Below are 69,585 nucleotides of genomic sequence, written 5' to 3'. Positions count from 1 at the left end.
AATATTTTTGAAAACCACGTGATTCATCCCCCCTCTTACGTGTGACTCGATCCAACATCTACTTTAGTAGAAGCTCATTATGCAAAAGGATGATATTCTTGTAACCCATTATGCAACTCCTTCACTTTATTACTGGAAAATATTTTCATTCTAGAGACCTGTGAGCATTGGACAAACAAAAAAATATTTATAAAATATATAACAAATATCATAATGCTAGAATATAAATTTCATATTTTAATACTAACCAACTCTACAAAATGTTGATCATATTTATAGTTATAGGACAACGAATTATAATGGTAGAATATTTTTACCTTAGTGTCCATGACCATTAAATGATAATATGCACGATCAGTATTTATTGGTATAAAAATATACTTCTCAATCAACCGGATTTGTTTTGATAATTATACATAAAATTATTTCCCATAAATGTTCATATGATAACTACAAAATTCAATATATAATCATAAATTAGTGTAATTATATCACAAACATAATAAAAATTATAATATAAAGTCAAATATTTACCATGAATCCAATTGAGTAATATATGAATTTATTATACAACCTATTAGATGAGGAAGCTTCAGACGAGGAAGTTTCCCTGAAAAGTAATGAAATGTATGCATCAATTACTTCTCCGTCTATAAATATGTTGCCTAAGACACATGTGAAGAAGTCATTTATAATCAATGAGTAGTAGCCTTCCGCCCATAGGAAATCAGAAGTAGACCATTGGATAGCTCAAAACTTTTTGTCATGAATGAACTCCAAATTAATAAAACATTGAAAACCCTCTACTACAAGAGAATGATATAGAATATAGCCCAAGTCAAATCTTTCAAGGAAACTAATAGAGGATGTTTGTTCGAGATTAAAGTCATTTTTTGGGGTTTTCTTAATAGAAATAGGGGTTGTTGATTTTTTGGTTTAAATCCTAGATTAAAGAAGAAATTTCAACTAACAAAGACAATTACAATAAAACAAAATCTGTCCTAATGCATGAATTAACCCTAGCTTATAACTAAGCAATGCAACAATCAACAAAAGAAGCCTCCATAACATGAATTAAGTTAATTGCACTTAAGAAACAAGTAACTGACATGAATTTATCTAAGCAAAGAAATGCTAGATTATGAAATCAAATAATCAAATGAAGAGAGCAATTTTCAGAACAAAGAGAGAATGAATAAGCAGGAAATTTTGGAATTAATACTATCTAGTCTCAAAGATAGAATTAAGGAAACATAAAGAAGCAAGACTTGCAGTACTGAATTGCATACGAAGTTAATAGAACAAGATCTTCAAAAGCTAAGTTACAGAACAAAGTGCAGATCTAAAATGCGAAAACAAAATCTAAACCATCTCCAAACCAAATCATTTCTCTAACAAGTCTCTCCTTGTCGTCACACAAGGATCCTATATGAAATCCTCACTTTAGAATTGGAGAAGGAGCACACAGCTATTAGACTCAGCTCGACCTTCAACAGTACCAAAGAAAACCCCTTCGGCATTGCTGATGTAGATCAGAACTGCCAAACTCTATCAAATCTGTAATTCGGTAATTCTGCAAACTCTACTCCGATGTGGCACTAGGAGGGTGGAAGGTCGTCGGGAGGGATCTAGTGACACCGGAAGAATGCCTTCGATATATTGTTGTTGTGAGATGGAGTCGCTGGAACACAGGAACGTCGTCGTTCAGTGACTGAAGTAGAATCATAGAATCGAATTATCGCCAAAGGAACGTCTATCAGTAAGCCCAGAAGACCGGAAGTTGGACGCTAATAACTGAGAACATTAATGCCAATGAAATCTACTGGAAAATGAATTTGGAAATGGAGAAGCGGGTTGTGATCTCAATGGGGAAATGTCGGGGATGAACAGTAGCGCAAGACACTATTCATCCACAAAATCTTGGGTTTTATATGGTGGTTTAAATCCAGCTTGAATATGAATTAGGGATTTGGAGTAGGGTTAGACTTGGGTTTCTTCACTTGAATCATATATCAATTCCATAGTCCTACAAGACCAAATTCAAATTGTAAGGAATATATCATGAATTAAGAAAGGAAATACAACTGAGCTTAAAACAATTCTCAATTTGTGAACAACCTAAAATGTGTCAATTAACAATCATAATTAGCTCAAAATCCCCCAATATAAACCAAAAGGATGTGTCAAATAAATGTGTTATCAGCCATTTCGGATTTTGAAGGAATTCTATCAAGTAGGTTATATGTTCTTCTCATTTTTTTCATTTTTTGTTTCTTTGAATTGTCCTTTCAAATACTGTAAATAAATCAAACTCAATGTATTTAATATAAGCAAAAGACAAATTAAAGATAATGCAATTAGTTCCTACAAACTTAAATATATTTGCATAAATGTCAACTTGAATAACACTCAATCTCATAATTTTCATTTCCTTCTCCCTTACTTTTTATTTTATCAGCCTCTTCTTCTTCATCAATTTCATCGCCAACTAATATAGTTTTATCTTCTTCTTTCATTTCAAAATCAATCTCCCTATACTTTATCTCCAAGTTACCCCCTTCACCCTTCTTTATTTTTCTCCTGATCCTCTTCCTACTTTGGACCAATGCTAGCCAATTAGGTATATCTTTAGGGGTCAACCTAAGGTTATAGTGACTTCTTTCACGTCCTCTCCTCTTCAGATTGGTTGAAACAAGGTCAGGATGAAGATCTTTAGCAGAATAGCTAGTTAAATAAGAATAACCTTCCCTTTCTAGAATGACAACTAATTCTCGATTAACTTTCACTAAGCTTTCATTATCATGGATAAGCTTTTGGATTAGTTTTTCCTTTTCAATACAATGAGCACATCTAATTTTTTTCTCTAAGTGTATGTGAAATTATGAAGTCGATGTCTTACCTCGTTATGGTGTAGACTTAAATTTAATAAGGAGGGGTGCCAAGTAAATTTACTTCCTCGGGAGTAGGGAGAAAATCAACAGTAATCTACAAAATCAATAACGATACATAATTAATTAAAAATCATTAACTAGATAAGATGAATTTAGCATTAGTTGAAATACACATAATGATTACCTGGCTAGGTAAGACTTTTGCTAACTTAGCCTTTATTTTATTTCTATGAGAATAAGTAGACATCCACTTACTTATTCTCAGTGTTGCAATGTTGTCTGCCACTAGAATAGGGGCATGCTTAAAAAACCAAGCCTGTGTCATAGTTCAACGATTAGATACTATTAAAATATTTATGAGATATATTAACTGACCAATAAAAACTTACAGCAAGTAAACTAGCAAATTCCTTCATATAAGATAGCGAGAGCTAGGGTACACCTAGGAGTCTTCGATGCAAAAGCATTTCCAAATATTGGGTGTTAAGGAGTCATATAATTATATATAGCCTCAACCCAATTATAATTTCCTAGATTGTCGAAATCATCGAGAATACCTATAATTCTAAAAGGTAACTTATATAGAAGCAAATAAAACGGAAGAAAAAAGATACAAAATATAAAATTTATAAAATAGCAAAACATCTGAATCTGAATCGACTCAGAGATAATATGTCCTCATTAGATTTTCCAATCTAGATCGATTTACGTCTTTACTTGGAAAAAAAATATTTCGAATAATGCACCAGAGGTAACATTGAAATCCATCTCGACATGTCTATCTCTATTTGGAATTCCAAGCAATAATGCTACATCATTTGTTGTGAAGGATACAACCACGTTGGCGAATTTAAATGTCTCTTTTTCGCAATTCCAACTCTCAAATATGTTCACCAGTAATTCCCTAAGATGTTGAATTCCCGGTATGCTTAGGAATAATGAAAAGGGGTTACTTCTTATAATATTTATATATTTTTCGTGGAGTATAACTCCTGAATGACCCTTTGTCTTTCTTTTTATGAAAGTTTTAGAATAAAAATCTATAAAATGTCTCAATTTGCTCATCCAATGTAATTTGTTCTACAAATTTAATAATTGAATTGCACTTCCTGAACTTGATATATTTATTTTACTTTCCTGTCGTATAACAAAACAATAATCAAGATTTGTAAAATTCAAAAAAATATCAATAGTAACATAAAGTTAAACTAAATTTAGTCATTAACTCTATACAACGAATGAAAACATAATTAATAATTATGAAATTAGAATGAATGTAAATATAAATATCATAAAATCTAAAAAAAATATTAAATTTGTTGATAACCTAAACTAAGGAAATGAACTAAGGGTTCTATATACAATATAAACTTAAAAATATTAAATTGTTTGAATTTGTTAATACTATGAGTTCTATGCATATAAGGTAAACAGTCTAGAGATAATATAACCTATTTAAATTAAGAAATCCTTAGCACATTTTAAATACGAAGTATAACAAATATTAAATCAAATTACACTTTTTACTAAAGTTAAATAGTATTAACAATTCATCTTGATAATATTAACTTATTTAGATAAAGTAATTGTTGGACAATTCATCTATTAACAAGTTTAAATCTAAAAAAATGTGTTTTCATAAATCAAGCTATAAAGCTATAATGAGAAATAAATGAACAATTAAAAAAAAATACTTTTACTCTTAAAGTTTTTATCTTTTAAAATAATGATGTATACTTTGACATTTTCATAAATGTACTAATACGACATGATAGGAGTATAAGGAGTTAACTTGGTGAAGAAGGTAGTGAAGCTCAGAATAATAATGAGCTAACGTGATGAAAAAGGTAATGAAGCCGAACTTTGATCTAGGTTGTGAAGTTTCCGAAAATACAATAGTTGGTGATGATATAATTTGGACTTCATAACTTCCGGAGAACATAGAAGTAAATGACGATGCCTGTGGAGGTGAAGAAGTCAGATATGAGGAGGATCAGTCAAGACTTCGCAGGTGAAATGCTGAACGATAGGAACGAGCAAGCGACTAAGTTCGAGAGGTTCAAGATTACATTTTCGAAAATAAGCAAAAGCTAGCAGGTAACGAAAGCAAGCAGGTAACGTCGAGAGGGGAGGAAGAGTTAAGGCTCGGGATTAGATTTTAGCAGAAGCTGGAGTTTGCGAAATTAAAGTGGGTCGAGATATTTTTTCATATTACTTCAGACAATCACATGAGGTGAACAGCCACATGGATAAAGAGTAAAATCGATATCCCACGATTTGATCATTTTGAAAGTTATGTATATGAAATAGATATTTTACAAACGTACGCGGTTGAATAAAAAGTAGACGAAACAGGCTGCAGAAAGCATGGTTCGGTCCATTTAAGATCAAGCAAATTGTTTAAAAAAGCAAAAATACACGAAGTTCTTTTCTCGATACAGAGACATTGAAAGAGCAACTAGTTCCCAATCCTTCATCTCGAATCGTAACGAGAAATTACATTACCGATCATTTCGAACCCTAGAAAGCAATATTCACACTATCCGAGGACGGATCTCCGGTTTTGCTGGCGCAAGCAATCCGCCACTCGCCGCCGCTTCTTCGTCGAGGAAGAGATCATCCGTTCCGCGGAGCACGGCGTGGAGGCAGACGAGGGCGGCACCGACCGCGACCGCTCCGAACACGGTCGATCCGACGCTGGAGAAGATGAGGGCGACAACCGTGACGACGCACAGAACGCCGAGGACGGTCCCTTCGTCGAGGAATCGACCGAAGAGGAGGATCGGCTGATTGCGGCCGAAGAAGAGGAAGATCCAGGCGGCGGCGAGGGAGACGAGGGCGGCAAGGGCGACGGGGTGCCAGAGGAGGGAGACGGCGAGCACGGCGAGCACCGCGAGGACGTAGTTGGAGCGGAAGTAGGCGACGTTGCGGGGTAAGCGGGCGGCGGCGAGGGTTGAGTTGGCGGGGAGAGAGAGGGCGCTCGGGTCGAGGAGCTGCGCCCAGGGGCGCTGGGAGGAGATCAGGGCTTTGCCCTGCTCCTTGATGCCGGAGACAAGGTCGGTGGCTCGGGCGGTGGTGGAGGCATAGTGCGGCGGCGCGAAATCGGACGGCGAGGCGTCGACAGCTCCTCTGCCTCCCATAGAATTCCTTTCCCCCGTCGCTTACCTTCAATGGTAGAAACTAGAAAACAAGTACGCACTCCAATGGGCTTCTGGGCAAGGTATCGGACAGCGTCAAAGTGGGGCCAACAGCCACCGAAAAAAAAAACTATGGAGAAGGAAATAATTAATTAATTAATTAAAAAGATTAATAAATTTAATTCATCGATTAATTGGAAAAAAAAATCCCCAATTATAAATTCAATATAAAAAAAACTTTATTTTCCTCACTACTTGTAAAATTTTATTTGCTCCCTCGTATGAATATCATTATCTAATTATTTCTTATATTTTTTAGGTAAAAAAGTTTTAAAATGCATATATTTTTTTTAAAATTTAGCACTTTAAATGATTATATTTTTTATTAAAATTGTCCTTCATATTATTTAGGTACAAAAAATCTAAAAATGAGTATGATTGATGTTAAATTCAGCACTTTAAATTAGAATTAAGTATATTTTCTATTTTCTATTAAAACTGAGGTATAAAAATTCTAAAAATGAGTATAGTTTCTGCTAAATTCAACATTTTAAATTAAAATTGAGTATATTTTCTATCAAATTGAGCACAACTTTATTCCTGCTTCATATAATTCTTTCTAAATTCAGTATCATTAAAGAAAATTTAATATATTTTTCATCTAATTGAATACTAATTAAAAAAAAATTAGTATATTTTTCAAGTGGAAAAAGAGTCATACTTAATTTAATAAAAAAATATACTAGATTCTATTTTAATGTGTTGAATTTAAGTAAAATTATATTTATTTTTAAATTTTTTTTTATCTAAAATTATAAAGAATAATTAGATAAATTAATATCTATTATATTAATTAGAGATCGAAAATAAAAATTTTTACCTATCGAACTACCGAACTACATGTAAAATTAAAGTTTTGATTGGATCTCATCTATTTTTTATTTTATTCCCAATAAAACACTGAAAAGGAAAAATAAAAATAAAATAAAATTTACGCAAATCAAAAAACACAAAATAACTATCTTTCTTTTTCCATCTAAATAAGTTAAATGAAAATTATAATTATAATTTATTTTTTCTTGAAAATAACAAATAAACAATTCAACATTGACAAAGTTGTGCAAGGAGTATGACTTACGGCATCCACCATCTACCCAACGGTTACCTTCCAAAGTAACGTTCACAACCATCTCACTGCCAGTTTGGGTGCACAATTCGGGTAAGAAACTCTGAAAAACTCGCCTATGGTGAAACCTACCTGCTTCCTGTCACTCTTTCCATCTTCTTGCTTGTGCAGTTGTGCTGCTTCCTCTCACTTCGAATCTCCGCTCTAGGTCGTAGCTTCCGGCAAGGTATGAGATGATCCTCCTCCTTCCACTTGTCTGTTGCAATTCTTTGGATTTTCTGTTCATAAAGCATATCGATGCTTTCTTCAGAATCTTTTCTGAAGCTTAATTTCCAAAGACTTTTTGCTTTCCTTACCTTCCGGGTTTCTCTAGGTCGTAGCTTCCAGCGAGATATGAGATGATCCTCCTCCTTCCACTTGTCTGTTGCAATTCTTCGGATTTTCCGTTCATAAATCATATCGATGCTTTCTTCAGAATCTTTTTTGAAGCTTAATTTCCAAAAGACTTTTTGCTTTCCTTACCTTCCGGGTTCTGTAGTACTACCACAGTTGAGAAGCACAGTTTCCTTTATTTTTGCAATACAGTATCAATCCATAAGTAGTACAATAGTTTTTTCTTGCGAAACGTAATAGCTAGAAGTTCCAAATGTGCTGCTTATTCTTGCTTTGATAATTTCTATGTCCTTGGTTCGTAGTTCTTAATATCATATCATCATCAGGTAATATTACTATTTACTTTCTCCTCTTGGAAATATCTTTATGTTTCTCAGTAATATATTTTATCTTTGTTGTTGTTAATGCAACAATTTTACTGTTTTCTTGTTTATCCAGGCGATTTCTTTGAAAATGGGACAGAAATATCATTTATGTTGCATTTTTTTCTGGATTGCTTGCTTGTTACTCTGTGCCTCATCAGATGGCTTAATGAGAATCAATCTGAATAAGAAGTCCTTGGACCTTGATACTCTGAATGCAGCTAGATTAGTGAGAAAGCAGAACATGTATAGCCAATATAATGCTATCCATCATAATCTTGGAGATTCAGATATTGACATAATATCCCTCAAGAACTACATGGATGCTCAATACTTTGGCATCATTGGTATTGGCTCGCCTCCACAAAACTTTACAGTCATCTTTGACACTGGAAGTTCAAACTTGTGGGTCCCATCATCCAAGTGCTATTTCTCAGTAAGTTCTGTATGCAAGCCTCAACAAATCATGAATGCCTTCTTGTTGTTTTTGAAGGAAACCAAAGGCCACACTCCCGCCAATGAATGTTTTGGCTGCTTGCTTTTTTTGTAATCTATTTTTTTTATAAATCAAATGTGGACTAAGTCTATGAAAGCTAATGTCTTTGCAGCTTTCATGTTATTTTCACCATAAGTACAAGGCAGGCAAATCAAGCACTTACACAAAGGATGGTACACTTCTAGTCCGTGCACATTTTGAGCTTGTGCTGCATTATTTATCATTAGCTTTCTTACACAACTGGCCTACAATTTCTCTTTCAGCCTTTTGTTTCTATGGCTTGTTGCTTATTTGATGATCAGTATTGTTACTAATATTCAAAATCCAAGCTCTATCTGGCCAATGTATAACCAACATGTCATATATCTGTCATATGTTCAGTTTATGTTATAATTTTTTTTAGATAAGGGCAATTTCTTTGTTTTCCTTCTATTTGTATGAAAAAAAATCTAAGTTGTATCACTTTTCCTACCAGGGAAATCATGTAAAATAACTTATGGTTCTGGGATGATTTCTGGCTTCTTTAGCAAGGACAATGTACTAGTTGGTGAACTAGTTGCCAAAGACCAAGTAGGTCCTTTCCTCTCTATATATCTTCATCAACTGAAGTCATTTATCCTTTGCATCTTAAATTTCCAACCTAAATATCTATTTATCTTCAGATTTTCATTGAGACAACTAGAGAAGTTGGTCCAACATTCTTGCTGGCTAAGTTTGATGGAATTGTCGGCCTTGGTTTTCAAGAAATATCAGTTGAAAATGCACCACCCCTATGGTATGGTTTTCTTTATGTCACTTTCAGGTACAAGGATATTGCAAATGTGTTCCTAACATTAAGCATAACTGGCATTATTGTCTGCACATTGCAGGTCTACCATGCTCAAGCAGGGTCTTATTGAGAAGGAGATCTTTTCTTTCTGGCTCAATAGGAATCCTGATGATGCAAATGGCGGGGAACTTGTGTTTGGAGGTGTTGATCCAAATCATTACAAGGGCAATCATACTTATGTTCCTGTTACACGAAAAGGATATTGGCAGGTAGAAGAAATATGTAACTGAAGGGAAAAAGTTATAGTAAACTCCTGGTCCTCTAAATTCTTTTTGACTCATTTGGCTTGTTTGTATCAGTTTGAGATGGGTGATTTTCTGATTTCTGGAGAATCTACTGGTATGATGCACTTCCTTCAAATAAATACTATATGCTGAAATTTCTTGCTTCTTGATGTTTTTGGGGGAAAAAAATCTAGGCTACTGTTCTGGAGGTTGTGCTGCTATCGTGGATTCTGGAACTTCATTGCTCGCTGGTCCCACTGTATGTTTTCAAGCTTTAAATATTGGAAGTTGCTTTAGATGCTCTAACATTTTTTAGGATACATGTTTGTTGCTTGCAAAATAAATTTTTCATGCTTGTTCGATGGTAATAACAAGTCGACGATTGTTTTCTTGCGTGGACAAAGTTTTCATATTTCTGGTTTGTCTTTCAGTTTTGTGAAAATGCTTGCACTATTTTTATCTTTATTGGATCTCATTGTGGCAATTCCTTTCTGTGATAAGCTTTACTTGTTCAACAGATATAATCATGTGAACCAGGAGGGTATACCTTATCCTCTTTTTGTATGAACCATCTTCTACTTCCTCGATTGTGTTGTATGCCTTTACCTTGAATTACATGCCCTTCCTGACAAACTTGCACCTAACTGTGGTTGTTGGACACGCCTCCTGTATGTCCCATTCAACTAGGGCTGTAAACAAGCCATTGTATTCAAATTTGTACATTAGATAACCAAATGACCTCAAGCTGAGTCGATATTAAGTTGATTCACTTTTTTGTATTCAAGCTTGTTTCTAAAAAATTTATGGAACTTGAATTGAGTCTGGCTTTGACTGAGCCCAACTATAGATACGATCATTCACTTATGAAATGAATGCAATTTATTTTCCATTTCTCTGATTTAGTTGCTGGCATATGAAAGCCAATATCATGCAGCATACTTTTGTCAAATGTCTAGATGAAGTTCCTAGAGCATAGAAGTTAGAGTATGAACCATTCATCATTTTTTTGGCTACCGAGTTAAAATGATTAATGTTTAACATTGTCTCTCTTTTTTTTCCTTTAGACCATAATAGCTCAGGTCAATCATGCCATAGGTGCAGAAGGAATTGTTAGCACAGAATGTAAAGAAATTGTTAAAGAATATGGAGAATTGATACTCGAGTTGTTGATAGCACAGGTTTTTTCTTTATTCTTTGCCACTTCCATTGTCACCCAGGTGAAGCTTTATGAACATGAGTATGTTTGTTTGCAGACACGACCAGAAAAAATTTGCAAACAAATAGGCCTGTGTATTTTCGATGGGGCTCAATATGTTAGGTTTGCTAAACGCAATGTGTTCCAAACTTATCAAATTTTGCTTAAGTAGTTTGATTATTTTCTGTCTGTTAGTTTATATTTAATGAATTTTGCAGCACTGATATCCAATCTGTGGTTGAAAAAGAAAAGAGAAAAGCATCTGCTAACGGTGATGTTCTATGTACTGCCTGTGAGATGGCTGTGGTATGGATTGAAAACCAGTTACGAAAGAATCAATCTAAAGAACACATACTAGCCTATGTAAACCAGGTTTGTTTACTAGACTATTAGAATAGTCTCTTCATTTTGGATGTTTTCAAATTTTCACACAAGTTTTTAACGGTTTCTCCAGCTCTGTGAACGGCTGCCAAACCCTTTAGGAGAATCAACTGTTGGTTGTGATCAGATTGCAAGCATGCCAAATATCGCATTTACAATTGGAAGTAGAAAGTTTAGTCTAACTCCTGAGCAGGTATGGTACTTATGTATCTCATCTATTAAGTCTCAGTTTAGCTACTTCATAAGTTTCTTTTGTAGATCTAGAGTGGTTCGTCTGCCTTTTAATTCCACCCTGACGATTTCGTCTCATTCACTTAGGAAAAAAAAACTACCCTAGAGATTACTTGTATTTTATTTCCTTTTTTGGTTACATTGTTTGGAACACAGCTAATTTCTGCTCTCTCATTTTTCATTTGCAGTATGTTCTAAAAGTTGAACAAGCAGGCACAGCTGTATGTTTAAGTGGCTTTATGGCATTTGATGTGCCTTCTTCCCAGGGTCCTCTCTGGTATTTTTCTTCTCTCTTTTTTTTCTTTTAATTCCAACAAAATTAACTACAGATGAAATCTCAAATTCCAATTTGGAGATCAATCATCAACATTATGACAAGTTCTTTTGTGCAGGATTCTTGGAGATGTTTTCATGGGCGCTTATCACACTATATTTGATTTTGGTGACGACAGAATAGGATTTGCTGAGAGTGCTTAAGAGGTTAAATACTTTGATGTGCCTCTCTCTATATTATTTGTACCATAACAGTGCCAATAACTATGGGCCAAGATTGCATCTCAACAACTAGCCTTATGTATATAAATACGTATGCAAGAAAATGAGACAGGCAAATGTTGGTTACGTTGCTACGTACGAGATATTGTACAAACATGTTTTCTGTATATCTAGAAGTTTGTAGCAATTAACTTGTACGTATTCATACTTTACATGTCTGGTTGAATTATCCTTTCTTTTCATCTCATGTTTAGAAAAATTGTGACCAGATTTTGAGGTGAATTCTGATCGATGCATGGTACATGCAAACTGCTTTTTCTCAGTCTGTACATGATCTTGTTGGAGCAGGTTTTGCAGCGAGTGAGGTTTGAATAATGTCATGGTTTGAAACAACACAGCCACAAGCAGTTAATCATTTCTGAAGTATAATGATTTCTACCTACTTGAAAATCCACGTGACTAGTTTTTATTATTATATATCCAAATTCTAGATTATTTTTAATACATTAAATAAAGCTTTCATCCTGTGATTATCAAGACCATAACAAAATCTTTGATTTGCAAACATTTGAACCAAAACTAGGACTGGTAGAATCTGATTCTAATGTATAGAATGGACACAGGAAATTGCTCGGACAAAAAAAAGGGTGAAGTATAATCTGAATCTAATATAAACAATGGAGAACACACAGAATTCGATTTACAAAATATTAAGGAAAATGTAACTTGCTCCTTTTACAGTATTAATTAAATTATAAAAAAAATATGGCTGTTATATCATTGGAAGTACTTTTTTTTTTCATCACTGAGAATACATATTACAAATATAACTCAATAGAAGAATATAAGAACTACCATAAGATTATAACAGATTATAAGAGAATCATTGTGCTGCAGTTAGTTGCCTCATTGGAGCTAGTAGCCTTGCAAGTGGAAGAGGAACATGTGCTATCACCAAGGTCCCATTCTCCTTGTATTCCTTCATCATAAAGAATGGATTATGCGTAACTCTTGGGTGTTAAAATACATGAAAACTCACTTGATAAGTATTATTTGGAGTGAATTCATGAATCTAGAATAATTTACAGGCAAACCAACTATGGGTGGTGCCAAATATTTCTTCACGTGGATATCAGTTCAACGTCATTCATAAAAGAAAGCATGTTGGATACTTACAGTTCTCTCAACCAGTCCAACCTGATGTATCGAGTTAAGGAGCTCGCCTTTTTCGTAAGGAATTAAAGCTTCCACAGGAACCAATGAGTCCTATCAAGATAAATTATAGAGTTCAAGGGAAAAGCAATTTGACCACACAATTCTCATAAAAGATTATATGGAAGCAGAATGATACCTTCAGTTTTGCTTGAACCGCACTGCAGAATTGCTCCAATCCATCACCATTAATTGCTGATATGCATACAGCACCTATTTTTTCTGCTTCTGATTTTAATGTGTCAGGACCACTGGTCTTGTCGATCTGTAATAAACATAAAACATCTCAGTGTGACCTAGTTACAAAGTACTCCTTCAGTTGCAAAGCATTTCGCTAAACATCATCTATACTTCTCTGTCAAAAGTAGATATTATAAAAGGGGAATCATGTCCAACTGGAAAAGCAAGAACCAATACAGTGGCTGAGAACAAAAAAAAATTGTCGCAATAAATGAGATATATTGCCATACCTTATTCCACACAATTAGCTTTGGTATTAGGGCCACATCCAGTTCTTGAAGTACTTTATTAACGGCATCAATCTGCTGATTAGCTAGGGGATGGCTGTAATTAATAACAGCATGATATTATCCACGACAAACTATTAATAGAGTTCTCAAATGAAAAGACAGAAACTACAATATAAGCATACCTGATGTCCACAACATGAACTATAAGGGATGACTCGGATATTTCCTCTAGTGTTGCTCTAAATGCAGCTACCTGTGAGATAAAAAGAACTTTGGATTAAGGTTATTGATATATTAAGTCGGAGGATCAAGATCAACATGGAGAAGGCATGTAAGTCCCAACTTTTCAGGGGTCAATTATATGGATCTTACCCCACCCCATTGAACTGTATGCAAAGTTATATCACTACTAATATATGCGATAAAATGATACCTTAATTGGATAAAATAATAATAAATCAAATGATTGTGCAATGTGAATGGAGGCATATGATTGGTGGTTGTGCTCTGGATCAACTCCCTGAAGGTTTAGGTATTTTGTTAGATAGCCTTCTGCTCAAAGTGCTCATAGCTTATCTGGCAATTTCATGAATTAAACATCAGTAACTGATCTTTTTAACCCTTCATTGTGCCATATCCCTCCTCATCAATTCAACATCGTTCAACCCCTCACTGGCAGTTCAAACTATGCCAATTTTAAGTTCCTAAGCCCTTCCATTTCCTAGCATGATGATAGTGAGCCACTGCCTTTCTATCTGGTGCAGAGTTTAACACCGATTTTGGATCCAGCAAAACATTTTTCACAGTATAGGACAAAGCAGTTGATGCCCTGGATTACTACATCAATATTACTTATGTGATCCACACAACACTCCACCATTCCTCAAAGATCTTTATTACAATCAAATTTCTTCAAACATACCATGCTTTATCATATCTCTAGTATCAGCATTAACTAAGAATCATGTATCTCTTGGAACCAAATATTTCAGAATCCATATTTAGAGAGTTCTAATGTTTGTTTTGATCCCAAGAGATGATGCTTCAGTGTGATATTGTATGTTTGCAACTGTCATTGCATAACTCAAAATTTTAAAGACAATCATTTTTCAACGAGAGATTCACAAAGAACTTACCAACATCGTAGGCAGCTTCTGAATGAAACCTACTGTATCAGTCAAAAGGAACTCTTTTCCATTTCTCATCTGTTGAACATTTCAAACATGTATATTATTTTGGAATTGTCCCTGAACTAAACAAAATGTTAGACAGTCAATCTTCCAGCTTCTATGAGAAGAAAGTTGCAAACAATGGTATAAATCAATAAATATTACAAAGAAATGACATGACTTAAATTACCAAATAAGAAATTTAATCAACAACGAAAAAAATCTGTATAGTAGGTGCGAATTAAGCCTTTACATTTTTTATTTTTCCAGCTTAATTAGGGGTTATTAGAAGGTGAGGGCATAATGCGTGTAAACCACACTTGTGGAGAAGCTGATAATAAGATTGTGTTACGGCATCCTTACTGGTGTTTGTTTGCAGATTATTGAGTGGATGCATGAGGTTTAAACTTTTTGGGTGCATTGTTTGGATTGGAGAAGAGGGATTTGGGTGATGGTTGGTATGGGAGTTGAGAGGAAAAATGGATGGTGATTCAATCTTGCAGGCGAGGCTGTCAGAGTTGTCTATCCATTGATTCTATCCTGGAAGTAGAGTGGTTGAGGATAGCTTATATGTGGATAAAGTTAATTTAGTGTACCAATTCTTATAGAGAACTTTGATAATCTTTGTCTCTCCCTACTTGCCTTGCTCATGATATCTTGTTAACTTCTGGTGGTGCCCTCAGGGTGTAGCACAAGCGGTGGACGCATGGCATCTCTAGCATAATGATCAAGGGTCGATTCTCAAGAACTGACGACTTGAGATTTATCCCACCATACGCCTAACGCCTGTGCACCTGCATTTACCTCCCTCCATATCCGTGGGGCTGACACTAAGGGGGTCGTTAAAGTAACAGATTTACCTTTTTGTTAACTTCGGGTGGTTTTCCTTTGTTCATAAATTATATTAGCTATTATACAAGAGGATTATTTGTGCAGAATATATTTAGTTTACTTGGTTGTCTTACATGGTGATACTATTTCAAGGTAATTTTAATATGCAAAGTTGTAGGATAATATAAATTATTCTTGATGTATAACAAGGTAATTTTTATTGCTAAAAACGCTGGCACTTCTTTAAAATGGTGGTTGGCCAGATTCATTATCCTAGATAAGGGCATGGTGGACATAAAGCATAACATAGCTTATTATTGGATGAGAAAACTGGTGGATTGTTGAGTCACTTGTTGACGAAGAGTCATAAGGGTGTATCTGAATGGTATAGACTATAGAGATCACGCAGTGTCCTTGTTTAGTCATATTTTTTTCCTTGTATTTTATTCTTTACTTAAGATGCTTTAAGCAGTAAAATCAAGTGACAAATTCTAAGCAAATTGGAGCATCATCAGACACTAAATGCCTAGTTTAAGGTAACTATTAAAGGCAGTACCTGCACCCTTCTGGTAGTTGGATCCAGTGTCGCAAAGAGCTGATCTTCAGCAAGGACATCAGCACCAGTCAGGCGATTCAAGAGCGTACTTTTGCCAGCATTTGTATAGCCAACCTAGATACTAAAAATCTCAGTCTTTTATCACCTAATAGTTAAGATAAACAAATTATTCATCTGTCATTACCAGGGACACAACAGGAACAGGTACTGATAGACGCCGATTACGATATTGCTTTCGATGTTGCCGTACAGATTCTAATTCTTTTCTCAATGCACTAATCTGCATCATGGATGTTATGCAAATGAAATCAAGATTACAATTCTCAGTTTACAACCATGTAAGGCGCAACAAATTTTGATGCAGCCAATTAAAAAAGTTAAGAGCAAGAAAATTACAGGTTAGAATCCAAAAATTTTAAAAGGGTATTCATCAAACTAGTTTCTGAAGTCGCACTAGTAGACGTGAAAGAAGAAAGTAAGTAAACTTGTCTGTTCAGAGTCAGAAGAGAAAACATTGGATTATCATACTAGCTTTTGAGCCTACAATTGAAGTAACTAGCTAGCAATTCAAGAAGAAAAGTTGAAAAATATTGTTGCTGTGGCCTTTGTACAGAAAGGACGGACAGATTGATTACTGAAGATTCTTGATTGAGCAATTGCACTAAATATTCTAGTATCTTTATGCTTCCAATTTAAGTAGGTAGTTTGAATCACATGCTTAATACTCTGCGGCAAAGTAAAATGGAAGCAGCAACTTATTTTAAACTGACTTGTGTGCGTAAGATACGCTTGTCCACTTCAATTTGTTTCTCTCCCATTCCCTTAACCTTGCCTCCAGCCTGACGTTCAAGGTGAGACCACATTTTTGTTAACCTGGGAAGTTGGTATTCCATCTGTGCTAAAGAAACCTAGAAATACAAAAATAAATCCTATTAATACAAAAACCAAAAAGGTCAATTGTATACATTTTGCTACTAAAATGTTGAGCTTTGGAGGTATAAGAGTTAGCAATGTCAACCATTATGGTATAAAAGAAATTTGAAAAAGAAAATTCTAGAAATTTGAGAAGTTTTTAGATAATGAATATTAACAAAAACTACGATATAGAAAATTATGAAGGGCATAAACTAGAAGAGTCATATTGTAACAAGAAAGCAGTGAAAGAATATTTTTGTTTATATATATTTTTTTCCTTTTATAGTTGATTGCAATGTCAGTAGATAAAGGGGAACCTTAGCGCAACGGTAAAGTTGTTGTCATGTGACCAAAAGGTCACGGGTTCGAATCTTGGAAACAGCCTCTTGCAAAAAAAAAAGCAAGGTAAGACTGCGTACAATAGATCCTTCCCCGGGATCCTGCATGGCGGGAGCTTCGTGCACCGGGCTATCTTTTTTTTTTTATTTTTGCAATGTCAATAGATATCAAAATCCATTGCATGGTTTTTAGAATCTTTCTGACTTGAAACGGAAGTTAACGGTTGTTTGATTGAATATATTGCTGCTTACATTAATTAAGATTCATTGGACAACATATCTCATGGTCAACCTACATAGGACTGACATGTTTTTCTAGAACACTATGAGATGAACAACACGGGATCTAATGTGCAAGAAACAAGTGCTTAAAAAATGACTAAATAAAGCTATTATTTCAACCTCCATGTAACCCAAATAAGTATAGGTAAGAGCCTGAGTACATGCCTGCAAAGCTGCTTCATGAGTAGCAGCCCTTTGATTAAAGATATCAAGAATCAGAGCAGTTCGATCACATACACGAACATCTCCACCAAGCGCTTTCTCCAAGTTGCGGAGTTGTCTAGAAGCATAATGTCCACGATACCAAGACTAAAGTTTAGTAACATCTACAAATTCTTGATGAATCATTTGTGCTAGAATGAAAAGTAAAAAAATAACAGGAACACTGGAATGCTTATTTTGACCAATGTATTAGAGCAATATCCCAACCCAAATCTATTGATGGTAAGAATTAGCTTCTAAGAGAAAATTAACCGCAGAAAAGTTGGCAAAAATCAGAAAAGCAGCCCTTATTTTCAAAATCATTAAATGAATGCCTCTGTTTTATTATCATTGGGGCACCACATCACTTGTGATAGACCTATTATACCCCTTTTTATTCTGAGTTACTGAAAAGTGAACAATTTCAATGATAATATTCACCAAAAATCATTTTAATTTCTCCTCTATTTCTAATTCTTCTACATGAGAATATTTGTACATTAATTGAACAAGGATATATCACAATTTACATATGAAATTTGAAAACTAACAAAATTAAGCAATTTCAATGAAAATGTTTAATTTTGCTAATTTAAGGCAAAAATATTCCTGACTCCTGTGAATTGCCAACAATTTGGAAAGTGAACATTCACACATATTTTGATTTGAATTATGATAACTTTTGCCTCAAACTGGCAAAGTTAAATAGCTTCAACGAAATTGTTCGACTTTCAATAAATGGATAAAAGAAGGATATAATGGAGCTATTGGTGATGGAGTGTCTCTTTCATAATAATCAAAGGAGGGCTCTTTTGATGAGTTGAAAATAAAGGACACCCTTCTATTCTTCAGTCCTCATCATAACATTTTTGCCTTTTGCAACTATTTTACGATTCCAATTTTTCAAACAGTAATTCAGTATGCAAACTGACATAGAGAATGCGTTGCTAGCTAGAAAAGTAATAAAATCAAATGAAACTTACCCTGCTGACAACTCATCATCAAATATTACAGTTTCAACATCCAGTGCATGAATTGCACTCTTGATTTCAGCAACCTTTCCAGAGCCAATATAAGTCCTCGGATTGGGATTGGCAAGCCTAAAGAAATACAGTCAGCATACCCAACTAAAATCAAAGTTATCTTCAAATTACTCTAAAAAAACTACTGAAAATTTGGCACTCACATACCACATATCCTAAGAGCAGAAACCATGAAAAGTCAGCATACCAAGAGTACACACCACATTAGTATAATATCAACAACAACAACCATCACCAAGCCTTATCCCCACTATGTGGGGACATTAGTATAATATCAGAAGAATGAAAAATAAAATATTATGTTGAGGATAGAAAAGGAGACAAACGTAACAGCTCTATTGAGATTTCAACAGAAAAAGAAATTCATTTAGCCTATCCACTAAATCATGTTCTGTAGGGAAAAAAGGGAACTAACTTTTGATAGGTAGAGTCAACAACCCACAGTCCAGCAGTATCAGCTAATTGTGCAAGCTCTTTAAGTGACTCCTCGATACTGAAAATGTTTGCTTCAGAACCTTTACATTCAACACCAACAAGGTAGGCTTTCTCTTGAAATACCTACAATCTTAAGATGATAATTTGTCAGATTTTTTAATTATAAAAAAGAATTAATATCAGTTTGTAATAGGTAAGAGATTTTTTCATGGAAAGTCCAAAAAAAATTGATAAAAGGAAAAGAGCACAAGGCAAAAAAAAAAAAAAAAATGAAATGGAATGTCTCAAAACTTTGTCATGACTCATCTGCAACAAATCAGGATCAGAATCCATGCAAGAATTAGAAATTGTTATGCATATTATAGAGGAACATCTATGCTCATTTGCACTACAAGTAATTAGCTTAGTATAATAGTCATATATAATTCTGTGAACATTTCAAGAGGCATAAACATCTATGTGTCAGTCAACTAGTCAAAGCAGAAGTAGAGAACTAAGATAATACAGTTAAGATTACTATAACGACATATACATAAATCGTGTATGTGGAACACCGCTGATGAGACATTTATTTCTTACAATAACTTTCATGGTCTTCATATTTCAGTTCTCGTGCCCAATGTTAACGAGAACCTACATATAAGTTTCCTAATAAGTATAAGGAAATCAGGTTGTATCCTTGGGATTGCTCGTACCGGGACTTGAATTTTTCTCAACTCTGCTTAAGTTACATTAATCTAAAATTCTATGTTCTCTGTCCTCCCAATTCTTTGATTCACGATTCCCAACCTCGAACCGATTCCAATAACCCAGTTTCATACAACAACCAAGAAGGAAAGAAAGGGATTGAGTACCCACCTCCCTTCCGTTGCGCATAGTGTACCTATCGTACTCTTGTTCATCCTCGTCGGCCTTTCTCCTGCTCCGCACGGCATCCCTAATAACCAAATCCAAACTGCCCTCGCTCGCCTCCCCCGCAACGCCGTTGGCGACGAGCCCATCGGTAGCATCTTCTCGAAATCCCCCCTCTGGAGATGGATCTCCCTCAGAAACGTTAGCGTCCACTTCGTTGGCTTCCTTGAGGACTCCGATCGGGCGGGTCCGGCATCTCCAGAGCGTCGACGAGAGGCGAACGAAAGGCACACGGCGCCGAAAGGGATAGTGGCTCTGGTGGTGAAGCGATCGTCGTGGGGATGAGGCGATCGAAGGGGAGGCGGAGGCGGTAGCGGCGCGGTGAGGGACGATACAGGAGCAGCAGGAGCTCATGCCAGGCAGGCCGCGACTCCGCTGGTGCGAGCAGCAGTGTGAAGGATAATGCAAAAAACCAAAGATATTAAAATATCTGAGGGCAATTTCGTCCATTCGCCATGAAACTATCTGTAGACAGTTCGGCTTTTTTTTGGGGGAAAATACATTATTATGTCCCTATTATTTTTGAGTTTTCTCACTTATATCCCTAAAATGTTTTCGTTCCCATTTATATCCCTCATAAATTGTTTTCGTTCCCATTTATGTCCCTGTCGTTAACTGGTCCGTGAATATGAGACAGAATCGGCACGTGATCTGCACGTGCTAGAAACGCGCCCATGTTGTTTTGGTTTGCCAACTGCGAAAGTTTTTCTGGAAAGGCTTCAACTGTGAATCATCGCACCAAGCGAAGGTTTTGTCTCCAAAATAAGCAACAAGATAGTGATCCTTTTTCCGATTGTTCGATGCATCTCGGAGGATCAAAAGGATCGAATATTTGAGCCGGCCACCATGGGTGGCTCCTCACCTTACCCCAAACCAAATCAGAAACTTCAAACACAGTCTTGTTCTCATCCTGAAAGGGGCAGCAACAAGAATCATGCTCATCGAGAACCGCAACAGATTTTCGTCGCCTTCCCTTCTTTCGCTTTGCACTCGATCTCACACTTTGGTCCTTCGATTTCTCATCGACCACATCTTCCTCTGCCTCTGTATCTTCGGCTTCCACAGTAACCTTCTCGGTTTCAGCTAAAGCGCCGCCTCCGGAGTCCGTCCCGTCATTGTGTTTGCCAATCGCCGCCTCAGCTTGTTCAACTTCCTCCGCTCTGGTTAGGGTTTCCGGCTGTTCTCTAGCAGCGAAGTTGAGGTCGAGGAAGCCATCTCCAGGCTTATTCTCAGAATCCATGTGGACTGGACAGGTAAAACCTGTTGATACAGTCTGACCTGGCTGTTGTTTTGATGTTGACACGGATTTAAGTTTGTATCAGATGTTAATTAAACTCGGTTTGATTAATGATCAAGGTTGATCAAGTGGAAGGGAAAAGTCCAAGTTGGAAACTTGGCACGCGAAGTCAGAGAGAGCTCGTTCTCCAGACTAAGTCGGAGAGGGCTCGGTAGCTCGTTCTCTGGACCGGACGAAGTCGGAGAGGGCTCGGTAGCTCGTTCTCCGGACTAGGTCAGAGAGGGCTCGGTAGCTCGTTCTCTGGACCCGGAGAGGGCTCGGTTGCTCAGTTGGAGAGGGCTCCGAGTATGGACTTGGCACGCGGAGTCGGAGAGGGCTCGTAGCTCGTTCTCCGGACTAGGTCGAGAGGGCTCGTAGCTCGTTCTCCGGACCGGACGTGGGAGAGGGCTCGGTAGTTTGTTCTCCGGATTAGGTCGAGAGGGACCTAAGTGGGCATTCCATGGTACATTGGATCGGTCGGCAGACCGATCGAGTCAAGAAGATGGATCGGTCGGCAGACCGATCCAAAGGAAACTAAGTTTCCATGGATCACTCGAGCACATCGAGTAATCTGATCGATCAGACCGATCAGAAACACCGAGCACATCGAGTGTAATCTGATCGGCCGCATCGATCGAAACACTCGAGCACATCGAGTAATCGATCGGTCTTGGAGACCGATCGGAGATGATATTGCGAAGAAAGAAGGCGGTCATGGAGACCGATCACCGCAGCTGGATCGGTCTCCATGACCGATCGGCAAGCTGCGGACCGATCAAGATATGTCTGATCGGTCCATGGATCGGTCGTGACCGATCCACACACAATCGATTTGTTCGCTGTTTCTGCGATTCCTCCACTGCATTTGATCTGCCTGATTCATGTGATATAATCCTCTGTGCTGTTAGCTTTTGAGTTTGCAGGATCACAGGTATCATTCCAAGCCTAATTTCAAATTAAGTCCATAAGAGGAATACGACAAATGACCTTTCTGCTGTGATTCGCGGCGCATGGTGCATTTGAGGCATCAACGGCTACTGGTGTGATCTGGCTGCGATCCGCTTGACTCCTGGTGATTGGTTCGAGCTCAGAAGACACCAGTGAAGACTGTGATTTCATTGGTGTGAGTTCAGAGAACCAGGTAAGGAGGAAGAGGGATTGGCTGCAGCGATGATTCTGTGCAGTTTGACCACGATCCATGACAGCAGAGAACAGGGGCTTAAGAAGCAGTAAAAAGCGAGAGGAAATAACAACAAGAAAGCAAGAAAGTGAAAGAAAACAAAACGTTCTGTTGATCGTTGAGGTGTGCTAAGTTCTTGAGCTCTCGGGTGAGAAACTGCGATCTATGAGTTCTCTGTTTCCACTGATACTCGCGTGGTTGTAAGCGTTAGTTCATTCTTCTTTGCCACCGAGCTCTGTAAGTCTTGTGCTTTAACATATATATTTCTTGAGACTTTGTGGAGAGGTTACTCCACCGAGAAGGAGGATCTTTAGCCGGAATTTATCCGGGGTACGATCTACCGAAGATCAAGGGGTCGTCCACCTTACGGACACGCCGAGGAGTAGGGGCAAGTTATCCCTGAACCTCGTAAATCTGTGTGTTAGTGTGCTTGTTTCCTCTTTGTTTTAGTTTCCTAATTCCGCTGTGCTAACAAGTTTCTTTGTAGAAATTTGTGTTTAAGTTTTTAAGAGGCTATTCACCCCCCCTCTAGCCATCTAAGATCCCAACAAGTGGTATCAGAGCCTGGTGCTCTTCATCTGGACTAACATCCTAAGGAGCAAGAAGATGGCCATGAAGGAAGGATTTAGCACCAATCGTCCTCCCTATTTCGACGGAGCAGATTTTCAGTATTGGAAGAGCCGCATGGAGTATTACCTCAAGACTGATATCTCCATGTGGTTCTCGGTTAAGGAAGGATTCACACCACCGAAGGACGAAGAAGGTAAGGAACTCGATTCATCAAGGTGGTCTACCGAACAAACTCGTAAAGGGCAAGCCGATGCCAAGGCGGTAGTCACCTTACAATGTGGGATTGCCAAGGACCAACTCGTCAAGGTAGGTCCATTCTCGAGTGCAAAAGATTTATGGAACAAGCTTATCGAGCTCCAAGAAGGAACTCGAGATTCTCGGATAGCCAAGAGGGACCTATTCTTGAATCAACTACAAAATCTCACCATGAAGGAAAACGAAACGGTAAGTGAACTACATGGGAGGTTCAAGGAAATCATCAATGGTCTACATTCCGTAGATGAACGCGTGGAGAATCGCGATCTAGTAAGGTACGCTCTTAAAACCTTTCCAAGGAATGCCTTGTGGTCATCTATGGTAGATGTCTACAAGGTTTCCAAGGATCTTTCCATCGTTAAATTAGACGAATTCTTTTGTGAAATGGAACTTCATGAACTTACTAACAAAGGTCAAAGAGAGAAAGGTATTGCCTTAGTTGCAGGACCAAAGAACAAGGATGGAAGAAGAAAGAGGGAAAAGAAGAAGGAGAAAGAGATTTCTTCATCTACATCCTCCTCCGAGTCCGATGATGAAGGTGGATCATCATCAAGCGAGATGGCCAACTTCGTGAGGAGAATTATGAGAAGAAGCCGAAGATACAAAGGAAAAGGTAAACCTAATGATCAAAATATCGATAAGACTAATGTTACATGTTATGAGTGTAGCAAGAAAGGCCACTACCGGAGTGAGTGTCCAAAACTCAAGAAGGAGGAACGGGCCAAAAAGGAGGAAAGAGCCAAGAAGAAGAAAGCTCTCAAGGCCACTTGGGATGAATCTTCCTCAAGCTCATCGGAGGAGGAAGAGAAGAAGGAGAAGAGTACTCGGCAATTGGCACTCATGGCAAGGGAGGAGTCCGAATCCGAGAGTGATGACTCAAGCACTTCAGCCGCGGCTTCATCATCTTCGGATGATGAAGAGGTAACCTCTTCTCACTTAGAAAAATGCTATAAGACTATTACACATTTGTCTACCTTGCTTAAAAAATCAAAAACAGAAAATAAATCATTAAAAGAAGAAGTAGAAAACTTGAGGGCCCTTAGGGAAGATGAGGTTGATGACCTACATCTAGAGGTCCTTGAGGATGAGAACAAGGCCTTGAAGGGTGAGGTTGAGAAACTCAAGAAAATGCTTGAAAAATTCTCAACTAGCTCTAAGACCCTAGATATGATTCTAAATGCCCAAAGGGCGGTCTACAATAAGGCTGGATTAGGATACCAACCTAAGGAGTCTAGCTTTATTTCTTTAGTGTCAAGAACCCAATTTCATAGATCGCATGTTTCTAGAGTTCATGAGACTAGGAAGAAGGTAACAAAGGCATGGGTGCCTAAGTCTTTCATTGTAGATGCATTAGGTCCCAAGATTTGGGTACCTAAAACATCTATCTTTCGTGTCTTGTAGGCATTGGTAAAGGGGGAGCGTCTATCAACTTGGTTTGTTGATAGTGGATACTCCAAGCACATGACCGGGGACAAGTCACTATTTTCTACCATTCAAAACAAAAATAGAGGTAATGTGTCCTTTGGTAATAATGGTAGCCTTAAGGTTATAGGGGTTGGAGACATTCATATATCCGAATATCTCCAAATCAAGAATTTCCTTCTAGTCAAGGGGATGACTTTTAATCTCCTAAGTGTCAGTCAATTGTGTGATACGGGTTACACAATTGAGTTTCATTCGAGTCAATGTCTAGTCAAAAACATTGACACACTTGACACGGTACTAGTAGGCACAAGGGTAGATAACATTTATCAAGTTTCTTTTAAAAGTGCTATTAATGTTCTTGCTAAGTGTTTCATGTCAAAAGAAGAAAAATCGTGGCTTTGGCATAGGAGGTTGGCTCATGTGAACATGAAGAATATCCGGAAGCTGGTCAACAAAGGGTTAGTGCGAGGCTTACCAAGCATCAAGTACCAAAAGACCAAATTGTGTGATGCATGTCAAAAGGGTAAGCAAACTAAAGCGCCTCATAAAGGTAAAAGCGCTGTAAGTACAACTACTGCCTTAAACTTATTACATATGGATTTGTTTGATTGCAGTAGTGTTATTTCATTAAATGGAAGTAGATACTGTTTAGTGATTATTGATGACTTTACTAGGTATACATGGACCTTCTTTTTGAAAACTAAGGATCAAACCATAGATATTTTTATTTCCTTTTGTAAAAGAATTGAAAATGAAAAATCAACAACAATTAAAACCATTAGAAGTGATCATGGTGGGGAATTTCAAAATCATAGGTTTTTAGAATTCTGTCAAGAAAAGGGATATAGGCATGAGTTCTCTACTCCAAGGACCCCACAGCAAAATGGGGTTGTGGAGAGAAAGAACCGAGTCTTACAAGAGGCTGCACGAAGTATGCTCAATGAGTACTCACTACCGAGTTACTTATGGGCTGAAGCTGTAAATACAGCTTGCTATGTGCAAAACCGAATCCTGATACATAGGTTTTTAGGAAAGACTCCCCATGAACTTTGGTTTGGAAAACCCCCTACAATTAAACATCTTAGGGTGTTTGGTTGTAAGGTGTTTATTTTGAACACCAAGGACCATCTTGGAAAATTTTCGGCCAAGGCTGATGAAGGGATACTGGTCGGGTACTCGCTCACCAGCAAAGCCTATCGAGTCTACAATAATAGGACTAAATTGATTGAAGAGTCCTCTGATGTAACTTTTGAAGAAATCCCTAACTTAAATGATCAATCAAGGGATGTAGGAGAAATTCAATTTGAACTTAGAAGGCTAAGTTTGAATGATCGAAACATAGAAAGAGTCGAAGTTGACTCTGATGATAATGAGCAAAGGCAACAAAGAACTCAATCTGATCCTTTGCCTGATATTGAGTCCTTGCCTGTGCCTAGTGAAACCATTCATGAGGCACCACCAACACCAAGACAATCTGGGATAGCCACTAGTCATCCCCAAGACCAAATTGTGGGAGACATCCAACAAGGGGTTAGGACTAGGTCATTCTTTAGAAATGAGTCTAATGAAGTCGCATTGATTTCAGAGATTGAACCAAAATTAGTTGATGAGGCATTGCGCGATCCTGATTGGATCATAGCTATGCAAGATGAGTTAGGTCAATTTGAAAGGAGCCAAGTGTGGGACTTAGTTCCTAGACCTAAGAAGACCACTATTATTGGAACTAAATGGGTCTTCAAAAATAAGTTAAATCAAAAGGGAGAAGTTGTAAGAAACAAGGCAAGACTTGTAGCCAAGGGCTATAGTCAAGTCGAAGGTCTCGATTATGATGAGACTTATGCTTCCGTGGCCCGATTAGAGTCCATTTGTTTGATGCTAGCTTTTGCTGCACATAGAGGTTTCAAGCTCTATCAAATGGATGTTAAATCTGCCTTCTTAAATGGCTTTATTAAAGAAGAAGTCTATGTTGAACAACCACCGGGGTTTGTGAATACCGAAGCTCCAAACCACGTGTACAAGCTCAAGAAAGCACTTTATGGGCTTAAACAAGCACCACGAGCTTGGTACGAAAGGTTATCAACATATTTACTAGAAAAGGATTTTGTAAGAGGCCAAATAGACCCAACACTATTTCTACGTAGAGATGGTGAAAACATTTTTGTAGCCCAAGTGTATGTCGATGACATAATTTGTGGCTCAAATAACAAGGGCTATTTGAATGAATTTATTTCTCACATGGAAAGTAAGTTTGAGATGAGTCTAGTAGGAGAATTGACATTCTTCCTTGTACTTGAAATCAAACAAACTCGAGATGGAATTTAGGTCCATCAGACGAAATACACTCAAGAGATGCTCAAAAAATTCAAAATGAGTGACTCTAAGGAAGTATCCACTCCAATGGCGACAAACACTCGTCTTGACAATGATGAGAGTGGGAAACCAGTTGATCTAACGCAATATAGAAGCATGATCGGTAGTCTTCTATATCTCACAGCTAGTCGACCGGACATACTTTTTACTGTGGGCATGTGCGCTAGATATCAAGTTTGTGCCAAGGAATCTCATTTAACTGCAGTTAAGAGAATTCTAAGATATCTCAAGGGCACAATTAGAGTAGGACTGTGGTACCCTCGTACGGAGTCTTTTGATTTGATAGGCTATATCGATTCCGATTATGCTGGATGCAAATTGGATCGGAAAAGCACTAGTAGGGGTTGCCAATTTTTAGGTTCATCGTTGATTAGTTGGTCAAGTCGGAAGCAACATTGTGTTGCTCTCTCCACGACTGAGGCTGAATACATTGCCATGGGAGAGAGTGTATCACAATTGTTGTGGATGATTCACACTCTAGAAGATTATGGACTTTCATATAAAGGAGTGCAAGTGTTGTGTGACAACATTAGCACAATAAACCTAACGAAAAATTCAGTCCATCATTCAAGGACCAAACACATTGAAGTGCGTCATCACTTCATTAGAGATCACGTAGCTAGGGGAGACATTGCACTCACATATGTTGAGTCAAAGTCAAACTTAGCCGACATTTTTACCAAACCCCTTCCGGAAAATGAATTTAGTCATTTAAGGAGAGAATTGGGAATGTGTTTGACTCAATAGGCCATTAGGATTTCATCATGATCAATAAGGACAACTAAAACTACAAGAGAAATTGGGAAATTAATTTGGGCAACTTGGGGACATCTCACACAAACTATAAGGTTTAACAAATTATTTTTGTTTGCTAGAAATGGGGTGAGATGCTAGGATCAACCAAATTATTCAAAATGTATCATGCATCCCTTGAATAATTAGGTTGAAGAGACATAAATTGAGTATGAGGAAGGCCATTACATAATTCATGTGTATTTGGCTCCTAGATCTTACTCATATATTCCAACCAAGGAATCTTGGTTGGACCTGTGTCTAGAAATCATCTAACCTTGTTGATGTGTTGAATGATACCCTTGATTGATACCTTCCTGATTTTGATTGAAAATAGGACAAGTTGGTGAAGAAATTTTGACATATTTTGACAAACTTATAACTACTCATAACAAGGATATATTTTGAACCGATAGCCTGAGTCAGATTTATTACCTTGGTTCACTATAGATCATAGTTTCAACAAACAAACAAAACAAACATCTCTGGTTTTGAAACTTTGAGATTCAACACATTTATTATGAAGTGTCTGAAACTTTCGAGCCCTAAATAACTCCAAATCATTAGAGCTCATCATTAGGAAATATTCATTGGTATCACTGAATATAATCTGTGGGCTCTTCAGATCCTAGGTTCTGAACTTGGAAGTTGTTGAACCAAATTTCAGAGCTTTCGATACGAATTTCAGAGACTGAAATCACTGATTATCAGACACTGATCGGTCCAGGGACCGATCAGGATGATATCTGATCGGTCTCTACGACCGATCAGGAGAGTTCCACCTCTCTGTTCAATATCTGATCGGTCAGACCGATCAGGGGTTCTGGCACGTATCACTAGTCACTGGTCGACCTCTGATCGGTCCGGGGACCGATCAAGAGGTTCCCTGATCGGTCTCCACGACCGATCAGGACGCTTCCTGACCGATCAGGACGTTCCCTGATCGGTCAGGATTACTCCTGTTCGGACAGCCGTCCGATCCTATGATCTGATCATCCTCTTTAACTTCCCCCAATCCTTCGTCCTCTCATTTCACGCCGAAAACCCTAGCCGAACCACTCCTCAGTCCCGACTCTTCTCTCCATCTTCTCCGATAGCCTCAAATGGCGCCTAGGTAACTTCCTTTCTCCCCGAAATCTATTCATTTTTGGCATTTTAGCTTCTTTTCACAGTGTATCTCTGTGTGTTGTCTCGGTTCTCGACTCTGTGGCTCCCGTGGACTCCCATTTGCCCCGACCATGTCCCATTTTTGACCTATTTAGGAAGAAATTAGCCGGTGAGGGTACGTCTAAGTCATCTGCTGAGAAATCCAAGTCTCAGGCACCCTCCCGACCTCAACCTTCTTCTTCTTCGAGATTCCCGAACCGACAGTTTGAACAAGCGTTTCAACAGAGGACATTCAAGCTACTCCCATGTCGATCTGTGGATCGAAAGTACATGGATGAGTTTTGTCCCTCTGTATCCGAAACCCTGGCTTATTATAAACTTGACTCGTTAGTCTACCTAGAAAGGGACATCAACTATGACCTAGTATCTGAATTCTACAACAATCTTCATCAGGCCAGTGATGGTGCTTATAGAACCAGAGTTGCTAAAAGAACTATCAATTTCTCCGTCGTAGAATTCTTTGGGTATCTAGGTTGCCGAATGTGTTCAGGAGATCCTTTTCCCATTTATCCTGATTTACCCCATCCTTTACCTCCTCCATTTGATGTCTCACCTGATTCCATCTATGAGTACTTCTTCGGTCATCATAGACCAGATGGACTAGATGAGTTGGATGCCGAGTTTCCTACTTTTGCGGCTCTGAGACTATCTCCTCCTTACTATATTCTTTTTAAGATAGTCACAAACTGTCTTCTTCCAATCACATCCAAACCTCTAGCAGAGATCCGACCCTATCATTGTTTGATGCTTTATGGGTTGCGTCGACGTCTCGACTTTGACATTATGTCCAGCATCTATTCTTCGATCATCTCATATACTCAGCCTAGCAGCTCCACTATTTATATGCCTTATGAGCATATAATTACAAATTGGCTCGAGACCCTTCTGATAGATGTGTCTAAGGGTAGAATAGTGAAGATGGTCAAACAGGATTGCAGACTTGGGAAACGGGCATTTTCCAAGTCCGGTATCTTGGGACAGAATGAGACTGTTCGATGGAAGGATGGGAGAGGTCTGGGAGAGTTACCACGGGCACTTCCTCGACAGGTTGCTGCTCCTCCTCCTGCTGCTGATGAGGCCGATCCTGATCTGCGCTGGCAGATCGCTGAGCTAGAGAGCCGCTTCGATCAGCACGATGAGCTGCTGTCTGCTGAGCTCCATGGACTGCGTGTTCGGATCGACCAGCGCTACGATGACTTACGCAGTTAGCAGTTGGTGACGCAACAGCTGCTTCTGGGCTGGATGGCCAACTACCCACCTCCGCAGCATTTCTCGGGTCATCCACCTTCGAGCTCCAGCATGCCGCCTCAGGGTTACGTGCCTCCCGCAGATGATGATGAGGTTCCTCCTATTGAGGATATTGATTGATACATTCTGTGTGTCACTTTGTCTGTCTGTGTTTTGGATGCTATTTGTTGGATATCTTTGTCTGACCTGGATACTTATGCTACTCATATATTTTTGCTATTCATTTGTCTATTTCTTGCTTTTCCTTCTGCCTCAGTTCATATTAATATGCTGTTCCTATGCCATGACTTGATTGTATCTTATCTCTTTCTTATTGTCATATAATACACTTAGAGGAAACTCTAAGTGCATTAAGAAAAAGACAGTATGGGTTAAGGGGGAGCCTTTTGAGTTTTGTCACCTCATTTGCACCTTTTCGGTGTTTGACAAAGGGGGAGAGGATACCTATGTTTAGAGATGTATGAAGGCTTGATTTTAGGGAGAAGATAATGGGAAGGATCTTGATTCCCGTTATTGACTTAGTGGTGTATCCATCTTAGGGGGAGGATCTTGATTCCCCTAAAATTGTGAAAATAAGAATATTTTTGATCTAAACTTAAATCGTGTTGTCAAACAACAAAAAGAGGGAGATTGTTGATACAGTCTGACCTGGCTGTTGTTTTGATGTTGACACGGATTTAAGTTTGTATCAGATGTTAATTAAACTCGGTTTGATTAATGATCAAGGTTGATCAAGTGGAAGGGAAAAGTCCAAGTTGGAAACTTGGCACGCGAAGTCAGAGAGGGCTCGAAGAGAGCTCGTTCTCCGGACTAGGTCGGAGAGGGCTCGGTAGCTCGTTCTCTGGACCGGACGAAGTCGGAGAGGGCTCGGTAGCTCGTTCTCTGGACCGGACGAAGTCGGAGAGGGCTCGGTAGCTCGTTCTCCGGACTAGGTCAGAGAGGGCTCGGTAGCTCGTTCTCTGGACTTGACGAAGTCGGAGAGGGCTCGGTAGCTCCGGACTAGGTCGAGAGGGCTCGTAGCTCGTTCTCCGGACCGGACAAGTCGGAGAGGGCTCGGTAGTTTGTTCTCCGGATTAGGTCGAGAGGGACCTAAGTGGACATTCCATGGTACATTGGATCGGTCGCACCGATCCAAAGGATACATAAGATGGATCGGCGGCGACCGATCCAGGAAACTAAGTTTCCATGGATCACCCGAGCACATCGAGTAATCTGATCGAGACCGATCAGAAACACCGAGCACACCGAGTGCAATTTGATCGGCAGACCGATCAGAAACACTCAGTAGCACAGTGTAATCTGATCGGTCTTGGAGACCGATCGGAGATGATATTACGAAGAAAGAAGGCAGGGGATCGGTCGCGGAGACCGATCGATCTCCACGACCGATCAGACAAGCTGCGGACCGATCAGGATATGTCCTGATCGGTCCATGGATCGGTCTGGTGACCGATCCACACACAATCAGATTTGTTCGCTGTTTCTGCGATTCCTCCACTGCATTTGATCTGCCTGATTCATGTGATATAATCCTCTGTGTTGTTAGCTTTTGAGTTTGCAGGATTACAGGTATCATTCCAAGCCTAATTTCAAATTAAGTCCATAAGAGGAATACGACAAATGACCTTTCTGCTGTGATTCGCGGCGCATGGTGCATTTGAGACATCAACGACTACTGGTGTGATCTGGCTGCGATCCGCTTGACTCCTGGTGATTGGTTCGAGCTCAGAAGACACCAGTGAAGACTGTGATTTCATTGGTGTGAGTTCAGAGAACCAGGTAAGGAGGAAGAGGGATTGGCTGCAGTGATGATTCTGTGCAGTTTGACCACGATCCATGACAGCAGAGAATAGGGGCTTAAGAAGCAGTAAAAAGCGAGAGGAAAGAACAACAAGAAAGCAAGAAAGTGAAAGAAAACAAAACGTTCTGTTGATCGTTGAGGTGTGCTAAGTTCTTGAGCTCTCGGGTGAGAAACTGCGATCTGTGAGTTCTCTGTTTCCACTGATACTCGCGTGGTTGTAAGCGTTAGTTCATTCTTCTTTGCCACCGAGCTCTGTAAGTCTTGTGCTTTAACATATATATTTCTTGAGACTTTGTGGAGAGGTTACTCCACCGAGAAGGAGGATCTTTAGCCGGAATTTATCCGGGGTGCGATCTACCGAAGATCAATGGGTCGTTCACCTTACGGACACACCGAGGAGTAGGGGCAAGTTATCCCCAAACCTCGTAAATCTGTGTGTTAGTGTGCTTGCTTCCTCTTTGTTTTAGTTTCCTAATTCCGCTGTGCTAACAAGTTTCTTTGTAGAAATTTGTGTTTAAGTTTTTAAGAGGCTATTCACCCCCCCTCTAGCCATCTAAGATTCCAACAAAACCATCAGAAAGCCTGAATTTTTTTATGGAATCGCAAACCCTAGAAATCTTACAAAGCCATTCTCGGATATCGAAAGACGCGATCAAACACCATGAATTCAACAAAAAAAAATAAAATAATTGAAGAGAAATTGGACAGAAAGTCAACTTATTGCAGCTTACCTCGATCGTAATTTCTTGTTGTTTCCAGATCGAGAAAAAATTGGGGAATGGAACTGGACAAGAATAAAGGGGACGAATGAGTTTGGATTTGGAGGAAGAGGTCAGCTCACGCCAGTAGAGAAGAGAAAAGATTTACGAAGATCACGGATTTTTAGGGGATTTTTACAAGCACGTGCAGATCACGTGTCGATTCCGTCTCATATTCACGGACCAGTTAACGGCAGTGACATAAATGGGAACGAAAATGATTTATAAGGGATATAAATGGGAACGAAAATATTTTTAGGATATAAGTGGGAAAACTCAAAAACAATAGGGACATAATAATGTATTTCCCCGCTTTTTTGCAAACTTTTCTAGAAATAGGAATCGGAATAAGAATCATTGTATTGTGGAATGAGAATGAGTATGAGTATAGATATCACTCTTAAAAGTAATATTTGGTTAGTTGCATATTTTCTATCGGAATAAATCAAATTTTTTTTTTTGCCCTTAAAGGGAAATAAGAGAAAAAATTAGATGTGAGAGAAAAATGAATGTGAGAGAAAAATATGATAAAAGAAAATGATGAGAAAGAAAGTGTGATAAGAAATAATGAAGAGAGAGAAAGTGTGATGAGAAAAAATGAGAAAAGAGAGTGTGATAGAAGAGAGCATGATGAGAGAAGATGAGAGAGAAAATATGATGTGAGAGAAAGTATGATGGGAGAGGATGAAAAGAGAAAATGTAATGAGAAAAAATAAGGAGAGAGTGTATGATGAGAGAGCTTGAGGAGAGAGAAAGTATAGTGAGAAAGAAAGTATAGTGAGAAAGAAAGTATGATGAGAGAGAAAGTGATGAGAAAAAAAAAGAATAGTGAGTGAGATGGAAGAGATTAAGGAGAGAGAAAGTATGTTGAGGAAAAAAATGAGGGAGTGTAACAAGTGAGATTGAGGAGAGAGAGAGTGTGATGAGAGCGAAAGTGTGATGAGAAAAAAAAAAGAGTGTGTGATGGGAGAGATTGAGGAGAGAGAAAGTATGATGAGAGAAAAACTATGATGAGAAAAGAAAAAGAAAAAAAGTGCGATAGAAGCGATTGAAGAGAGAGAAAGTGTAATGAAAAAAAAGAGAGGAAAGAGAGTGTGATAGGAGAGATTAAAGAGAGAGAAAGTGTGTGATAAAATGATGAGAAAGAAAATATGATGAGAGATAATAAGGATAGAGATGTGATATGAAAGAAAAAAATAAATAAATATATTTTGATATTTGATATTAAGGGAGAAAATTTTAGTTTTAGGCCCAGGGTATTTTTGGAACAAAGAAATATTTTGATTGATGAAAATAGGATAATGACTCATTAAAGGGGAAGTACATGAGAATGAATTATTATCTAATTTCAAGGATTCATTTCCTTATTTGTATTCTTATTTCTATAATCCAAACATTAACAATGACAATCAGTCTTATTCTTATTCTCCCCCCTTATTCCCCTAAATCAAATGCCTCCTTAACCTCTTGGGATTTTTTTTTTTTTTTGACAAATTTATTTTTTTATAAACAGATAAATTAAGAGGTTAGAATTGAATATTTCATGCCAAAGAAAATTAAAACGTTGAACAAATCCACCGCGTGCGCAGCAGCGAGGTCAAAGACAGCCCTACGCGTAGGGACCAAGCAACAACCAGCGGAGAAAAGGGAAAGGAATCTGGGCAGAAAGCGCACAGCGAGAGAGAACTAGCCAAGCTATTAATAAGCAGCGCCTCCGCCTCCCCACTCTCAGCCCAACAGCCTCTGCCTCTCCGATCTTCCTTGGCTTTCTTGTATCAGGGAGAGATCGCCGATGGCTAAGTACATGGAGATGTTGGATTTGGGCGTCAGGGTCGCTGCTCGGTTCCACTCGCACTGCCCCCAGACGGCCCGCATGTACTACAAACCGCCGCCGCCTCCAGCTAGCACCCCCGCTCAACAGGCCAACGGGGCGCTCTCGGTGGATGCTCCCCCTCGGTCGCCGGCAGCAGCTTGCCGTCGTAATGGCGTTGGTTTCAGTTTCGATGCGGCGGAAGTTATTCTGCACGCTGTTTTCTGAGGGACGACACGCGATCAAGCAAATCTTTTGATTAACAATTCTTTAGTTCCTTGCCACGCTTCATTTTTTTTTTCCTTTGAGTTTCTGTCTCAATAAAAATTTTGGCCTTGTATCTGATCCTTTGTTTGCATCACAACATGCAACAAAAGGGAAGATGGAGAGAATCTGCTTGCGGAACCCGATGCCAGCGGATTACAATTCATTACAATCATTGAAATGTTGTAAAATTTGATAGTTTTGGAAATATTTTAAAGATTTTATTAAAGCATTTCTATGTTTTTTTTTATTGTTTAACGATGATCTTTGGTGCATGTTGAAAATTATCAACGTCACGCCTAAAAATCCGTCCTTTTTCTTCAAGACGCGGTCTCTCTTTCTTCCTCTCTGGTAAATGACCGATGAATCACTGCTAGAAGGGGTTTAACGAAGCAAAGCAGATCAGAGGAGCATCTGTCTGCTTTAAAGCTTCGATATCGCAGGCATTGATTATCGATGGAGGCCGGATCTCCTCCTCATGATCCATTCGACGGGTTATTCACGCAAATCCAGGGCCGCGACTCCGACGCTTGCGGTTAAGAGTTACGACGATGAGGACGAGTCGGCCACCGCCTCCAATTTCTCCTCCTGCGACGGCGGAGCCTCCGAGGTCGATCGCTTCTGCAGCGCCAATTCAGCCCTCGCCAGCGCCAGTCTCTGTAGCTCCGTCGGAAACTACGGCGATCTCCTTGATTTCGCGGAGATCGATCGGTTCAATCGGTCGGTGGATGACGGAGGCACCGCGTCGCCGAGAGAAAGGGCAAAGGGGATCGTCTTCACGGATCGAATGGGATCGTTTTCCAGAAACCAAAACCCGTTCTCCTATAATAATATTAAAATCAAAATAAAAGATATTTTTAAAATAAAAATAAATTAAAACGGACAGATGTTATTTTTGTTGATAAATAAAAAAAATATTCTTTTGTTTTTTTTTTTCAACAAAACAAAAAAAAAAAACATGCCAACGACGAGATGACGCGGTTCCTCTCTCCGCTGTACTGCTGTCGGATAAACTGGTTTGCGTGCGGACCACTGCTTCGCATCCGGCCAACTTGTAGAAATAGCGACACGCGATCGATCTGTTCTGGGTGTTGTGTAGTTCGAGAACCCTCTACAGCCTCCTCCCGTCCTCGGTCTAGCTGCCATGGACAGATACCAGAAGGTGGAGAAGCCGCGCCGCCAGCCGGCCGCCATCAACGAGAACGAGGTCCGAATCACCACTCAGGGACTCGTCCGTAACTATGTCAGCTACGCGACGAGCCTCCTCCAGGTGCGGATCCCTCTTCGCCCGCTGCTGATTTCTTGTCGTTTGACTATTCGGTTAGGGAGTATGCCGATGGTTCGCTTCTGTAAGCCTCGAGCGTCTCCATCTTTCGTGTATAACATCTAATGTGGATGTCGTTGACAGATCCCATGAATAGGAAGCTAAAAGCGTTTGTTAAACTTCTTTTGTCACTGAAGGAAGCTAAAACCTTTGAGATTTAGGAATTGATAGTATATATCTCATGGTATTGCCTAATTGATAGCCAATTTGGTGTTTGTGATTGTTATGGTATGCACGGAAGGAGTTCAAGTCTTGTCTAATTGTAGGGTAATGCGCTGTGGGCTAGGATACATATCATTCATTGAGTCATGTCTATGGAGGATAATATTCTTTAAATTTTTTCAGATTGTCCATTCTAGTTCCCATGAATCTAATATGACCCTCTGTGCAAGTGCAAACGTTTCTACAGTAGTCACTCCTAACAGCTATATCCTCCGATGTTTCTGAATTTTCTGTAATCAGGAGAAGCTTGTTTCTATGGTTGTTTCAGTTTTTGGTTTCATTTATTTTGCAGCTTAAAATCTGCTTTGGATGTCATTAACATGTGCAAATTGTTTCAGCTAATTTGGGATATATTCCTTCCAAATCAGTTAATTTGGTTCTGCTGATTTGCAGTTTCCTTAAGTTTGGTTGTTGTTGTTGTTCTATTATCTGTTGAAGGAATGGTCATAGGTATTATCCACTTGTTAAATTAAAATTTGAACTTTAATGCAATATTATTACTTTATTTCTGATTGTTATTCCAACTGAAAAGTGCACGCTTACTATCTCTTGTGTGTATCATACATTAAAGAAGTTAACTTCTCTTTCATGATTATGATCATCATGTGACGCAGGAAAAGAATGTTAGAGAGATTGTATTAAAGGCTATGGGACAAGCAATTAGCAAAGCAGTGGCAATTGCTGAGATTATTAAGGTTGTCTTTTGCTCTTTTTTTTCCCTTTTTTTAATGTGATATCAGTCTTCATCACCATTTTTTTTTTTTGGAATGCAGAAGAGGTTTCCTGGCTTGTATCAAGACACTACAATCAGTTCAGTCAGTATCACTGATGTATGGGAACCTATTGAAGAGGGTCTTGAACCGTTGAGTCTCTAATTGTTTTTAGTTGTCATGCATAATCAATGTTAATGTAGGGTCTCATTAACTTATAACTATTTCGTGCAGTCTGGAGATGACACGCCATGTTTCAATGATTTCAATATCATTGTCAACTAAAGAGCTAGACACAAATTCCCCTGGGTAATGTTTTTCTATATCATCTACTGCCTTCTATACGTACTCAGGAAGGTGCTTTGCTTTAATCATGGATTGGCTTGCCTTTTTTTTTGTAGGTACCAGAGTCCATCATATATAGGACCACCTAAGTATCAACAAAGATACCAACAGTCACGACAGTCTCAACATTACCAGCAGCATCAGTCAAATCAGTCACTGATTCAAATTCATGAAGGTATGTGTGTCGATCATATTTTATCTATGATTGGATACATTTTATTGATTATTTTCAAATGCTTGGTAAAGATTCCTATGTACGAAGTCGTGGTAGAACTAGAGGTCGTGGTAGAGCAGGAGGAAGAGGAAGAGGTTGGGGAAGGGGATATGACAGATATGCTGGATATGACTACAATCAACACGGATATGACAACTATGAAAATGGATATGACTATCAAGGTGGATATGGTGAATATGGTCATGATCAAGGTAGTTTAATTCAACATGACACACCAAAAACAACTATGTTTGCCTTCTCAAATTTAGCTAACAAATCTTGTGAATATTAGATAATGGTGGATGGAATTCTAACTGGGGCCGAGGCAGTGGACGCAACTCTGGCTGGAATTACCGTGGTAAGATCATCTATCCATCTATCATGTTATGTTGTTTTATGCAGGATACTTGCCAGCACAATCCTACTGAGATTTTGTCATCTGTTGATAAGACCCACTATAACTTGAAATAGTACATTTTTGCTAGAGTGTATGTTATGAGAGTCACTTTTCACAAATTTAAGCTTTAGAGTTAAAATTGACCAATCGTAACCACCAATTTTGTTTCAAGAATATGGATGGATATAAATCTGCTTTGCCTTTTATACTTCCTCTAAGAGGCTTTTGTGTCTCACAGCCCATAATGTGTAACTGCCTTAAGCTCAATCCGTTTCTAGGTCTCCCACAAAGCTGATTGTTGCACATTTATTTAGGCGATTAGATGGCTGCTGAATATTGTTTTCCAAATTGGTATGCGTTAACGGAAGAGGCTATAAATATGGTTTTTCCAATATCTGGTTCTCGTTCTGTCCATTTTCTTGTCTTGTCCAATAACTGAAGAGGGTAAAAATATGGTTTTACCAATATCTAGTTCTCATCTTGTCCATTTTCACCTTTATTATTTTCTTCACCAGTGTATGTGGCAATGTTAAGATGCTCATACTTGTTGAGTCCGTAATTATGAGTCTGATATCAAGTATTTTGAGCAAGGTTTTTAATCTTGTTACTGTTGCTTATTATATGCATGGAATAAACTGAAAATAAAATTGTAAGCACTCACAGTGATCTCCCGAGAAGAAATCGAAGAAGATGTTGGTGAAGACGTTGCTGCTGTCGCTGAGAAGATCACCGTTTGGAGCCTCCTCAGAATTTTCACGAACCAAATCTCGACCACAGGACGTTCTCTTTTGCTCACCGTCACACTCACTCCTTTTTTTTTCTTCCTCGATTGCACTTGGACGCCAGTATAAATAGGAAGCAAGCATCGGTTACAAACTGGTGCTTTAATGGAGGAAGATGAAGGTGAATGCGTTGCAACTGATGCAACGTCCAACATCTCCCACTCATCCAAGTCAATCCAAAAAAGTTATCTGGTCACATAGACCATGTCAGTCACGTAGACTACAAGGTGATCATGTCACAATGTCAAAGCCAAACATTAATTGGTCACAAAGATCGATTAAGTCATATAGACTATTTGACGATCAAATCATGAAGACTAGAGTAAAATTAATTAGTCACAAAGACCAAATAAGTCATATAGACTTTATGATTAAGTCACGAAGACCAAAGCATAAATTAATTAGTCACAAAGATCATATAAGAACATCCATTCCACACTTCAGGAAAAATGGTTCGTGTGACAGCAAGCACACTAAGTATTCAGTTGCTAAGAAGATTGTCACATTTAACTTAGTTGCTCCATAGAACGAATCAGAGACATCAAAACTTGTCTTTACCCCAGATTAAATTATTTACATTAATATGAACATCTCTAATCCCTCATATTGACTATTATGTCAAGAGCATGTTCACCATCTCCAATCAAACATATATTCATAATTACATTTTATGTACTGAACTAAAAATATAATTGGTACTAGTGAATAAAAAAATGTCACAGATGTAAATCAATTTTAATCTTCCTTTTTAGCTAGAGTTATTCATTCTAATCCGCCGTTTTCCTAGTTATGCTCCATAGACCGAATCATCCAAAGTCAATCGAAAACATGCTAAATTAGCGGACACTGATCAGAACTTCAAGCAGACAGCTAAATAGTCACCTAGGGTAAGATTGAAATTAACTTATAATCTCAAGAGTCTCAGGTGGTAGAGAAGCAGGGATCCATTCTCCTACTACCATTCTTGTCGCCATAGCACATGTGGTATGAATCACATACTACAATGTTATTCTCATACCTAATGTCTAATCCTGAATTCAACATATGAATTTCAATCTGGCCTTAAGCAGATTCAGTAAATGGTGGGTGCATTTACTCTGATCATTACATAAATGATCTCATCTTGACACAATTATCAAGGCGACCTTAACTTACGGGTATGTCTCCATTCATAGCTACATAAGTTGTTCCATAAGCAATGGTCTTACCTCTATTTGTACTTAACAAATAGAGATGATTGTCCATGTGAGTGGACAATCTCAATCTGCCAACATGCTTATCGAGACTTTTATTCAAATATAACAAAGACATATACACTGAATAGATCATGACATTTTTCATTTATCAAAATTTCTTTACAATAAGTTACATTCTTCAAAGTCCCAAAGACTTCACATGTTCATGAAATGACTCTTTAGTCAATGACTTAGTAAAAGGATCAACAAGCATATTTCGTGTAGAGATCTACTCAAGAATTATCTTTTTTTTTTTGTCAACAATATCCTTTACAAAATTATACTTAATTTCTATATGCTTGCCTTTGCTGTAATATTTGGGATCTTTGAAAACAACTATTGTCGACAAGGCTTCAAAAACAACTATTGTCTTAGTAATCCTCAGATGCTTCAAAAACCTTCTTAGCCAGACAGCCACTTGCACAGCCGCTCCACAAGCCACATACTCAGCTTCCATTGTCGACAAGGCTACACAAGCTTGTTTTTTGCTATTCCATAAGATGACGCCATCATTCAGGAAGAAGATATAGCTAGATGTGAATTTTCTATCATCAAGGTCCACTACCCAATCTATATTTGTGTAGCCACTTAGACTCATATCTGATCCTTGGAAACAGAGACAATAATCTGCTGTCCCTTTGAGATATCTAAATATCATCTTCACCGCTTTTCAGTGTCTCGATCCTAGGTTTGACGGGAAACGACTAACTAAGCCAACAACACAGCTTATATCAGGATGAGTACACAATATAGTGTATATCAAACTACCAATAGCACTCGCATATGATTTTTTCTTCATTTCGGCTATTTCATTAGGAGTCTTGGGATATATACTTTTGCTCAAAACAGTACCTCTCTCTTCTTGATTTGGTTTTTAACAGCAACAACACTAGCCTCTTTTCCTTTTCCCTTTCCTTTCTTAAACCATCTTTTCTTATTCTTGGAACCAAAACCTTCAGCTACAAAAGATTGACCAGAAATCCTGGCTGATTCAATCCTCTCCGCCTCAAGTTCTACATGACGTGAGACATCAGTGAAAGTCTTGATACTTTCACTGTGGGTCAGATTCTGTTTCATCGTTTCCCAAGAATCAGGAAGAGAACGAATAACTGTCTGAACTTATTGTTCATTGGTCAACGCATGACCAGCAGTTTTAAGCTCTCGAATCATGTTACCCATCTCCGAGATGTTAGGCCATGTAACATTCGAGCGTTTTTTTACAGCTATCAAACTTAATTGTTAGCTGACGGAGCTTACTGAGACTTACTCCACTGTACTTTTCTCTAAGGGTTACCCAGACAACATAAGCCGATGGTAATGACGCATACTCAAATATTAGGTCATCCACCATTGAACTAATCAATATTCCCTTAGCGAGTCTTTCCTTTTTCATGCCTTATAGGTATCAAGGTCACGTCTGTGTTGTGCTGTAGAATCATCAGTCGGTTCCTCCATGAATTGATTTACAGCCTCTAGAACTTCTTGTTCCTCAAGAACATATTATATATTGAGGTGCCAGATTTTGTAATTATCCCCATATAATTTCTCTCCCTTATTGAGTTTAGCTATGCTTTTTTAGTTGTCATAATCTACAATAAATAAATACATTATTTATTATTTCAGTATAATTCATATGCATGTAATTAATTATTGACTCACTGTAAATTAGAATCGGTTTACAAAATTAAGTGATAATTATGTTTCCACTCATCATTTGTATATGTTAATCTAATCAACATTGATCAATTATATTACACACATCTCATCTAATGAACGAATCATTTGATATGAACGAATCATAATTAAAATGAACTAATCATGGACAAGTTAGTTAACACATAACATAATTGTTTTTATAACATAACTCTCTTCGTACATAACAACAGAAATTATTACATGACTCAAAAACTAAATGGGTTAATACTGTTCGTATATAATGACAGTAAACAGAACACTAGTAATATAGATAAGCTAGCACCACTCCCACTAGGATAAATGCTAGTGTAGTGGGTAATTGTATCTTGTTCATCTCAGACTCGATGATGGGTGGATCGACCTCAGATGTATCCATTAGATCTATTTTTGGATCTTCTACACACTCTTCAGAATCCTCCTCTGATTTTTCGGGATCCATCTCTAGATTCTCCTCAAGATCCATCTTTGGATCCTCAAAATCTTTAGAATCCATTTCTGGATCTTCCTCAAATTCTTCGAGGTCCATTTCCGGATCATCCTCAGATTTTGCGGGACTTGGATCCTCCTCAAAATCTTCAGGATACATTTCTAGATCCTCTTCAGATTCTTCAAGACTGCATTCCAATTGAAGTAACTGCCTGCACATCTCTGAATATGAGATGTGCCCTTTAGAATCATCCCATAGCTAGAATGTTATCTGCCTAAGATGTTCTGATAGTGAATAAATCAGAGTCCATCTTCTTTCTTTGTCCTGGACTGGATACCCTTCTCGCTCGAGGTTCCAGAACAGCCAATCGAGCCGACCAATAAGCCAACCGACTCCGTGATCCAGGTCATATTCCATTTTCCAGTTAGAACTAATTTAATTGGAAAGGGATATTTTATCTATGTTGGTCTAGTTTATATCTAACTCATTTTAAGTCAATTTCAGACTTATTGACCAAATTTAAGTCCGTTTGATCAATCCAATGTTCATTGGATTAAGTTTGATCTATTAGAACAAATTTAATCTTTTTGATCAAATCTGACACAATAGAACTAATCTGGTCATATTCGATCATCCCAACTTATGTAATCAAAATCACCCCAATTAATTCAATAATAAACTGAACTGGTCAAACCAATAAATGATTTGAACCATATCTAGGTATTATTAAATCAAACTGGTCTGCTTAAATCAACTAATGATTTAAACCATATCTGTATTTGATTGGATCAAGCTGGTATAGTTCAATTTTCAATTAATCGAACTTTGATTAATCAATTTCAATTGATTAAATAGTGATGTAATCGGTTCACGCATGATGAGCATAATATACTGTTGTTTTAATCTATTAAGATTTCAATTATTTTCTCAATCAAAACAGTATTTGATGGATGAACGGTAACTAATATTGTTCAATCTATTTAATCGATTACAGCGCTTGAATCGATTACACCAATCGACTACACTGATTTACTGTGCTTTGTCAGTTTAAGATTGCACATGCTTTAAATCGATTAAGATATGTTTTAAACTGTTTCTTCTCTTCTCTGTCGCAATCGCGACACTCTCTTCTTCTACCGCGACGAACGCGGTTGCCGTGATTGTCGATTGTCAGCCTCTCGATGTGGTCGTCGGCACTCTCCGGCCACGGAAGCCGATAGCCAGCAACCGCTCGAGGCTCGACAACGGTGGCAAATCGTGGTCCAGTCGCGATCTTGCCTAGCGACGACAGCAGAAATATTTTTCAGACGAAGAGACAAGTTTCATGCATTAGGCATCGCTCTGATACCATTGTTGCTTATTATATGCATGAAATAAACAGGACATAGAACTGTAAACACTCACAGTGATCTCCGGAGAAGAAATCGAAGAAGATGTCGGCAAAGATGCTGCTGCTGTTACTGAGAAGATCAGCATTTGGAACCTCATATTTTTCACGAATCAAATCCCAACCACAGGACGTTCTCTTTTGCTCACCGTCGCACTGATCACCGTCGTACTCACCCCTTTATTTTTTTCTTCCCCGATTGCTCTTGGACGCCAGTATAAATAGGAAGCAAGCATCAGTTACACAACTGATGCATCGTCCAACAGTTACCATCATAATGTGTCAATATAGGCTCGTGCCTTGTACATTACAATAGCGCTTGACCCACAATACAGGTTGCAACAGAATGAATTCTTTATAGATTAAATCAGTCTCAAGTGTTATGCCTGAGGGACAATCACAATACAGGTTCCAATGGCATTTCTGCTTGACTTTGCTGAAAGCATTGGCAACCCCTCATTCTCAACGTTGAACTGGCTGTGATTTCTGTGATAAAGAAAATGCGAAGAAGAAATTTAGGGAAGGCTTAACAATATTAGGAACGATATTGTCAAATTGACGAACTGTATCCACAGAATCTTATTGGGAATATTATTATTCCTCTATGTATGAATGTCGAATTATCAACAGTGAAGAGTGATCCTCATGATCTAGGATCATCTTCCAAAAAGATTCTCAAGCCGAGTGATTGTTGTTGACCTATTCCACTAGTCTTTTAGTATCGTGATATCTTGAGATTTCGTCTGAGATTTTTAGTCTTTAGTCAACTAGTCGTTCTATTTTTTTGGAGTATGTATTTATCTTGTTGAATACAACTAGCTATCTTTTTAGATATGTATTCTTATGAACGAAATGCTAAAACTTGTGTTTTGTATTGTTCAAAAAAATCAGGCAGAGAATACAGTGTGAGAGGAAGTGGAAGGGCTGGCGGTAGAGGCTACGGTCGCGCACGAGGAAGGATAGGCAGCCGTGGAAGAGGAAACCAGTATTAATATCCGTTCACTTCCGTAAGTCCCTAAGAGCTGTGGAATGTGGTTGTGCAATAGCAGGCTTTGATGGTAAAAAAGAGTGGAATGTGTGTTTTCTCATATATTTGTCTATGCTGCTGGTGCGTATGCAAATCAGATCATGGTTCCCCCACATGATTGTCGAGTTACAACGAAGAGTGATAATCTGCTCCTTCTCTTTGTTCATATATTTCAACCGATCGGTATTGTTGTATATGAAAATTCTAAATATGTAAATATGAGTAAGTTTTGCTTCCCAGTCTTATAATTTGATCATACGCTTCGTTGAATATTCGTCTTCTCATTTATAAACAATTTAAAGCCGATAAAAATTGAAATAAACAAAAATATAACAGAATCTAATTTTTACTGTTCAGCGACATTTTGTAATAAAAACTTACATAAATTTGTTAAATAATGAAAACCATTCGAAAGTCGTAATTTCAAAATTTTTTTTTTTAATATTTGTTAACATTATTAATATTAATTTGAACTTGTAAAACGACCATTTAATCGAACGACTGTTGATATTATTATAGTCGTTTGTACGTTTAAAAGGTTTTTCCGGTTCAAGTCCATTGTGGTAAACCGAATCAGATTGAGCAGCCGGTTCTCTGTGGTAATCCGGCCTAAATCGAGTTCCGGTTCAATTAGATTGCGGTGAATCGAGTCAAATCGCTCATCGCCTTCTCAGCCTCTTCACCAAAATACTAATTAACTCAAAAAGAGGAGGGAGGAAGCGCTTCCTCTCCGACGATCTTCCGTTATCTCGATCCTTCTCTTTCCCATTCGCATCGTCTCGATCTCTACCCTTCTCTCTTTAATTCATCTCTCGATCCTGTTTGCTTGTTCTATCACTTCTCCGTTGTTCGATGGCTGAATTCCCGGCATAGGGGTCTCGGGAATGGGTTGCAACGCCAGGTTTGAATCCTCGCCTCGGCCTCCGCCTCAGATCCGCTTCTGATCCGAGAAGATCCCGGGTTACTTGCGCCAATAGTATGGCGGGCGCCGTCTCGGCGCTGTTCCTCCTCGACATCAAGGGCCGCGTCCTCATCTGGCGGGACTACCGCGGGGACGTCTCTGCGGTACAGGCAGAGCGGTTTTTCACCAAGCTCATCGAGAAGGAGGTGATTCACTTCTTCTGTAGGCTACTGCCCCTACCTCCGTCTAGACTCGTTGCCAAACACCAGATTTGTCTTGTCTTGTTCATTTTTGGGCGCAGAGGGTGGAATCTGAGCTCCTACTTTTTCGCGACAGGTGGATCCGGAGTCGCACTCGCCGGTGGCGATCGATGACGGGATCAGTTATATGTTCATCCAACACAGTAATGTCTTCCTGATGACTGCTGCGAGACAGAATTGCAATGCTGCCAGTATTCTTCTTTTCCTGCATCGCGTCGTTGATGTGAGCATTCCTTAGCACTGATATTATTTGCTGCACCAGGAACGGCTTTTGTTATTTAGTTTCGTTATTGTGCTTCTCGATCTAGGTATTTAAACACTATTTCGAGGAGCTGGAGGAAGAGTCCTTGAGAGATAATTTTGTCGTTGTGGTGAGTGGAAATTTACAAACTATCTTCTGCTTCTTGGTCTCTGGCGTACCTACATAATGTAATTCAGATCAAATCTTGGTTGTTGCTGTACTTGCTCTTTAGTTTCATATTCTACTGTCTTGAAATTGAACTACTGGCTAATATGGACAGTACGAATTACTTGATGAGATGATGGACTTTGGGTACCCTCAATACACAGAAGCTAAGATTCTTAGTGAGTTCATTAAGACAGATGCATATAGGATGGAAGTGGCACAGAGACCTCCAATGGCTGTCACAAATGCAGTGTCATGGCGTAGTGAAGGGATACGGTATAAGAAAAATGAAGTAGGTTAAGTCTTCGGTCATTGCAGATTCTGCCAATCACTGATTATCTAATTATCCTCATGAAAAGATACGGTGGCATTCTTTATCTCACAGGTGTTCTTGGATGTGATTGAAAGTGTTAATATACTTGTTAACAGCAATGGACAGATTATCCGTTCTGATGTTGTTGGGGCATTGAAAATGAGAACATACTTGAGGTGAATTTCTTTGTTGTTTTTTCTTTTTTCATTTCATTCAGATTATGCTCTATGGATTCTTCAGTTATTTTGAGATCTCCTTTTTAAGTCATCCTCAAGCTTATCCTCACTTTTATTTGTTTGTTGTTTTTTCTTTACTATTTATGCTATTGTTTTTGGTTTGTCATTTTAAAACAAACCTTCTAAGAACAAAAACAATGATGATACTTGTTATTTTTAACAGTGCAATGCACCGTCATCACTAACCTTTATTCAGTCAACTCTGTGTATATATAATCACTTAGGTTTGACCTAAGCAGAAAAGTTTTCTATGTTGGTTTCTATTGAACCTTTTCTTCTTGTTCCTAAATAAAGTTGCAGCGAGTTACTCATCTGAGTGCTATTTTTTTGTGCTTATGAGAATTAGAAATTGCAATGACATAGTAATTTTAAGATGCTAGATGCTTCTAGGCCTCAATCCTTGGATTGTGTGAGGCATTAGGTGCTCATTGGGAAGTACTCTGTATACTGCCCAAATATCCATATAAAAATATAATTAATAAACCAAAGTTCACCATCACTAGATATGAAGAATTACAACAACAGCACTATTAATTGACTTTTACTAAATAATTTTGTTATTCTGGCATGATCAATGACAAACCTTTGTTGCTGGCTTTGGGGGATGTAATTACTTGACACTATCAAAGATAATTTATAAGTTGAAAATATTACTGATTATTATAATTGCTAAACAAAAAAAATAACCTCTCAGGAAAGCTCCTCTCTTTGGAGTTGATTACCACCATTTGACAAAACTGTGAGGTGTGTAGATTAGTTGTAAGTGAAAGGCTAATACATTGATGTTGTTTAGTCTTAGATGTGTAAATTCTCCATCAGTTTTGATCAGGTTATGCTAGAATCAGTTGTACTGTGCATCTCTCCGTAGGGGCTCATAAGCCCTATGCTCAGTTCTGTGTTGGGATCCAACTTGAGTTCATCTTAAGTATGTTACAATGTGCAATTTCTAAAAATGATAGTAGATAAATCATAGGTGGTCCTACTTATGTCTAGCATATGTCTAACTTGTGTCAGGAAATGAAACACACCAATTCAGTTGCATTGGTCATCAAATATTTAAATTTACTATTAGTGAACACATGCAGAGGTATCAACTATTGAAGACACCAAGGGTGTCTGCAAAATTACCATTAGCCATAGTTTTGAGTCTGCTGGGAGGATAGGCTAAGTTGAATTTGAATAGGTTAAGGACAGTATGTTAACTTGAGATATTTGATATTGAAACTTGTTCGTCTACAAACTCATGAATTAGGAAAGAATGATAAAATACAATTTTGTTGGCAAGATATTGACCTAGATAGGCCTAGAGTGTACTAATCCATTTGACAGATTGATACATTGAGGTGATCTCTCAGCTAGTCCAGTCAGATCCTTTGTACTGCCAAATGTTGTAACAAAAGTATAAAAATTAGTTGAAGAGCTTAGGTTAATACTTCATTACTACCGTCTAAATTACTAGGTTATGTCTTGCCATTAAGGTAGAGGAAAGTTCTTCCCTTTGTCTTCATGTGTTGCACGATGAAGAATGCATGGAACAGGAATCTTTTTACGCAACAGAAAGAGCAGTCACTTATCATGGATATCAAGCATATAGCTTTCTTTAGAGTTATGTTATATAAGATCTAATGTATATACAAAAAATAACCTTAAGTTATTATGTATGAGTGGTAAAACATCTGGCAAATTGTTTATAATTTATTTAATATATCTGTTAAAATGTGTCAGAGAGATTTCTCTAAATTTGGGACTTATCCTAATATGTAAACTTGTGAAAAACTACAAGACAACCATATTAAATAAGATGTGACTTATTTACATGAATAAAGTACTAGGTGAAATATTAAACAAAACAATAGTGGAGTAAAAGTACACCAAAATATATGTATTTAATCACAGCAGTTAGTATGAAAAATGCTGCACATTTACAAATTACATGATCATGTATGTTATATCATTTAATTTCATTATATTAATAGTAAATTGTAACTCCTTGTGATATACTATGATCACAAACATTCAAAGGAAACAATATTTAAAATCATTTGATAAATTTTGTTGCGTCTATGTTTCTGGACAATATAAAAGTAGTTCATGTGGTGAGTGAAACGTAGAATATTTGAGAAATTTGACTCCAAATAACAGATCATGCCCATTTTATGCAGTGGAATGCCTGAATGTAAACTTGGGCTCAATGATCGGGTACTTTTGGAAGCTCAAGGACAGACAACTAAAGGAAAAGCTATCGATTTAGATGATATAAAATTTCACCAGTAAGCTGGTCTTTTCATTCTCTTGTACTCTCTTTCTTTACCCTCTTTTTTCTTTTTCCGAGGGGACCTTTTGACTCTTCGGCTGCATGTCAAGCTAATGTTTGTCGATTACTGATACCTTATCATTTAAGGTGTGTCCGATTGGCACGGTTTGAGAATGACAGGACAATATCATTCATACCACCAGATGGGGCTTTTGACCTAATGACATACAGACTTAGCACTCAGGTCCACATTTTTGTTTTGTTGCATGAAGCTAAATTCTGAATGTTTACACATTTATGCCTTCTTCGCCGGATGTTATTTACCTTGTGTACTTGTCATCACTATCATTCAGGTAAAGCCTCCAATCTGGGTGGAAGCTCAAGTCGAGAAGCACTCAAGAAGTCGCATAGAGATAACAATTAAGGCAAGAAGTCAGTTTAAGGAAAGAAGGTACTAGCCCACTTCCCTTTTAAATTGTCATGGACCAAGACACCTATTTCACTTGTATCATGACATCCTCTTCTGAATAGCGTTTGTCATCATTTCCTTATCATATTAGCACTGCAACAAATGTGGAAATTGAGCTGCCTGTACCTTCAGATGCCACCAATCCGAACATCCGAACATCCATGGGTTCTGCTTCATATGCTCCTGAGAATGATGCACTGGTCTGGAAAATAAAATCTTTTCCCGGAGGCAAGGTTTGAGGCAGTTATTTTTGGATATGTCAAATGATCTCTCAAATTTTTGTGAACTTGATAATACACCTATTGACATTTGTGCTCTTCTCGGCACTTAGGAGTACATGTGTAGGGCAGAATTCAATCTTCCCAGTATAACTGCTGAAGATGCGACTTCAGAGAAAAAGGCTCCCATTCGTGTGAAGTTTGAGATCCCTTATTTCACAATCTCCGGGATACAGGTACTTCTCTACTTAACAACTTTTTCTGGGCTATATAATCTTAATGGGTCATGCCATCATGCATCAATTGCTCAGGTTCGCTATCTGAAAATTATCGAAAAGAGCGCATACCAAGCCCTTCCCTGGGTGAGATACATCACAAGGGCGGGTGAATACGAACTGAGACTCATCTAAAGACACTTACATGCTATTTGGCTCTTGAGGACAATATCAAAAACACGAAGATTTCAAGATTATATCTTCGACTCTCATGAACTCTGTAGATTTATCAATCATTGTTCTATGTGTGTAATGCGGTGCTCAATCAGCAATTTTGTTTTTGTCGCACTTATTTCTAGCATCTCTATTCAAAATCGCTAGTTTTTTTCCCCCTTAAGATAATTTATTGATAGCTTGAGAACAGTTGTTGCTTGTTCTTTAATGAAGATGCAGGAGAGATGAAACGTAATATTTAGAATTACAAGAATGTACATCAAACGAACAAATGGACCTGGAAGAAGACACAGCAATATATGGCACAGATGCAACGTTCAATTATTGTATCGATGTGATGTCACTTGAGCAGGTGATATTCTCCACCTGCATCCATGTCTTCCGAGAAAGGGGCGGACTTGGATGGCCCACAAAACATGCCTCCCCATTCGGGGAAATAGATGGAGGCTATTGGCAGAGTGCAAGCGAGGATCATCACGCCCATCAGCGAGATGCCCGTTTCTTTAGAATATTTATTGCCTGAGAAGAACAACAGCTGAGTTACCACTGCCCCTAATGCTCCTCCGCTTCCTGTCATCCCGGCGATCACTCCCAGAGACCTGTCATCGCGGAAAGATCAGATTTTGATGTTCAATTAGGCGCCAAAATCGAATCTTTGCAGTGATTCGTGGAATTGGATTGGAGTAGTTGTACCTCTTGGAGACGAAGGGCACGACGCCGAAGGTGAGGCCGGAGGCGGCCTGCGCGAAGAAGGCGAACCCGCACATGACGGCGCCGGCGGCGGGGAGAGACTTCATCCTCCCCAGCAGCACGCAGAAGAGACCTCCGGTCGTCTGCACCGCCCAAAGCCCCCAGAGTCGCCCTCGCATGCCGAAGCGGCTACCCAGCTCGTCGGAGAGAACGCCTCCTGCCGGCCGCGAGATGACGTTGGCCATCCCGAAGCACGCCGCCACCATCCCTGCTGTTTGCAACTCCAGCCCGAATCGGCCGTAGAAGTACTCCGCCACCACGTTCTCCATCGCCAGCTCGACCCCGTAGCAGTAACCGTAGGTCAGCGCCAACACCCAGCCACGGTAGTTGCCGAGTCCCTCCCGCAGCACCACCCAGATCGACGGCCTCTGGTTATTCAGCTTGAGCTCTTGCTTTCGGACCGAGGCGATATTGCCGTCCGGCAGGTCCTGGCCGAACACCAGAACCGCGAGCGCGGCGATAACTTGCAGCGTGGCGGGGATGAGGAAGGCGGCGCGCCAGGCGAAGGAAGGGCTGCCACTGAGGCGGAGGAGGGCGGCGTAGGCAAGCGGCATGAGGAACTGGGCGGCGCCGCTCCCGGCGTTTGCCCAGCCCGCCGAGATGCCGTTGGCTCGGCCGACGACGCGCGACGCGAACATAGAGCTCATCCAGTACTGATTAGCGACAAAGTTGGCGAGGGACAGACCGCCCACGAAGCGGAGGAGGAGGAAAGCGGAGGGAGAGGAGGAGAAAGCGGCGAAGGCATAAATGGCAGGGGCAGTGAGGAGCGCAAGGGCGACGGAGGCGACGCGGGGGCCGAGGAGGTCGCAGGCCGATCCCATGGCGAACCGCGCGAAGATGGTGCCGGTTACGGACACCACGCCGGCGTGGGCGACGTCTAAGGAGGAAAGGCCGAGGTGGAGACGGAGTACGGGGAGCAGCGGCGGCGCGGCGAAGGCAGAGAAGAAACAGGCGAAGAGGGAGAACCAGGCAAGGTGGAAGGCGCGCATGTGGGGGCCCGCCGCCGAGAGCAAGCAGAGCTCTGTAGCCCGGTGCTCCTCGTCCACCGGAAGCTCGCACTCAGAAGAGGCCTCGCTGTCTTCTTGCATGGCTCTCGTCGCTGTGGCTGTCGTCGCTGTGGCTGTCGTCGCTGGGAGGTAGAGGATGGTGGTGCAGGGGAGAGACGGATCGAGTGTGTATAAATGGGCGACGGTGTCACTGTGAATGATTCACTGGAATGGCGACGTTGTGGTTCCATGGAAGAAGAAGAAGAAGCAGAAGAGGAACGACGAGGCGTGGCGTCGCAGCCCGACCTCTCGAGGCTTTTGGCCTTTGGAGACGATCTCGTGGCCTCAAAGAGAAAGAGGGTGGCGGACGAAAGCGAAGGGGGGTGTGACAGCTGCTGACGTGGAGAATTCTGAGGTGCAGCTTCGCCGCCGTTGATTTGTTTCCGCAGCAGAAAATTCAGTTAATTTTTTCGACCACTCAAAGAAAAATCAGTTTTTTTAATAATTCAGATGTTCGATTAATTCTGATTAATTAATTATTTTTTAAAATATTTTACTATTATATCACATCCCATATGTAAGAAAATATAATTTATTCGATAAGATTCTATTTGGTCCAAAATCTAAAGGTTTTTTTTTCAGTACTTTCTATTTCAAGTATAAAATACATGCGTAATTGAAGGAATCTCAAAGTATCTTTGTAATTAAAAAACTTTTAAAATTATAGTAAATTTTCCTTCAAATCACAACGACATAATATTTTAATAATAGAATTGTTAGCAAATTCGATATTAATAAATTTTAAGCCGTTTTAAAAAGTTAATAAACCTTGAAAATATTTTTAAAATTAAGTCTCTAAACTATATACCATTTCAAATTATACCATGCTAAATAGAAAAATAAATAAGATGGAAATTAAAGAGATCAATCATTGTGATTCAAATTGGTCCAATTGGGTTGATCAATCAATAATTAGGGACAGGCAATTTGTCCCGTCTTTGTCAAGATCAGACCCCAAACCGGACCCAATTGAAATTGTCGCATCTGGCATTCAAGCGAGCAAAGGTTTCATGATCTAAAGCACCAAACCGGGCTGATCTATCAGGAATTTGGACTCATGATGATCTTTTAGCCTTGTTCAAAGAACTATGATGAGATTCAAATACTTGAACGATCAATGTCAAGAAAAAAGTTGCAGATCAAATCTGAGCTACAACGAACTGGAACTCCGAAGCTAATTTGTGTTTCTGAATAAATAATCTACAAAATGTTGGCAGAAAAGGTCGAGGAAGAAAGGTTTGTCAGAGTGTCCCTCACACAGTTGATGGTGCATGACTCCACGTGAGACCAATTTTGAATGCATTATTACTCTCCGCGTTTGATGCAACCACTCCCATCTCACTCTACTGCATGCTTGATGCCTCACTCATCATTTATCTTTTGGAGTAAAAAAGTAATTATATTTATTTTAAAATATTTTTATAGTCTATTTTTGATGATAAAAGATAAATATATTTGTTCCAGCTCGCCGTCAATTTATCTCAGATGTAATACAGAGAAAGTAAATTATGGACGATTATTAATTTTTAGAATAGTGATTAATATATAAGGGAGATTTATTTTTAAATTATAAGAAGGATGATAAATTATAAGATTAATTTATAATTAACCGTTCAAGTGAGTAGGGAATGGGTAAGAAATTAATGTCATACCTTGTGGTAATAAATCAGTCACCCCTCCGTTCACCGCAGAGGGTTTAAGTAGGGTGAGAGAGGGGAATCAAATTCAATGAATTAATTGCAGTTGCAGTGAGAGACAGAGGAGTAGGCCCACCACACTACTGTTCCCTCCGTCCTTCTTTGCTCTTCTCTCGCTCGCATCAAGGCTCCGCCACGTCCGGAGAAAGAAGTGCCGGGGGGAGAGAGGGAGGTGCCCATTGTTGCGGAGATGGGGTGGAACAGGGGAGCTTTGTCTCTGTGGTTGCCTCCCCTGCTTACCTGGATGGCCGCCGCCTCTCTGCTCCCCGAGGTGCTGTCTCAGGTGAGCTTCTTGAAGGCTCCGCCGGCGTTCTCCCCGTCGCCCGAGGCTGCATTTCAGTTCGAGGCGAGGGAGGGGAGTGATGGTGGTGAGTCATGCGGTTCCAACTGCAGTTTTGTCTGCAAGGTATTGACTTAACTCCATGAATCTGTAAATTATTTATGAACTGCAAGGTATAAATTTAACTCCAGGTCTGTAAATTAGCTGTTTCTTTTACTATTTTAGTGCTTAATTTTAGATTATTTGTTTGTGTATCCACTTGAAAACATCTCGAACTACTTGTATCAGCAAATGAAGGGCCAAATACGGTCTTAACAACAAATGGTTGAAATGCTGACAATTTGTAATAGATTTTTTGTTCTTATTTTGGAGAACAATTTAAGAAAATGCTTGCTAGTTGCTAGATTGAAATTACAGTCACATTAGCTCTATCTCTTTGCTCCTAGTCCTTAGATGCTGGGTTTGATCAGAAGGAGTTTGTGCTATATCATAGACAATATAGTTTCCTTGTATCGAGAAGGATGCATTTTTCATTGATGAAGATGTGTCTCTACTTCAATGTAGATACTTAAAGGTTGTCTAAAAGAAAACACAGGGTTTGGGGGATAGGAATGTTTTAGGATTATTATCTTCACAACAGACTGCAAACTATTGTTTCTTCACGGTGTCAATATTGAGTTCAATTTTGTGTTCCTTGAATTGATAGGTCATTATTTCTTTCCTATTTCCAAAAAGAAATGTGACTTCTATGCATGCAGTTCCTTATAATTCCTGAATGTTGATTTGTTCAGCACTTGGATGTTGCTATACATTGTCAACATTTGGATTTCTGATCAAGAGGATGTAAGTTTGACATTGAGGTCATGCACCCGAAATAAATTTTCAAAGGTTTTTTTAAGGAAATCAAAGATTGTGAATGGAGATGTTCCAGTATTATGAACTGATTGGTAGATAGTTATGCATGCTCCTAGATATAATCATACATCATTGGTGATGTTAGAGAAATTAATTGCACATATTGCTCTTTTTAGTCTACAAATATTGAGTTCAATTTTATGATTAGAGTTGAGCTAAAATCAAAATCATGTTTTTTCTCTCTAAATAATCCATTTAACTCCAAAGCAAAAGTTGTATGCAAGAGAATGCGGAGAAAAGCTTTAAAAGCTAAAATTGTTTAAGTAGAAGAAAAACTAAATATATGAAATGTAGTCTCAAGAATGAGGAAAAAATTGATAGGATAGTTAATATGGATGGACATAAAATCATTGTAGGTAAGGGTTTAGGTATCTTGGATATTGATAAAAAAAATGTAGAAATAATAATGCTGCATTTCGACTATGCTGCTTGGCACAATACTAGAATTGAATCCATGGTTTAAGAAACAAAACCTAGTGATGATGTTGATATTTGATTAATCATAATGCCCAATAAGTTTAGTAAAAAACCTCAAAAAAAATCTTAATGATTTACAGAAGTAGGGGCATCAGTTTAATTTGAGCCCATTAAAAATTGACTTCATTTTTGGGTTGTGATTCTTCTTTTCATCAAAATCCAAATTTTATTATTGCAATATCTTTTTGTCTCATGAATGCACAATGGAAATTCTAAAGTATCCAGTAGCTTGCTTTATGAGATAAGTACATAACTTTTTTATCAGATTTTCTGCAGCGAATAACATGATAATAATGTTCACATTTTCATACCATAAGACCACATCATGCTTACACCAAATTTATCATTTCTGTATTTTAATTTACAAATAGTGAGCTCAAATACAACTCATTGAAGTATGACAAGCAATCTTTAAAAGAAGTTACATATTCCATTGATACTTGTTTCTTAATCTGTTTGTTTGAGCAGTTGGATAACTACACTTCATCTTCCTGTAAGTCGAAAAAAGTTTCATACTCAGGCCTGCTTGATGGAAATCATATGTTTGAGGTCTGCGTCAGTGCTTCTCGAAGAGTTCGCTGTGCTAGCTATTACTGGACTGTTGGTTAAGAAACTTCCCTTGCTTTCTTTGTTGTCTTGAAACATTTTGCTAATTTTAACATGGTATGATTTTGTTGTTTCTATATTATCTTTGCCTTGCACTTTTGATTTGAGATCTTAGTATGACATGCTACTAGCATCACTATTTTATATAATAGGTGTCAATATAGAGTTCTAATTTTCCTTGGTATTGTCTAAGAGCATTATGGATAAACCAAAACTTGTTAGCTTTTGGCATATGGGCTACTAGTCCAATATATTATGAAAAAATACCTCAAAATGATACGAATACGGATTAGGTTATTAACTCTCATGACAACAAGGTACTACAGAAAATTATCTACTTGACAACCATTCACAGGGTTGTATCTTCAACTTAATTAAGCTCTAGAAATATTTGTGATTGTTTATGCTTGACCATGTTCTGCTTTCGAAACCAAATGCCTTGTTAATCCTAACTGTGTTGTCCTTTCACTGCAGATACGATTTCCCCTACTGCCCACCTTTCGGCTGCATCATCTTTCACAAATGCTCTAAATATGTCTGTAAATGTTTCTTTCAGTGAACCATGCACTGGTGGAGGTGGATTTAGATGCACCCCTAGCTATTGCAGTGTGAGTATGCAGAAAACTTAATTCTTTTGCTTGACTGCCAGAATGTTTTGTTGGGACCTTTGACACCAGCTAGAGGGGGGTGAATAGACGGCCACCCACTTTGTTCGCTTTCCTACACTCGTTAGCACAGCGGAATACAAAACAAGTAGAAAGCTAATCCTAGAATAAAATAAAGACACAAAGAAAACAAACAAATACTAACACGCTCGTTTAACGTGATTCGGAGATAAAGCTCATACTCTACGGTGTGTCCATAAGGTAACGATCCCTATCCGTCGGTGGATTAGTCCCCGAAATTCCGGCTAGCTCAAGACTCCTTATTGGTGGAGAAACTTCACCGCAACCTCGATTAAGAGCACTTGGATCATGAGAGCTTGGAGACTCTAATTAGGGGTTAACCACCTCTAATTTCGTCACCCAAGTCAGTCATCCCAAGCTCCAGTATATAGAGCTTGGGGAAAAATATCCAAGCTATTTTCTCACTACCAGTCGACTGTTAAAGTCACCAGTCGACTGGCCTATGTGGAAAATCAATCGTCACACCCTAATGACTCGATACCAGTCGATTGGTGTCAGGACTAGTCAACTGGTCCACTTCGATTGAGAGAACAGAAACATTCTATTCTCGACTGGTACTGACAGTCGACTGGACCAGTCGACAGATGAACATACTAGTCGACCCTAGGCTGAGCAAACAGAAGCTCACACTTGTTATTTCACAACCACCAGTCGACTAGGACATATACCAGTCGACTGGTAAACCCTAACATTAGGGTTTTTATCCCGAGTACAATCACTCAACACTCGTCTTCGCTCGCACAACTTGACCTTGCCTTCTAGCCTCCTCCATCAACCTTGCGTCCCTCAGATGCTTCCTCATCCTTCACGCTTTGCCTTCAAGAGTTTCATTCTGTCTTGTGGGTTTTTCATTGCCAAGATGCTCCTCACCTCTAGGACTTCAGCCTTGCCAAGAACTCCTCGCTCCGGGATTTCATCTTTGCCAAGTCACACTTGGACTTATGTTGCCAAGACTACACATTTGAACTTACACCACCAAGACTCCCACTTGGACTTCTTCTTTACCAAGATCACACTTGGACTTTCCTTTGCCAAGTTACACTTAGACTTTGCCTTTGCACTTGCACATTCATAAGCGCATATTAAATACAACAATAACCTAACTTGAACCTTTGCCCAAACATCAAAGCCTAGGGTCACACTGATTACTCCAATAATCTCCCCTTTTTTGATGTTTGGTAATCCGTTTAAGTTACGGAAACATATAATGCAATAACATGCAAATAAATATGCAATCTACTCATGCATATATCATGGAACCTAATCTTAGGCTCCCCCTTCACCTAACCTTCCCTTAAGCTAGGATTTATTGTAAAGATATTTAGGTTTCCCACTTAAACCTAAACTTCTCCCCCTTTGCCATACATAAAAAGAGCTCTAATAATAGTCCAATTATTTGACTTTTTAAACTCTAATGACCACAATTATTATGTATTAATCCCCCATAATATTATATACATGTATACCATCATTTTGGTCATTTCCTAATGTTGAAAACCGTTTCAGACTGTATCAATTGACTTCCCTATGCCCCAGACGACTGCTCTCATCAAAATAACCTCACAGAACCATTCTGTGTTCGATGATTACCAGTCGATTGGTCTTTGATAGTAGTTGATTGGTATAAATTTCATTCCAAAATGCATTTCCATAGACCTTTACAAATTTTCAAATTTTGTGGAGATGTCTGTTTTACTATTGTCTACTTGGAAAAAGTATATTTAAAAATATATTTATCACGGATCCTAAGATTGACATAAAACCCAAAACTATCTAAATGCTTCAATTGTATCTTGACCTAAAGTCCTAGTTTTGGCTTTCTCTTGATGTATCTGCCCATACTAAATTATAATGCATTCCTAGCATTAGTTTATATGACATTTATATATCTAAAACCAATTTCCATGCAATAGGAATCTCATTTTATATTTTCATGCATGAATCACATCCCAAATGTGCTAACCAACTAGATTAGAGACACTAGTCCATCTCTAACCCCTTTGACACATTCCATGACCCATCTAAAATTCCAAGCAAAGTCCACTTGAGATCCATTGACCATGGGCCCCAACATGACTCTTTGAGCTCCCCCTAGAGCTCTTAACATTAACCATCTCCCTAGGTGACTTATCTAAAAATACGAGGCCACAATGGTGCACCTCGGGTGATGATTTGTCAACCCATTTGACCTTCTTCTTCTTCTCAACCTTAGACTTTTCCTTGTCTTTGGTTGATCTCTCATTGTCCTTAAATGGCTTTCCCTTACCATTTCTTGACCTCTTCTTGTTACAGTCATATGCCACCCTAGCATATGACTCTTCTCTAGCCTTAGAGGATTCTCCCTTGTCATTTACACTTGCAATCATTGCATGTGATCTTATTTTGTCCTTAGGGAAATCTACTATGACATACCCGCTAAAGTGCTCCATGGGTAACTTCCCCTTACCCTTGTTTGATGAAGACCGATATCCCAAACGGATCTATCACCATTTGGCTTTGACTACCCACCGTCATACCTAATCCCTTAGATCCAATATTGAATCTCTCAAGCCTATCAAACTTTCCCCTTAAAGCTTGATTCTCCACTTCTAGGTTTCTAATCCTAGAATTAACTTGTCCACCATGGACAATCTTAGACCTACCCTTCCTAGGCATGTGTCTCCCCTTGTTGGAATTATCACCTAGGTTTTCCACCACCTTCCTCTCCTTAGGCTTAGTGGATGGTTTTTTGTTAGGTCAAACCTTAGAGTACGATTTCCTATAGTTATCCACCTTGTTAACCTTATTCCTATCATTATACTTGAATCCATAATTATGCATGGGTAAATAACCTACATTGTTATCTCTAGCATGCATGTCCCTAAAATTTGAATTAATATTAGAATTAAAGATCAAGTTAGGAATTACCTTCCTACCTACCATTGGAGCTCCCCCTTGACACGAGCATCCACATGGCTTCATTCTCCTCCATTGCTTCAATCGCTCCATCTTCATAAGCGCTTCCTTCCTTGGGTACTTTGTGTGGTAATGTCCCCTTTCACCACACGTGAAGCAAATGATGTGTCACCTTTTCTTCTTGGCACCATCCTTCCTACAATCCACATTAGATTTTAAATGAACTCTAGCGGGTTTAGGATTTACCTACTTTACCTTATAGTACACCTACTCTTGTAGTATCCTATTTTTCCACACTCAAAGCACTTGATGTGGTTCTTCCCACTCTTCCCAGTAGATGAGGTTGAGGTTTAAATTTCTAAGACTTCTTCCTCACTTGTCTTGGACTCTTCTTCCTCACTTAAAGATGTGAATTGTTCCACATCTTCCTATTTGAATGTTGAGCTTGTCTCCACATCCGATTGGTCCTTCTCCTCCTCTTGGACCAATGGGCCCTTCTCCTTGGGCTCCTCCACTTCTTGTGCTTGTGTAGGATCTTCATGAAGAGCAATCACTTTGCTCCATGACTCATGAGCACACTTGTACTCACCTACACGCGACATAATATTAGAAGGTAATAAATTCAATACAATTCTAATTACCTTCTTGTCCGCCTCCGATTGTAGCCTTTACTTCTCGGTCCAATTCCGTGACTAGAGGCGCTTCCCCTTCTTGTACATTGGAGCTTCGAAAGGAACTTCCAATGTGGTCCAATGGTCCCAATCCATTTGGAACCAAGTCTCCAAACGCTTTCTCCAATACTCGAAATCTTCTCGATTGTATGGAGGTGGGATTCAGATATCTCATCCTAATGGTCCTTTCGCCTCCATCTTCTTCCTCTAGCACATGCTCCTATAGGCAGTTAGCCCTCAAGAGCGCTCCTTGCGCTGATAATAATTGTTGGGACCTTTGACACCAACTAGAGGGGGTAAATAGACGGTCACCCACTTCGTTCGCTTTTCTACACTCGTTAGCACAGCGGAATACAAAACAACAAGTAGAAAGGTAACCCAAAAACAATAAAGACAAGAAGAAAACAAACAAGCCCTAACACGTTCGTTTAATGTGGTTCGGAGATAAAGCTCCTACTCTACGGCATATCCGTAAGATGAACGATCTCTATCCGTCGATGAATTAGTCCCCGGAACTCCGGCTAGCTCAAGCCTCCTTGTCAGTGGAGAAACCTCACCGCAACCTCGATCAAGAGCACTTGGATCACGAGAACTTGGAGACTCTAATTAGGGGTTAACCTCTTCTAATTTCGTCACCCAAACCAGCCATCCCAAGGTCTATTATATAGAGCTTGGGGGAAAACATTCAAGCTATTTTCTCGCTACCAGTCGACTGCTAAAGTCACCAGTCGACTGGCCTATGTGGAAAATCAATCATTACACCCTAACGACTCGATACCAGTCAACTAGTGTCATGACCAGTTGACTGGTCCACTTCGGGTGAAAGAACAGAAATATTTTATTCTCTCCCAGTTGACTGGGACTAGTTGATTGATGAACATACCAATCGACTGGTTACCATAGACTGAGCAAACAGAAACTCACACTTGTTGTTTCACACCCACTAGTTGATTGGGACATATACCAGTCACTAGTAAACCCTAACATTAGGGTTTTTACCCGAGTACAAGCACTCAACACTCGTCCTCGCCCACACAACTTGACCTTGCTTTCTAGTCTCCTCCATCAGCCTTGCGTCCCTCATATTCTTCCCCATCCTTCGCGCTTTGCCTTCAAGAGTTTCCTTCGGTCTTGTCCTTGTTGTTGGGTCTTTTATTGCCAAGATGCTCCTCACTTCTAGGACTTCAACCTTGCCAAGAACTCCTCTCTCCGGGATTTCATCTTTGTCAAGTCACACTTGGACTTACACCACCAAGACTCCCACTTGGACTTCTTCTTTACCAAGATCACACTTGGGCTTTTCTTTGCCAAGATCACACTTGGACTTTGCCTTTGTACCTGCATACTCACAAGCGCATATCAAATACAACAATAACTTAACTTAAATATTTGCCCGAAAGTCAAAACTTAGGGTCACATTGGTTGCTCCAACATGGTTCTCCCTTTTATATCCATTATAAGCAGTTTGTGTTCTCACACATGATTGAGAATCCCTTCCCCTTTCTCCTGTTTATTCACAATGTTTGTTTCACCAAACAACATCTTATCTGACTTGCATGTGCATAATTTTTAGTCAATGCTTACCCAATGTTCTTAATTTAAAATATTTCTTCCTATATCATTCCATGAGTATTAAGCTTTACGATTTTCCCATTTATGTTTTCATTTCTTTGTTTTCCTCCCTTGTTTCTTCCTTCTTAAATAGATTTTCTACTTTCTTATAGCTTCTTGTTTATGGAGCTGGATATGTGATACCATCTACCCTTACGGTTATTCTCCCTGAACAAGAATATGCCCTTGTGGTGGCTATATCAGCTGATGTTCAGTATGGTCGCTTGGTACTAGTAATGGATAGGGGCTTTTGCAAGGATGTTTCAGGGAACACGTTCAAACGAACATCAAATTCAAGTTTCATTGTTCATTTTGGTACGTTGCCTACTTCATCTGATTGTGCTTTCATTCTTAGAGAATTTTATTGAAAATCACGTGTAACAATACATATAAGACAACAATATAGAAGGTATACAATTGAACATGCACTAAACAAGTGTTTAAATTAACCCTTATAAATCGTCATACCACAAATCTTGCCTTATTAAACTTATTTAACCATTTCACAATCACAAGAGTTAATTTTAACTGTAGGAAAAAATATATTTAACAAACCTCACTATTTGAGAAGGGACTAGGATAAGTGTAACTGAGGATTTTACTTGGTTTGGTTTGTCGACATGGACTGCATATGCACCATCTAGACTGCTTGGTTCTTCATATTGAAGCCAATCGCATTAGAGCGCATACACTAAATCATTTTTAAATTTACAGATAGAAGGAGTGTGCTCATGAGCTTGGAAACTGGCATTCCAAAGAAGATACTTCAACTTAAGGGCGAGATTAGAACAGCAGAGGCTACAAACATTGCGAAGGACTTGAGAGTTTATCTATCTTTCTCAGAACCAGTTCTTAATTCATCAGAAGAACTTCTAGGTATTCTTCATACAAGTAATGGTTTACTTGTTCCTACAAATAGGAGTACACATGGAAATCGCCGCTTTGGCTACATAGTAAGGAATTTTGAACACACACCATTCCTTTTGTTATCATGTACAATGTACCCGGTGTTTGTTTCACTGAAATTAAATTCACATGTTTGTTTCTTCTAGGCACAAAATATCCCAAGTATGGCTGTTATTACTGTACTTTGTGATACAAGCAAAATAATCAGTAGGCAAGGGACTCCAGTTTCTCCATCAGATCCAATCACTTTCCTTTATGGTATTCTCTCTTCTCGAAGGAGCATTTATATATCAAATCTTTCAGCTACGATAATCCACCCTGGATAACATATAATCTACAATTCTAGGAGGTTAAAATTTAGGTCAATAGGTCTACAAGGACCAGAATGACATCCCTGAATTTGTCAGCAACTTAAATATAGTTCAAGCATCTGAATGTCCATGTTCAGAAATGTTTTGATTGGTGATATTTCAATCCTAAATTATAGTTTGTATGGCTTAATCTTCCGGATTAATTATAGGAAAAAGATGAGACAATCATTAATCCTTGGAAAAACCACAGACACCTTGTCTACATAATTCAACTTATGGCCTGCTTGGTCCACTTAGTCTTCCATTTTCATGATACATGAGTTCCACTGAATAAGCACCTAACTTTAAACTGCTTAGTTCCTTATCGGACTGAAATCCTGTTTGTAATAGAAGTTTCAAACAATCTCAAGTTATTATCGTTTCTCAATGATTTTTTTGAAGTTTTTCTTCGAGAAATTTGAAAATTCATTTCATATTGACTGCATTTTTCTTATACATTTATTTTTGATCCTTAAAAAAAAGATGATCAAAGGCCTTCTGTGAAGTTGAGCACAACTTCCAACATGAGGAATAGACGACATAAAATACCAGTGCTGATAAGGTTCATGAAGGCTGTCTTTGAGTTCAACTCATCATCTTTAATGATTTCTGGAGGACGTGTGCGGAGGTAGAGTTTTCACTTCTAGTGAGTTCATGTCATGTAGTTTTTTAACCTATCATCCTCTGATTTAAATTATACAATTGTTCATTAACTTAACTACTGACAAATTTCCTTTGTCATGTGTTTAGCTTCCATGAAATAACAAAGAGCATGTACATAATTGAAATACATGCTGAGGATAGCATTGTGTCTGTGGAAGTTCCAGAGAACACAACTGTAGATATAGCTGGAAACAAGAACCTACAATCTAACATTCTACAAGTGAAACATTGTAAGTCTTGTCTTTGTCTATCGAAATTTGTCTTATTCTATCAATCTGAATTGCATACGACTTCACTTATTGTGCCTCCTTCCTAAACTGCAATAGATGATAGGTAAATCTATCATTCTTTGGATGTTACCCAAAATCTTGGAAGAAATAGTAAATAAATCTCCTACCATTTGTACTTATAATGTATATTGTATGTTACCAGGAGATTCTTGAAGGAACCAAGTGCCTGCATATTTGAGATGACAAATAATGGACACACTCAGTTAACATGAGATAGGCTCAAATACTCAACAAGAATATGATTGGACAAAGTTGACACAAATAGGATTTTTTACAGAAATAATTAATCTCTAAGGAACATAACTAGTTAACTACCTTTACATCATACAGTTTCTCTTAAGAATATTAACTGATTTTACATCATTAAAGAAACATATTTTGTAACAGCTTGTATCATTTGATAATGATTACTCATATCAAATGACATGACACTATTAGGAACGTGGACTGTAATAGCATATCAGTAAAAACTATATAAGGTTAATATTTGTAAAGTTACTAATTTCATTGAAGCTCCAATAAGTTTGACCTCACCTACTTCTTGTTTTACAAGCTACAAAAGTAAAATTCTAAGCAATTTCTTAGTTATGTACCTTTCTGATATCATACTTCAATTCTTACCTTGCTGAACATTTAACTATGAATGTGATCGCATGACATTTTTTTTTAAAGTATCTTAATTTCTTTACATGGCAGATTCCATGCCCACAATATCATCATTGGTTTCCATAGTTGCTACAATTGCGGTAGCATTGACATCAATGTTTGCATCACTGCTTACGGTATCTACTTCAAGTTTGATATCTTCTGGGGCAATTTCTAGACAGAAATCATATCTTGTTTCTGAACCCTCAAGAAATCTTATGGTACAGTATTGAAAATCACTGAAACTACAAATTTACATGCTTTCAGTTTCTTTTTGCTTTCTTTGATGTAATACACTAAGTTACATACACTACAATCCTTGACTTTCTACGTCTTTTTGTGCTCATATCAGTACCTGTTTTATTGCCTTAAAACTCTAATGAACAAATAGCTTTTTTTATGAAGTGAATCGATCAGCTCATTCTGTTCCCTGGGAGAGTAATTAACATGTATACAATATTATTCTTACATTTTCTTGATAAGTTTGGGAAGCACTCTCTTGCTCATGGAACTCACTTTTGGCAAACATAATAAAAAGAGGTAATTGCTATTAGAATGTGAGAAATAGGCTATCTTCATGATAGATTCACGGGTCAAATATGATATTCCATTTGCTACTTTATTGTTCTTTTGTTCGGGAGCTGTATTAGTCTTTTTCTTCTCAGTGCTTATAAACATTTTTTGTTCATTAATTGCCCGGTAGACACTCTGTCTTCTGTTTTGCAAAAGAAGAAATATATATGTTATTGACATTTTACAGGATGATGATTGTCTATATTTCACTTTCTACAGAGAATTTTGTGCCATATCCAGGTCTTTGCCTTATCAAGATGGCTGGTAATAGGCATGCCCATAGAGTATTATGAATTTTCTATCGGTATAGAGTGGAGTATACCATACATGAGTCTTCCATGGGAAACAGGCTCCAATTCACTTTTTGAAGACCCAACATTTGCGTTTGGAACTTATTCCGGAGTACGGGAAAGAAGGATGTTGGAAACTTTTAGATCCCCATCAGTGTCACCCCTGATACCGGAGATGGACCCTTTGACACCCGGGAAGCCACTTACTGCTGGTGAATATTTCTCATTTCTTGAGGTTAGATTTTTATTTTTGGAATATAGCAACCATTGTATTCTCAGAGGATTGATTCTCACTTGCAATATGCAGAATCAAAACATGAAACCTGAAGCTGAATTCATTATGATTTCACGAAACTCAGATAGGTAGGTCAATCACGAGAGAAATGCTGTGTTTCCTAACAGAATCCTCCATTCTCAGCTATTACTAGTAGTCATTTGAACACATCTTCAATCAATTCAAATGAATATATAATCCTAACCCTGCTTTGTTTCCATAGATGGGAGTACTTTGCTAGAAACATGTTCTGGTTAGCTGTTCTAGGTGGCGGGTTGATCTTGCTCCATGTCACAATTCTTGGCATTTTAAAGTTGAAGAGGAAGATCTCGGAAAAGCAAAAGGAGTTCGGAGCCCTTGTGTTCCCAAGATTTGAAATATCCTTGATATTGCTTGCATTGCCATGCATATGCCAGGCATCTGCTTCAATAATCAGAGGTAACTCCAAACTGGATCAGTATCAAGATGTATCTTCTTCAGTAGACATGCTTTCAATAATTACCAATTCGACTGAACTTTTATTTAGCATTTCTAGTTAAATTTTAAATCTGATCTTGCCTCTTTCCTCCCAAAACCCCACCTTCGATCCTTACCCATGTCGGAAACATACTCAATTTGAAACATAAAAGATCTCTTGATCTCTTGGATGCTACCCAAAGATTTGTTTGGTTATTCCATCATTGGGTCGTGGTGTCTCTAAGAGTTGTTTTTGGAACCTTGCACAACTAGGCTGAATCAAACTCTTCGACAATAACTTCTTATTGGACTTTCTTCTTTTCATTGAAACAGGGAGAACAATCGCAAGCCTAGTTGTTGGAATAATACTCTTGGGCATCTCCACGTCTATCCTTATCTCCCTGATTTTGTTCCTGTCACTCGGTATCGCAATGGGCAAGCTTCTCCAGTACAAAGAAGTCCATCAAGAGGGACAGGAGTTCCATTGGTATCAGGAGCTCATTCGCGTAATCCTGGGTCCTGGGAAAAGAGGTCTATGGTCATGGAAGAATAAACAAGACTCGATTAATCGAATGAAATTTGGTCCATTGTTTGAGGATCTCCGAGGACCACCAAAATACATGCTAACACAAATTTCAGGCAGGAGGGGGGATGAAGCTAAACGCGATGACCAAATCATTGTGTCTGAAGATGAAAATGAAGATTCAGAAGCCCCCTTTATTGAGAAGCTCTTCGGCATCCTCAGAATTTACTACACAGTTGTGGAATTGGTTAAACGCGTCTCTCTCGGAATTCTAGCTGGTGCATACTCATCAAGTAGGCCTTCAAGGACACCCACTTTGATCATTTTGTCCATCACCTCTTTCCAGCTCCTTTTCCTCGCCTCGAAGAAACCATTCATCAAAAAGAAAGTGCAGTTTACAGAGATCATCTCAGTTGCTAGTGAAGTCGGTTTGTTTGCGGCTTGTCTAGTTCTACGCGAGAAGGAACTTTCCGATGTCAATGAGAAGAGAATAGGACTGTTTATGCTGTCTATGTTTATAATCATGCTCACTCCACAACTGATCAACGAATGGCACGCATTGTATCGACAAGTTGTTCGACTGAGACTGACTGGGGGAACATTCTCTTCAGGGCTAAAGAGGGCTATTGGTGGAATTATTCTACTTGTTCTACCTCCAAGCTGGATGACACAACTGACCGAGCAACTAGCATCCAGCCAAGAGGAAGGGGACAGTGGAAGTACAATGTCTCCAAGAGGTCGAGCCCAAAGAGCTTCGGGTACAAGCGAAAGATCATGGCCGTTACAACTGAGAGAACTTGCTAGAGCTAGTTTCAGTAGAGAAGCAGCAGGACCACCTAATGATCCTTCAAGTAGCACATACCAATTGACTCGATTTTGGACTGGAAAAAGAAGCGGAAGCTCTTCCTTGACATCATCATCTGACTTCAAGTCGAAGTCGAAAGAGCTGTACAAAGATTTGGAGGCAATTTTCTCATCCAAATGATTGGTTAGTCTGTAGATTGATTCATTGGTATCTTCCAGTTATGGCTTGAGATTCATTCCACCATGATATTTGAAGTGGGTGCAGAGTCCAAAGAAGTGATTGCTTTATCTCACAAAGCTAAACATATCGCACCTGGAGATTTACTGGTTTGAATCATATGCCATGTCGACAATTGTAACTTTTAGGATCTTGTTGCACTTCTTTAACATGTAAATGAAATGTGTTTTATCATCAGAGATCTCAGAGACCACTCATCATTGTTATGATTGTTAGATCATGAGGGATAACACACCCATGTTTTAGCCTTAAGCATCGTAATTTTCTTTATGTTGTTTGTCCTTTATGTTGTAATTTTCTTTATATTGTTTTAGTCTAAAAGAGTATATTGTAAACTGACTTCAATATTTAAAAATATTTAAAGAATATTATTAAAAAATAAAATAATTTTATTAGAATATTTTAAAAATCTCCTAAATATTTTTGATAGTTACAAAGATTTAGATGTACTATAAGCCAGCATTGAACTAGATAATCATTGAATCTGGGATGATCGATCTATCTCATGGAAGTTTTTATTGACCGTTAGGGTAAATTGAGAAGTATTTGTGACGGTCAATTCAAAAGTCAATATCTTGTGGTTATGCACCCTAGTTAGAGGAAAAATCTCTATAGATACATCGTAGTTGGGGACCGAATCGTGTGTGTGTATATATATATATAACCTTATATCTGACCAACATCTGCCAAGCAATAGGGTTAAGTGACTCCGATCAATATGCATGGTGGGGATCCTCTAAGCAACTCAGTTCACTAGAGCAATATGATCAAATTCACCCAAGCAACCAAAGTCTCCGGAGCTGCAACAACTGCTACAGTAGACGACCTCTATAGTAAAACGACATAGTACCAATACTGCTATAGTACCCGCATGCAACAATAAAATCGGTATATTTTCCCGAGCAATTACATTCTTGGATGCTATGGTATCATCGTTGCTATAGTGTATTGGTACAGAATTCCAAAAACCAAATGCCCGAGTAATCCGAGTTCTCAGCTACTACAATAATTCTACATTAGCTACAATGATGCTACGGTGTGCTACCGTGTTTCTAGAAACCCTTCTTTTCTCGAGCAATCCAAGAAGTGCTCAAATGGTACAACACTGCTACAGTAGTTATAATGAAGCTACAGTGTGCTATAATGTTTCTAGAAATTATTCTTTCTCCGAATAATCTAAGTGGTCAAATGCTACAGTACAATACTGTTATAGTAGCTATAGTGATGCTACAATATTTTTGAAAATTATATTAATCTCCCAAACATTCATGTTCTCATATGCTACAGTATCACACTGTTATGATGAGCTATAATAAAATAAAATTACTATATTATGGAAATTGATCCATTCCACTGAATCATATTATCAAGTTCCATTGAGCATCAGAGGCTCCAAAGTTTCTAATTAACAATAAGTGATGATCGATGAATGGAGAAGCAGGTGATGGTTATCAAATCTGGTCCTCTAATCATTCCTCAAGCAGATAGCTAATGGGCTATGTGAAGATTCCCTTTTGGAAGGTTCTATAAAGAGTGGAAGGAGGTAAGTTAGGAATAAGTTGGTTCCCTTCTTCTCGCAATCGGAGGCAATTCCTTTCCATTAGATTTCCTCTTCATCTTCTTATTCT

General features: G+C 38.6%; 8 protein-coding genes across 10 annotated transcripts; 5 read left to right on the top strand and 3 right to left on the bottom strand.

The window, feature by feature from the left end:
• Positions 1-5,248: 5,248 nt before the first annotated feature.
• Positions 5,249-6,101, bottom strand: LOC122000427 (PRA1 family protein E-like). The gene has a single exon (XM_042554831.1). The coding sequence runs from the start codon at positions 6,029-6,031 to the stop codon at positions 5,426-5,428; it is 606 nt and encodes a 201-aa protein (XP_042410765.1). The 5' UTR covers positions 6,032-6,101; the 3' UTR covers positions 5,249-5,425.
• Positions 6,102-7,192: 1,091 nt separating this feature from the next.
• Positions 7,193-12,002, top strand: LOC122002236 (aspartic proteinase-like). 2 transcript variants are annotated; one of them, XM_042557339.1, is made up of 15 exons: positions 7,193-7,247; positions 7,326-7,380; positions 7,986-8,345; positions 8,518-8,578; positions 8,881-8,975; positions 9,068-9,180; positions 9,275-9,443; positions 9,534-9,573; positions 9,653-9,717; positions 10,523-10,636; positions 10,712-10,776; positions 10,872-11,025; positions 11,108-11,227; positions 11,454-11,542; positions 11,658-12,002. In XM_042557339.1, the coding sequence occupies exons 3-15, from the start codon at positions 8,001-8,003 to the stop codon at positions 11,740-11,742; spliced, it is 1,515 nt and encodes a 504-aa protein (XP_042413273.1). In that variant the 5' UTR covers positions 7,193-7,247; positions 7,326-7,380; positions 7,986-8,000; the 3' UTR covers positions 11,743-12,002. The 2 variants fall into 2 exon arrangements, with proteins under 2 accessions (XP_042413273.1, XP_042413274.1); XM_042557340.1 differs by having other exon boundaries at positions 7,242-7,380.
• Positions 12,003-12,402: 400 nt separating this feature from the next.
• Positions 12,403-20,522, bottom strand: LOC122002235 (GTPase HflX-like). The gene is made up of 13 exons (XM_042557338.1): positions 20,071-20,522; positions 19,193-19,335; positions 18,718-18,834; positions 17,699-17,813; positions 16,769-16,906; positions 16,183-16,278; positions 15,999-16,112; positions 14,579-14,647; positions 13,625-13,695; positions 13,443-13,536; positions 13,112-13,237; positions 12,937-13,026; positions 12,403-12,739 (listed from the first exon to the last, which is right to left on the bottom strand). Exons 1-13 carry the CDS (start codon positions 20,476-20,478, stop codon positions 12,644-12,646), a joined length of 1,677 nt encoding a protein of 558 aa, XP_042413272.1. The 5' UTR covers positions 20,479-20,522; the 3' UTR covers positions 12,403-12,643.
• Positions 20,523-34,671: 14,149 nt separating this feature from the next.
• Positions 34,672-35,272, top strand: LOC122002234. Its single transcript, XM_042557337.1, has one exon. It carries the CDS (start codon positions 34,759-34,761, stop codon positions 35,002-35,004), a length of 246 nt encoding a protein of 81 aa, XP_042413271.1. The 5' UTR covers positions 34,672-34,758; the 3' UTR covers positions 35,005-35,272.
• A 745-nt stretch (positions 35,273-36,017) lies between these two features.
• LOC122002233 (RNA-binding protein FUS-like) lies at positions 36,018-45,044 on the top strand. The gene is made up of 8 exons (XM_042557336.1): positions 36,018-36,310; positions 37,201-37,281; positions 37,360-37,448; positions 37,531-37,605; positions 37,698-37,816; positions 37,888-38,067; positions 38,148-38,213; positions 44,670-45,044. Exons 1-8 carry the CDS (start codon positions 36,185-36,187, stop codon positions 44,768-44,770), a joined length of 837 nt encoding a protein of 278 aa, XP_042413270.1. The 5' UTR covers positions 36,018-36,184; the 3' UTR covers positions 44,771-45,044.
• Positions 45,045-45,471: 427 nt separating this feature from the next.
• On the top strand, positions 45,472-50,429 carry LOC122002232 (AP-1 complex subunit mu-2-like). 2 transcript variants are annotated; one of them, XM_042557335.1, is made up of 11 exons: positions 45,473-45,912; positions 46,043-46,189; positions 46,275-46,337; positions 46,488-46,664; positions 46,758-46,861; positions 49,084-49,191; positions 49,323-49,419; positions 49,529-49,626; positions 49,736-49,877; positions 49,976-50,098; positions 50,174-50,429. In XM_042557335.1, the coding sequence occupies exons 1-11, from the start codon at positions 45,784-45,786 to the stop codon at positions 50,270-50,272; spliced, it is 1,287 nt and encodes a 428-aa protein (XP_042413269.1). In that variant the 5' UTR covers positions 45,473-45,783; the 3' UTR covers positions 50,273-50,429. The 2 variants fall into 2 exon arrangements, with proteins under 2 accessions (XP_042413268.1, XP_042413269.1); XM_042557334.1 differs by having other exon boundaries at positions 45,472-45,912; positions 49,976-50,429.
• A 96-nt stretch (positions 50,430-50,525) lies between these two features.
• On the bottom strand, positions 50,526-52,451 carry LOC122002230 (high-affinity nitrate transporter 2.3-like). Its single transcript, XM_042557333.1, has 2 exons — positions 51,005-52,451; positions 50,526-50,910 (listed from the first exon to the last, which is right to left on the bottom strand). The coding sequence occupies exons 1-2, from the start codon at positions 52,147-52,149 to the stop codon at positions 50,652-50,654; spliced, it is 1,404 nt and encodes a 467-aa protein (XP_042413267.1). The 5' UTR covers positions 52,150-52,451; the 3' UTR covers positions 50,526-50,651.
• A 1,389-nt stretch (positions 52,452-53,840) lies between these two features.
• On the top strand, positions 53,841-68,238 carry LOC122002229. Its single transcript, XM_042557332.1, has 13 exons — positions 53,841-54,210; positions 55,945-56,080; positions 56,557-56,690; positions 62,059-62,260; positions 62,660-62,898; positions 62,998-63,109; positions 63,685-63,829; positions 63,952-64,094; positions 64,851-65,020; positions 65,592-65,897; positions 65,970-66,025; positions 66,160-66,374; positions 66,726-68,238. The coding sequence occupies exons 1-13, from the start codon at positions 53,995-53,997 to the stop codon at positions 67,898-67,900; spliced, it is 3,249 nt and encodes a 1,082-aa protein (XP_042413266.1). The 5' UTR covers positions 53,841-53,994; the 3' UTR covers positions 67,901-68,238.
• Positions 68,239-69,585: the final 1,347 nt, after the last annotated feature.

Source organism: Zingiber officinale, chromosome 7A (genome assembly GCF_018446385.1).
Source record: "Zingiber officinale cultivar Zhangliang chromosome 7A, Zo_v1.1, whole genome shotgun sequence".
NCBI lineage: Eukaryota > Viridiplantae > Streptophyta > Magnoliopsida > Zingiberales > Zingiberaceae > Zingiber > Zingiber officinale.
This window is presented reverse-complemented; position numbering and strand designations above follow the sequence as displayed.

Bases quoted from the DNA above. Each gene is read 5' to 3' on its own strand.
- LOC122002235 (XM_042557338.1), bottom strand. From the start codon at position 20,478: ATGAGCTCCTGCTGCTCCTGTATCGTCCCTCACCGCGCCGCTACCGCC. The intron at 13,696-14,578 runs GTAAGTTCTTTG...TTTATCTCACAG, and splicing joins AGAAGCTGCCTACGATGTTG to GTAGCTGCATTTAGAGCAAC. The intron at 13,238-13,442 runs GTATGGCAATAT...TGTTTATTACAG, and splicing joins AGCTAATTGTGTGGAATAAG to ATCGACAAGACCAGTGGTCC.
- LOC122002230 (XM_042557333.1), bottom strand. From the start codon at position 52,149: ATGCAAGAAGACAGCGAGGCCTCTTCTGAGTGCGAGCTTCCGGTGGAC. The intron at 50,911-51,004 runs GTACAACTACTC...CCGCGATGACAG, and splicing joins GTGCCCTTCGTCTCCAAGAG to GTCTCTGGGAGTGATCGCCG.
- LOC122002229 (XM_042557332.1), top strand. From the start codon at position 53,995: ATGGGGTGGAACAGGGGAGCTTTGTCTCTGTGGTTGCCTCCCCTGCTT. The intron at 63,830-63,951 runs GTAGAGTTTTCA...TCATGTGTTTAG, and splicing joins TCTGGAGGACGTGTGCGGAG to CTTCCATGAAATAACAAAGA. The intron at 66,026-66,159 runs GTAGGTCAATCA...TTGTTTCCATAG, and splicing joins ATTTCACGAAACTCAGATAG to ATGGGAGTACTTTGCTAGAA.
- LOC122002234 (XM_042557337.1), top strand. From the start codon at position 34,759: ATGGCTAAGTACATGGAGATGTTGGATTTGGGCGTCAGGGTCGCTGCT.
- LOC122000427 (XM_042554831.1), bottom strand. From the start codon at position 6,031: ATGGGAGGCAGAGGAGCTGTCGACGCCTCGCCGTCCGATTTCGCGCCG.
- LOC122002236 (XM_042557339.1), top strand. From the start codon at position 8,001: ATGGGACAGAAATATCATTTATGTTGCATTTTTTTCTGGATTGCTTGC. The intron at 8,346-8,517 runs GTAAGTTCTGTA...ATGTCTTTGCAG, and splicing joins CATCCAAGTGCTATTTCTCA to CTTTCATGTTATTTTCACCA. The intron at 9,444-9,533 runs GTAGAAGAAATA...TGTTTGTATCAG, and splicing joins CACGAAAAGGATATTGGCAG to TTTGAGATGGGTGATTTTCT.
- LOC122002232 (XM_042557334.1), top strand. From the start codon at position 45,784: ATGGCGGGCGCCGTCTCGGCGCTGTTCCTCCTCGACATCAAGGGCCGC. The intron at 46,190-46,274 runs GTGAGCATTCCT...TTCTCGATCTAG, and splicing joins TCCTGCATCGCGTCGTTGAT to GTATTTAAACACTATTTCGA. The intron at 49,878-49,975 runs GTTTGAGGCAGT...CTCGGCACTTAG, and splicing joins AATCTTTTCCCGGAGGCAAG to GAGTACATGTGTAGGGCAGA.
- LOC122002233 (XM_042557336.1), top strand. From the start codon at position 36,185: ATGGACAGATACCAGAAGGTGGAGAAGCCGCGCCGCCAGCCGGCCGCC. The intron at 37,606-37,697 runs GTAATGTTTTTC...TTTTTTTTGTAG, and splicing joins CTAGACACAAATTCCCCTGG to GTACCAGAGTCCATCATATA. The intron at 38,068-38,147 runs GTAGTTTAATTC...TGTGAATATTAG, and splicing joins TGAATATGGTCATGATCAAG to ATAATGGTGGATGGAATTCT.